This window comes from Salmo trutta, chromosome 16 (assembly GCF_901001165.1).
Source record: "Salmo trutta chromosome 16, fSalTru1.1, whole genome shotgun sequence".
NCBI lineage: Eukaryota > Metazoa > Chordata > Actinopteri > Salmoniformes > Salmonidae > Salmo > Salmo trutta.
The window spans coordinates 9,062,999-9,123,946 of NC_042972.1; the positions used below are offsets into that span (position 1 = coordinate 9,062,999).

At 44.0% G+C, this 60,948-nt stretch overlaps 2 protein-coding genes across 2 annotated transcripts; one reads left to right on the forward strand and one right to left on the reverse strand.

Moving 5' to 3' along the window:
- Positions 1 to 44,005: 44,005 nt before the first annotated feature.
- On the reverse strand, positions 44,006 to 48,036 carry lsm3 (LSM3 homolog, U6 small nuclear RNA and mRNA degradation associated). The gene is made up of 4 exons (XM_029692909.1): positions 47,944 to 48,036; positions 46,958 to 47,068; positions 46,509 to 46,604; positions 44,006 to 44,597 (listed from the first exon to the last, which is right to left on the reverse strand). Exons 1-4 carry the CDS (start codon positions 47,962 to 47,964, stop codon positions 44,517 to 44,519), a joined length of 309 nt encoding a protein of 102 aa, XP_029548769.1. The 5' UTR covers positions 47,965 to 48,036; the 3' UTR covers positions 44,006 to 44,516.
- A 237-nt stretch (positions 48,037 to 48,273) lies between these two features.
- LOC115150037 (gamma-glutamyl hydrolase-like) lies at positions 48,274 to 57,771 on the forward strand. Its single transcript, XM_029692910.1, has 9 exons — positions 48,274 to 48,776; positions 50,113 to 50,227; positions 50,437 to 50,487; positions 50,620 to 50,704; positions 51,032 to 51,214; positions 52,354 to 52,413; positions 54,765 to 54,855; positions 55,163 to 55,300; positions 57,235 to 57,771. The coding sequence occupies exons 1-9, from the start codon at positions 48,773 to 48,775 to the stop codon at positions 57,354 to 57,356; spliced, it is 849 nt and encodes a 282-aa protein (XP_029548770.1). The 5' UTR covers positions 48,274 to 48,772; the 3' UTR covers positions 57,357 to 57,771.
- The last annotated feature ends 3,177 nt before the right edge of the window (positions 57,772 to 60,948 follow it).

Consider the following 60,948-nt stretch of genomic DNA (forward strand, 5'->3'; position numbering starts at 1 on the left):
GAAGAAAGTCTGTTGTGGCCCCCTCGTGCTGAATATGTCGGCAGACAGATCAGCAGGGCTCCGTGTGGTAAACCAAGCCAATTGGCAAAATAGGTATAGTGGCCGAAAAATGTGTCCGATGGGCCTCTTAAGCTAACAGTCTGGTGTGCTCTAGACAGCTAACGTTAGCGGGCCACAGCAAGCAGTAAAGTGGGGTGAATACAGAGGGTATGGGGTAACAAAAGACGAACAACCGTGGGGCTAATGACTCTAGAGATGGTGAACGGACCGATGAAATGGTGGGGAACGTTTACGGGACTCCACCTGGAGGGGCAGGTCCCGGGTGGAGAGCCATAACCTCTGCCCAAGTTGATGGTGTGGAGCGAGGGTTCGGTGGCGATCCGCTTGTCGCCTATACCTGGAAGTGGTCTTCAACAAAGCGGCCCGGGCTCTCTTCCAGGTATGGCGACAGCGGTGGATGAACATCTGGGCAGAGGGATTGCTGACTTTCTCCTCTTGCTCGGGGAAGAGCGGAGGCTGATATCCCAGGGAACACTCAAAAGGCGAGAGACACGTGGCATAGCAAGGAAGGGTTTTGCAGGCGTACTCAACCCATACCAGTTGCTGACTCCAGGTGGTAGGATTGGCTGAGACTAGGCAGCGATTTAACATGTCGCAGAGAACATCATTCACCAGAGCCTGGAACGCAGCAGGGGCGTTGGTAAGGCCAAAGGACATGACCAGATATTCGTAGTGGCCGCTGGCCGTGTTGAAGGCAGTCTTCCACTTGTCCCCCTCTCGTATCCGCACCAGCCGGTAGGCGTTTCGTAGATCCAGCTTGGAGAAAACAGTGGCCCCCTGGAGCGGCTCGAAGGCCGAGGAAATGAGTGGTAGCAGATAACGGTCCTTCAGAGTAATGTCATTGAGACCCTGGTAGTCAATGCACGGGCGCAGGGTCTTGTCCTTTTTCTCCACGAAGAAGAACCCTGTGCCAGCAGGAGAGGAAGAGGGATGGATACATCCTGCAGCTAGGGAGTCCCCAATGTAGGTCTCCATAGACTTGGTCTCTGGTCCTGACAGAGAATACAGACATCCCCGGGGCGGCGGGGTGCTAGGGAGAAGGTCAATCTCGCAGTCATAGGGGTGGTGGGGCGGAAGGGAAGTGGCCCGGGACTTGCTGAACACCTCCCGGAGGTCCTGGTACTCCGCGGGAATGGCGGAGAGGTCTGTAGCAGCTTCCGAGCCCCTAGGAAGATGATTCGGGGCAGATTGCGCCGACTTCAGACAATGGGCGAGGCAGAACGGACTCCAGCCCATGATAGCACCCGTAGACCAGTTGATGAGGGGATTGTGTCGCTGGAGCCAGGAGAATCCCAAAACCATGGGAATCTGGGGGGACTTGATGAGCAGGAATTGAATGGTCTCGCTGTGATTCCCTGACACGTAGGTTGATGGGAGTGGAGTTATGGGTGACCTGGCCTATAGAGCGCCCGTCCAGCCCTCTAACATCCATGGGAATGGAAAGGGGCTGAGTGGGGATGTTCAGCTCGGAAGCCAGTGTGGCGTCCAAAAATCTCTCATCGGCTCCAGAGTCAATGAGGACCCGGAGAGATTTGGACTGCTTTCCCCACAGCAGAATGACATGAAAAGGGGTGTGAGCAAGGGAAGCAGAACATTTCTTCATATGGCCCACCAGAGTACCTCCCCTACCGGTGAGCCTGGTCTTTTACCAGGCAATAGGACACAAAATGACCAAAAGTCCCGCAACACAGACAGCTCCTTGTGTTGATCCTGTGTTGCTGTTCCACTGGCGACAGCCCAGCTCTGCCTAGTTGCATAGACTTGGGAAACAGTGCCTCGGCCATCTTCGGTGACCCTCGAGGAAGGTCGGGAAACCTCGGGTGCTCTCGGCAACGGGACCATCGAGGACTTCCGGGATGACTCGGAGGCAAGGTGGAATCCCTGGACGTGAGAGCGAAATCAAATTTCCTCTCCGTCTGTCATTCCCGCAATCGCCCATCGATGTGGATGGTCAAAGCAATGAGGGAGTCAAGATCCGTGGGTAACTCCCGAGCAGCCAGCTCGTCCTTAACTTCCTCTGAGACACCGTGCAAGAACATGTCGAACAGTGCTTCCTGGTTCCACGGACTCTCCGCTGCCAACGTGCAGAAACCCACCGCATAGTCGGCCACCCTGTGGGCGTCCTGCCGGAGCTGGAATAGCTTACGGGTAGCTTCTCTCCCGGAGAACGGGGCATCAAAAACCTACCTCACCTCTCCCAAGAACGCTTCCAGACTCAAGCATATGGCCGGCTGTTGTTCCCATATGGCGGTAACTCAGGTGAGAGCCCACCCAGACATCACCATGATGAGGTAGGCTGTCTTGGAGCAATCTGAGGGGAAGAAGAAGGGCTGAAGCTCGAAAATGAGGGAACGTTGAGCTAAAAACGCTCGACGGGTACTCTCCATTAAAGTGTTCCGGGGGATGTAAACGGGGCTCCGGGAAGGTGGAGTGGACCCCCTCCATCAGCCCACGAAGCAATTCCTTGTGCCTACCAAAGGAAGCTCCTTTGGAGGAGATGACGTTGCGCAGCTGGCCCGGGTCTGCTGGGTCAGTCATGGCCAGTTCGTACTATCAGGTATGAAGGTAATTCCCAGATGCAGACAACGTCGAATTAACAATGGTTTAATAATCCAACAGTAATCCAACAGCAATAGACAGGTTAAGGCAGGCAGGGGTCAGTAACCAGAGGTGGGGCAAAGGTACAGGTCGGCAGGGAGGCTCAGGGGCAAGCAGAGTGGTCAGGCAGGTGGGCCCGGAGTCAGAACAGGCAAGGGTCAAAACCAGGAGGGCGAGAAAAAGAGAGACTGGGAAAAGCAGGAGCTGAGACAAAAACGATGGTTGGCTTGACAAACAAAACGAACTGGCAACAGACAAACAGAGAGCACAGATATAAATACATAGGGGATAATGGGGAAGATGGGCGACACCTGGAGGGGGGTGGAGACAATCACAGACAGGTGAAACAGATCAGGGTGTGACAATATATATATATATATACAAAAATAACAAATACATATATTTTAATTACCCTACCAACTAACCTCACACTCATTAAAACCCATCAACTTATTTTTTTTATTTTTTTTATTTTAACCTTTATTTAACTAGGCAAGTCAGTTAAGAACAAATTTTTATTTACAATGATGACCTACCCCGTCAAACCCGGACCACGTTGGGCCAATTGTGCGCCGCCCTATGGGACTCCCAATCACGGCCGGATGTCATATTCCACTACCTCAACCCTATCTGATCCTTCCCCATGCCAACGGCTGAGAGGACGGGACACTACCACTCAACCACAGGAGGCTGCTGAGGGAAGAAAGGCTCATAATAATGTCCGGAATGGAGCAAATGGAATGGCATCAAACACCTGGCAACCATGTGTTTAATGTATTTTATACCATTCCACCTATTCCGCTCCACTCATTAACATGAGCCAATTCTCCCCAATTAAGGTGCCACCAACCTCCTGTGCACTCAACACGTGCTGTAACTCTTCTGAAGTCAAATCTCGTACCCCCAAGTACTTCTCTACAGCTGTCACCATCAGGTTAACACACAAATGTATCCACCGAAACTACACAATCCTCTGTCCCATGCCCTGCTGCACATTTCCCACATCGTGGAGTCTCCCTCCTACACACTGCTGCGACATGGCCATAAACGTTTCACCTGAAACAGCGCAGTGGATTCGCCACACGCGCTCTAATAGTATATCTGATATATCCTAACTTTACATTGTCATGTTGTTTTTCTCTCTTTCCTTTCTCTGCTTTTAACTATGGGACCTGGGGTCCCATCATGCTCTCTGTTCTGTTGCTTCCACGCCACTCTGGAGAGCTGGACTCTGGTTGGTAGAGAGGCCTGGAGAGCTGGACTTTGATTGGTGGAGAGGCCAACTCCAGGCATTCTCTCTTTCTATGCTGCATCAGAATTTGTTTTTCAGGACTGCAAGCTAATTCACGGCATGAAAAGAGGGATAGATGGAGAAATAATGCCATCTATCAGATGGATAGATGGAGGAATAATGCCATCTATCAGATGGGATAGATGGAGGAATAATGCCATCTATCAGATGGGATAGATGGAGGAATAATGCCATCTATCAGATGGGATAGATGGAGGAATAATGCCATCTATCAGATGGGATAGATGGAGGAATAATGCCATCTATCAGAGGGGATAGATGGAGGAATAATGCCATCTATCAGATGGGATAGATGGAGGAATAATGCCATCTATCAGATGGGATAGATGGAGGAATAATGCCATCTATCAGATGGGATAGATGGAGGAATAATGCCAGACATCAGAGGGGATAAATGGAGAAATAATGAGAGACCATTTATCTGAGCTCTAACCACCATCGTCAGCCTCTGATCAGTTACCGTAGCTGCTTTCCAAATAGAACCCTATTCCCTATGTAGTGCACTTATTTTGATCCATTGATCCACCTGATGTACCCTATCTATAATATATCCTATCTATGATAGGGTGCTATTTGGGATACAGCCATTATAACAATGGTATGTATGACATGACAACGACAGGAGAGTTGGCTACAGTATATATACAGAATGGCACCAGGCTAACATTGTAATAAAAGCTTATGGTCTTATATTATCTGAAATATTGTAACAGTGTTCAAAAAATAAATGCCTGTATGTTTTTCACTAATCTTGTTCCCAGCTGGCTCTCTCTCTATATATATATATATATATGGTAGCTATTGAGCTTGGGGACAAGGTTTGTTTTTCACTGAACAGGAATCAAGTTGTTTGAGAATGGAAGATTATTGCTTTGGGTTGGTTCTGCCTGTTTCTGCTGCATAGAGAAGCCCAGCCCACAACCTTCTAACCAGAACTCATAAATAGTTCAAATGAGGACAATCTAGAGTTTGTTTCCATCGTTATCAAGAAGTAATTTATGAGCATATTATGGAAACTTATCTTTGTTGGGTTTTTTTAGACAACTTTTTTTTACAACTTTTTTTTACTATCCAAGGCCACTGAGAATTCGCTACAAGGTTTAGTTCTATTCTCGATTACAGATCAAGGTTTCACTTTACGTGTGTGTGTGTGTGTGTGTGTGTGTGTGTGTGTGTGTGTGTGTGTGTGTGTGTGCGTGCGTGCGTGCGTGCGTGCGTGCGTGCGTGCGTGCGCGCGCGTGTGTGTGTGTGTGTGCGTGCGTGGTAGGAGCTTGCGTGTGTTTAAAGGCAATCTCTCTAAAAACGTCAGTAATGATTTTGTCATTTTGCTCCTCCTGATATAACTTCAGATGTCCTTCCAAGGCCGCTGAGCCTTCACCAATCGAAACAAGGTCCAGTTCTCAATTTCTAAAGACTTCAGTGATGATTTTCTCATTCTGTTGTACCTTCCAAAGCCACAATATTTAGTTGTCTTCTCCATTACATATCGAGGTTTAGCTTAACTTAGTCTGTAAACATGTTTTTATTACCAGGCTGTTACTCACTTCTCGTTAGAGATCAAACCGATTCCTCTATCCACCCCCACCCTTAAAATACCTCTCTATTTAAATGCAATACTTCTCTCTTTGAATACGGCTCAGCTATGCAGCGCCGCCCTCATTTCTCATAAAACAGGAGTCAAGGGCATTATATACAGCCTTGCCAATAGCAGAATAGGCCCGCTGGCCTCACCACCATTGTAATCTGATAGAAAGAAGGGCCATTGGAGTGTTTTCTATGAAAGGTGCAGTAAACCACGTTTTCATCCACACTTTTTAAACCAGTAAAGTCATACTATATATAAAAAATCATGATAGCTGTGATGGAAACAGGAAGTTTGGGTAAAATTGTATAAATGCCAACAGATACAGTAATTTGTTCAATCGACATGGTGGGATCTTTTTGTGTCGGTAGTAAAATTATGCGAGAAATGGCGGTGGAAACGCCTTCATGTCAAATATTGATTTACTAACCATCATATCGAAGTGAAGTTGACAAGCGATGATATGGTGTGTGTTCCTCCCACTACGACTCAGGAAAGCATGAAGTTTATTAGGCTACAGATTAAATAAATTATGATGAACTTCACAGGGTGGGGAAAATGAACAGTGATGAGCTTGATGCTCCTTTGCGATAAATATCGAGGGTCTTATTCTGGTGACGTGAAGATCAATGATTGACTGCCGTTTGACAAATACAAGTATTCTCACTCTTATCCATAATAATCTCAAGATGTTGGCTAGAGAGCACGTACCAAGACCAGAGTGGGCACATTTGCTATATAACGCAACAGTTTTTTTGTGACAAAACTATCGATAGAGTTGAAAATGAGATGGAAACACAATTAACTTTATATTTTTATTCGGTACATGAAAACCGAAGTGTTCAAACTAATTCCTCTACCCTCAAAATATGTTATTTTCATGTCGCACTGATTTCAATCTGCAACAAATCAGTTTGATGGAAACACTGGGAAAGTGGGCATATTTTATTAATGCAGATTTTTGAATATTTGCATGAAAATCTGTTCGCCAATTGGATGGAAACAATATACTCATTTTCCCAACAGAGATGTGTTCACATCAAATTGACTTGTTGTGGATAAAAGGCTGTGTGTGATGACGTAGTGCACATAAAAATGAGTTTTGCCGTTAAATTTCCGTGTACCGAATGAAAAAGACAATTGAAATGGGTTTCCATCGCATTTTCAGCTCTACGGATGGTTTTGTCACAAAAAATGTTGCGTTATATAGCGAATGTGCCTACTCTGGTCTATCGTCGGATGGGGCCACAGTGTCTCCCGACCCCTCCTTTCTCAGCCTCCAGTATTTATGCTGCAGTAGTTTATGTGTCGGGGGACTAGGGTCAATCTGTTATATCTGGAGTATTTCTCCTCTCTTATCCGGTGTCCTGTGTGAATTTAAGTATGCTCTCTCTCATTCTCTCTCTCTTTTTCTCTTTTTCTCTTTTTCTCTTTTTCTCTCTTTCTTTCTCTCTTTCTTTCTCTCTTTCTTTCTCTCTCTCAGATGACCTGAGCCCTAGGACCATGCCTCAGGACTACCTGGCCGGATGACTCCTTGCTGTCCCCAGTCCACCTGGCTGTGCTGCTGCTCCAGTTTCAACTGTTCTGCCTGCGGCTCTGTAACCCTGACCTGTTCACCGGACGTGCTACCTGTCCCAGACCTGCTGTTTTCAATTCTCTAGAGACAGCAGGAGTGGTAGAGATACTCTGAATGATCAGCTATGAAAAGCCAACTGACATTTACTCCTGAGGTGCTGACCTGTTGCACCCTCGACAACCATTGTGATTATTAATATTTGACCCTGCCGGTCATCTATGAACATTTTAACATCTTGGCCATGTTCTGTTATAATCTCCACCCGGCACAGCTGGAAGAGGACTGGCCACCCCTCCTCGCCTAGTTCCTCTCTAGGTTTCTTCCTAGGTTCTGGCCTTTCTAAGGAGTTTTTCCTAGCCACTGTGCTTCTACACCTGCATTGCTTGCTGTTTGGGGTTATAGGCTGGGTTTCTGTACAGCACTTTGTGACATCAGCTGATGTAAGAAGGGCTTTAGAAATACATTTGATTTGATTTGTCACAGCTCACAGATACAGTGTGGTTAGGCTAGTCTACATGCTGAGGTTATTATGGATAAGAGCAGGATTCTTTTAATTTGTCAAATGGCAGCCAAGCATCGATCATCATGTCACCAGAATAAGACCCTCAATATTTATTGGAAAGGAGCATCAAGCTCCTCACCGTGCACTTTCACCACCCTGTGAAGTTCATCATAACTTATTTAATATATAACCAAATAAACTGCATGCTTTCCTGACGAGTCGTTGTGGGAGGAGGACCACACAACATGTCATCGCGTGACTCCAAGTTTACTTTGATATGATGGTTATTCTATGAATTTTTGCACACATGGTTGTCATACAGTAGGTACATTCTGGATGGAACAATGCAGAAAATACACATTTTCCTAACTGCATGTTCTACTGTCACTTTGCCCATTTAATACATGTAAATGGCCTCTAAACTACACATCCAAAACACTGGTACATTTATCTACCACTCAATTTCAGCTGTCTTGACTGTCACTGTGCTCTAGCGATTGGGGCTAAAAAACAGATTGCCCTACTTTACTATGTTATTATCTTAAATGTTCTTGGAATTCAACAAACTCATCTGGCTGCTGCTGCTGCCATTCAGACCAGAATAGAGGTCTGGTGTTGGGGTTGGTTGGGTCTGGCAAATCGTGTGGTTACTACTAAAACACATGATTGTAAGCTCACTCACGTGTCACAGTTTCACAACAGTTTGTGTAAACAATGAAATAATTCCCATGAGCACTCAACACAGTAGCTAGTTATCTTCCTACAGCAGGCACCGTTAGTTATCTTCCTATAGCTGGCACCATTAGTTACCTTCCTCTAGCTGGCACCATTAGTTACCTTTCTATATCTTGCACCATTAGTTACCTTCCTATAGCTGACACCACTATCTAGCGTCCTATATCTGGCACCATTAGTTACCTTCCTATAGCTGGCACCGTTAGTTATCTTCCTATAGCTGGCACCATTAGTTACCTTCCTACAGCTGGCACCATTAGTTACCTTCCTATAGCTGGCACCATTAGTTACATTACTTCAGCTGGCACCATTAGTTACCTCCCTCTAGATGGAACTATTAGTTACCTTCCTATAGCTTGGACCATTGCTTACTTTCTTATAGCTGGCACCGTTAGTTACCTTCCTATAGCTGGCACCATTAGTTACCTTCCTATAGCTAGCACCATTAGTTACCTTTCTATATCTTGCACCATTAGTTACCTTCCTATAGCTGGCACCGTTAGTTATCTTTCTATAGCTTGCACCATTAGTTACCTTCCTATAGCTGACACCATTAGTTACATGACTTCAGCTGGCACCGTTAGTTATCTTCCTATAGCTGGCACCATTAGTTACCTTCCTATAGCTGGCACCATTAGTTACATTACTTCAGATGGCACCATTAATTACCTCCCTCTAGATGGAACTATTAGTTACCTTCCTATAGCTTGGACCATTGCTTACTTTCTTATAGCTGGCACCGTTAGTTACCTTCCTATAGCTGGCACCATTAGTTACCTTCCTATAGCTGGCACCGTTAGTTATCTTCCTATAGCTGTCACCATTAGTTACCTTCCTATAGCTGACACCATTAGTTACATGACTTCAGCTGGCACCATTAGTTACCTCCCTCTAGCTGGCACCATTAGTTACCTTCTTATAGCTTGGACCATTACTTACTTTCTTATAGCTGGCACCGTTAGTTACCTTCCTATAGCTGGCACCATCAGTTATCTTCCTATAGCTGGCACCGTTGGTTACCTTCCTATAGCTGGCACCATCAGTTATCTTCCTATAGCTGGCACCATTCGTTATCTTCCTATAGCTGGCACCATTCGTTATCTTCCTATAGCTGGCACCGTTAGTTACCTTCCTATAGCTGGCACCATTAGTTACCTTCCTACAGCTGGCACCATTAGTTACCTTCCTATAGCTGGCACCGTTAGTTACCTTCCTATAGCTAGCACAAAATAACAAAATCAATCAATTACAATGTAAAGCCTGCATCCTAAATGCACTCTATTCCCTATATAGTGCACTACTTTTTACATAGGTCTCTGGTCAAAAACTGTGCACTATATAGGGAATCGGGTCCCATTTGGGACACAGACAAACAGTCATTGGAATATTTACTGTTCCATTGCCAGCAGGACTAAAATGTTCTGTTTTTAGCCCACTTAATCCAGCTGGAAGTTAGTCGGACCAACTGGGTTTGTTAGCTGTGATTCACAACACGACAGTGTTAACCTGCTGATCAAAAGCCTAAAACAGGGATGGGCAACTCCAGTCCTCTGGGACCTGATTGGGGACACACATTTGCCCCAGCCCCTGCTAACACAACTAACCATGGTCTTCAGTTTAGAATGCAATTTCAGGCGAAATGAATAACACGAGGAGTAACGATAACTTGGCTACTAATACCGAGTCGATGTGCAGGCGTACGGGGGAATTGAGGTAGATATGTACATATAGGTAGGGACAAAGTGACAAGGCAACAGCATAGATAATAGACAGTAGCAGCAGCGTACGTGATGAATCAAAAGAGTGCAAAAAAGGGTCAATGCAGATAGTCTGGGTAGCTATTTGGTCAACTATTTAGTAGCATTGTGGCTTGGGTGTAGAAGTTGTTCAGGGTCCTATTGGTTCCAGACTTGGTGCATTGGTATCGCTTGCTGTGCAGTAGCAGAGAGAAATGTCTATGACTTGGGTGGCTGGAGTCTTTGGCAAATTTTAGGGCCTTCCTTTGACAGAATATGTTTTATTGTGAAACAAACAAGAAACAAGACAAAAAACTGAAAACTTGAACGTGCATAACTATTCACCCCCCCTCAAAGTCAATACTTTGTACAGCCTCCTTTTGCAGCAATTACAGCTGCAAGTCTCTTGGTGTATGTTTCTATAAGCTTGGCACATCTAGCCACTGGGATTTTTGCCCATTCCTCAAGGCAAAACTGCTCCAGCTTCTTCAAGTTGGATGGGTTCCGCTGATGTACAGCAATTTTAAATCATACCACAGATTCTCAATTGGATTGAGGTCTGGACTTTGACTAGGCCATTCCAAGACATTTAAATGTTTCCCCTTAAACCATTTGAGTGTTGCTATAGCGGTATGCTTTGGGCCATTGTCCTGCTGGAAGGTGAACCTCCATCCCAGTCTCAAATCTCTGGAAGACAAACAGGTTTCCCTCAAGAATTTCCCTATATTTAGTGCTAGCCATCATTCCTTCCATTCTGACCAGTTTCCCAGTCCCTGCCGATGAAAAACATCCCCACAGCATGATGCTGCCACCACCATGATTAACTGTGGGGGTGGTGTTCTCAGGGTGATGAGAGGTGTTGGGTTTGCGCCAAACATAGCATTTTCCTTGATGGCCAAAAAGCTCAACTTTAGTCTCATCTAAAATAAACTTTAGTCTCATCTAACCAGAGTACCTTCTTCCATATGTTTGGGGAGTCCTCCACATGCCTTTGGCCAACATCAAACGTGTCTGCTTATTTTTTTCTTTAAGCAATGGCTTTTTTCTGGCCACTCTTCCATAAAGCCCAGCTCTGTAGAGTGTACGGCTTAAAGTGGTCCTATGGACAGATACTCCAATCTCAGCTGTGGAGCTTGCAGCTCCTTCAGGGTTGTCTTTGGTCTCTTTGTTGCCTCTCTGATTAATGCCCTCCTTCTGAAGGTAATTGGTTGCAACCAGATCTTATTTAGGGGCTTCATAGCAAAGGGGTGAATACATATGCACGCATCACTTTCCATTTTCTTATTTTCTAGAAATTTTTTGAAACAAGTTATTTTTTTCATTTCACTTCACCAATTTGGACTCTTTGTGTATCTCCATTACATGAAATCCAAATAAAAATCAATTTAAATTACAGGTTTAATGCACAAAATAGGAAAAATGCCAAGGGGGATGAATACTTTTGCAAGGCACTGTATATACAGTTAAATTAGATCTTTAGGAAGAGGTGAAGGTTTGTGATACGAGATGCTTTTTGCCTTAGAAACCCCTGGTGGCAGAACATTCCACAATGACATGGATCTATACCTAATTGAGCGGCAAATTAAATCCATTTTGGTTAGGTTACCGTGAAGAAACCCATAGTGGCATGCTTTCAGAAAGTTTTCACACCCCTTTCCACATTTTGTTGTGTTACTGTCACACTCTGACCTAGGAGAGCTGTGTTTTCTCTGTTTAGCTAGGCCAGGGTGTGATAGGTAGGTGTGCATTCTATGTTTTGTTTTCTATGTTTTGGCCAGGTATAGTTTCCAATCAGAGCCAGGTGTCTATCGTTGTCTCTGATTGGAAGCCATACTTAGGCAGCCGGTTTTTCCTTTGTTTTTTGTGGGTAGTTGTTTTCCGTTTAGTTGTGAGTACCTGACGGAACTGTCTGCTGTCATTTTTGTTTCATTTGTAAGTGTTCATTTTTTCATTAAACATCAAGATGAACATATTCCACACTGCACCTTGGTCTACTCATTCAGACGCCTGTGACAGAACTACCCACCACAAGAAGACCAAGCAGCGTGCACTCTCCAGGAGGAGGAGCGGGACCAAGCAGTATGGCTCAGAGGAGTGGACCTGGGAGTGGACCCTAGATGGGGCAGGACCCTGGACAAGGCCTGGGGTGTATCGCCGTCCGCAATGGGAGATAGAGGCAGCGAAGGCGGAATGGCGATACTGGGAGGAACGGCTAGGCAAGCAAACAGGAGGCTGAGAGGCAGCGGCAAACGTTTTTTGGGGGGGAGGCACACGGGTAGACTGGCTAAGGTGAGGTTAAGACCTGAGCCAACTCCCCCGTGTTTACCGTGGGGAGTGAGTGACCGAGAAAGACCAACGTACCGGTGTTATGCGGTGATACGCACTGTGTCGCCAGTGTGTACTCACAGCCCGGTGCGCTCGGTGAAAGCTCCTCACCGTTGCCTTGCTAGAGTTGGCCGGCAGCCAGGACGAAGTGCGCCGGCTCAGCGTATCTGGCCTCCAGTGCATCTCTACGGCCCAGGTAATCCTGTGCCTGCTCTATGCACGGTACCCCTCATTCACCAGCACAGCCCAGTTCATCCTGTACCAGCACTCTGCCCTTGCTGGGCTATAGTCAACATCGAGCCAGGACGGGTTGTGCCAGTGTGACGGCCCTGAATGTTTCTGAACCGTCTCAGTGCTTCTCCTTCCAATAGAGCGCTTTTCCTTTTAATTCCCAATTAATTAGTGCTTCTTCCAATAGAGCGCTTCCCCTTTAATTCCCAATTAAATAGCCAGCATCAGCTGCGCAAAAGTGGAGTTGTGATGGAAACATGAATGAGGATGTGTTCGACCCTCAGTTCTGAAGCGTCTCTCTTCCGTTGTTGTGTTGCTGTAAAAGTGTGCTTTGTGTAGCCTAATAGAAAATCTACCCAGGATCGGATCCACTCTTTGCATCTGTGGACTACACCTCTCCGTTGGTTTTCGTGGCCTTTCTCCGCTGGAGATCTGTCGGCGGATTGGCTTCTCTGACTGACCGACTGACTACAACCTTTTTTGTATACGGTATTTCATTTGTTTTGGGTGTGATGTATACTGTGATGATTTATGTAGTTAGTTGTGGTTGAGGATTTATTGAAATGTGTGGTAAAATATTTGTTCTTTTCATTGTATGATTGACACTGGGTTTACGCTACACTGTATGACAGACAACCATTGCGTGACTAAGGTCAGTTGAGTTCCCTGAACTTGTTTACCGGGCTGGACTCTTTTTAGGCCCGAGGTACAGGACATTTCTGGAGGAACTAGAGCTGTTTAAAGCTCATTATTGTTATATTGTTGTGTGTGTGTGATCATTTATGTTAATACAACCACGCAAAAGAATACAGTTGTTTTGAAGTTATTTCCATTGTTTTAAGGGTTCATGAAAAGTGTATTTCCATCCTGACATTTACATGAGTCCTTTGTATTGGTGTAGACTTGACGGACCAGATGGGACTCATTCCCTATCAAACTAAAGGAGAAACTAATATTTTCTCTGGTAGGCACAACCTACCTGGCACCCCTATAAATTATAACCTCAAGTCAAAACCGTTACATAAAAATGGCACCCCAGATGGGACCTCAACATTGAGAAATAACCAAAGCAATCTTTTGTGTGGAATTAAAACAATGGATTCACCACCAGAAAATGTGCTCATCCATGTCTTACCTACTGTCAATGGGAATACACAGGGCCGTCTGACCATCGAGCCGACATCTCAAATCATAAATGTTATGGAGTTGATTTGGGCCAGAGCCCTGGGAAATCTGAAGGCTCAGTCTGGACCACAAGCCACAGGAGGTCTAACCAGTTACTCACTTATTGACATGGATCTGTGTGGAAGTACTGAGCTAGCCCTCCCTCTGACACCCAACCTTCCTCTATTGTCTGGTTTATCTCCAGAGGTGGTAGTCTTACACCTTCCAAGGTTGACATCCTTGATATTCGTCGGACTCAACAACATCTCCAAACTTTAATCCACCATAAATTCAAAAGTCTGAGTGAAGAGCAACAACAGAGGGCCATGGAATTCAGAAACTCACTTAGCACTCTAACCCACACGCTGACAGAGCTCAGTGAGAGTGAAGACGGATGTTACTGGTGCTATGGACAGGCAGTTTGACTACCAACAAACCCAACTCACTGCCACTCTCCAGTGGCGCCTGCAAACATCATCACACTGAGGTCCTCAAGGACGTTAATGCTGTTTTTTCTCCTCTGGTTAACACTGTAGACCCACTTGCAGAAAGAGCTCTCTAATTGTGTTAAAATGTTTGGATGAATGGTGTCGGTTGACATGGCCTCCATTAGGCCACAACGTCCTTGCATTAGAGCTTCTCTGGTGTCCACTTCTGTTTCAGACCACTGAGGGCCAAGCTGGCAACCTCAGAACAGCTAAGACAAGGCCATGCTGCAGCCACCCCTTGCAGGATGCAATCCACCATGCATCCTGGTGTTCATTTTCATGGTCCGATAACTCCCCCTCACCCTCTATCTTCCTCAATCCCTCCTAGCTTTTTTGTTCATGGTGATTTGATTAGACGTCATGTGGGGGAGATGCCCGTTAAATTGCAATTTCCCACCTTTGGGAAAAAGGATGACAGTCCTGATCCGCTAATGTATCTGGAAAGATGGTCGTGACTTCTTGCCCTCAATCCCCTGGCTGACGAAGAACTCCTTGCCACATGGAGGAATGGTGTTGCATGGGGACAGCTCGAGACTGGTGGGATGTGGCACGTCTCACCACTACCTCCTGGGCTGACCTTTGATGCCAAGTTTTCCTCTGCATTTCCTGGTCCTGAGGACTACACAGATGAGCTGGCAGACAGAGTCAGGAATCGAGTGCAAAGAGAGAAAGAGAGTATCCGTGACTTTGCATATGGTTACCACTCCCTGTGCAGAAGGTGGAAACCTGGTATTGAGGAGGAAAGGTCATTAATTGATCTTGAAGAACATCAACCCACTACTAGCCAGTCAACTCAGAGAAAGAGTCACCACTGTTGATGGACTGGTTCGCCTGGGACAGCAGTTTGAGAAGGACAGAGAATGCCACAGCAATATGAACAGAGAAAGAAACAGACACCCAAACCGTTACCCAAGCCAGACCATCAACAACAGCAGAGTATCCAGCCAAGACACCTCCCTGTTCTGTTGGAGATGTAGCCAAAAGGGACATTCTTCAGCTACATGTCCAAGAACCATATCAAGTAAAACCCTCCAGAACCACAAATCACAACAGGCCAACACACCTAACACTCCCTTCGCAGGAACGAACCATCCTACTCTGGGTGCTTTGACCAGAGTTTGAAACCCCAAGAGTCACTAGCCTACGCCCCCCCCCAGCGAATCCCTTCCTTTCAGTTAATACCGCACCAACTGGTGGTACCCCTGTCCATAGGTCCATGGACAGGAAGAGCCATCCTGGACACCGGGTCATCCTACACACTGCTCAATGAGAAACTGTGGAAGGAGGTTAAAGGTCTACACTACAACTTGAAGCCGTGGACAGAAGGTCCACTCTATTTGGCTGATGGTGAAGCTAAACGACCACTTGGATGGAGTGAGGTAGAGTTCCGCCTGTGTAACCACTCCTATATGATTCCTTCTGTTATCCTATAAACCAAGAACCTTGCTTTTCCTGTCGTGTTGGGAATTGATTTCATGTACTTCAGTGGTGTCCAGATTGATATCGCACACAATTGCTACTGGTTTCCATACAATCCGAGCAAGAAGCATTTCTTCCAGTCAGAAGCTACAAAGTTACATGATTGGGGTCCAAATGTGGCAGTCTTCTCTGCCATTGCTTCCCGGTACCACTACCCTTGATAATCCTTCTGATGATCTCCTTTTACAGGCTGTGAGAAGAGCTCAGCTGGAACAGCCAGAGGAGTTAAGGCTGTTGGAACAACTGCAGAATAACGCTGATGTATGTACTTCAAAGCTGGGACGTACTGGGCTCCTGAAGCACAAAATATTCCTTACACAGGAAATGCCGATCAAGCAGAAGCCATATCGTTTGTCCCCAGCAAAGCTAATCATCCAAAAGGGACTCATTAATGATATGTTGACACAAAATATAATTGAACGTTCATCCTCTCCCTGGGCTGCTCCTGTTGTCCTCATCCCAAAAAAGACTGGTGGTCTTAGATTTTGTGTGGACTATAGGAAGACCAACAAGATTTCCCAGACTGATGCCTATCCTCTTCCCACCATCCAAGAGATCCTGGAGTCATTGTCTGGTGCGGTTGTGTTCACTACCCTTGACCTCAATAGTGGCTATTGGCAGGTTGAGATGGACCAGGAAAGCAAGGATAAGACTGCTTTTGTCTGTGCCGAGGGCTTGTTTTCCTTTAAGGTGATGCCTTTTGGATTAAAGAATGCATCTGCCACTTTCCAAAGACTGATGGAGATTGCGTTAGGTGAGCTCAGAGGGAAGATCTGTTTCGTCTACCTGGACGATATAATTATCTACTCCCAGACCAGAGAACAACACTTTCAAGATCTTCAAGCAGTGTTGGACAAGCTAAGGGAAGCTGGTCTGACATTGAACATGAAGAAGAGCAACTTCTGCCAAACCTCCCTGAAGTTCCTTGGCCATATTGTGTCTTTTGACGGCACGCATGTGGATCATGAAAAGACCAAGGCGGTACAAGATTTCCCTGTCCCAACCACACTCAAGGCCCTTCAACGGTTCCTTGGGATGGCTGGATGGTACCATCGGTTTGTGTTGAACTTCTCCCAGGTGGCAGAACCCCTCAACGCATTGAAGCGAAAAGGTGCGAAATTCCGATGGACGGCAGAGTGCCAGACCTCTTTTGAAACCCTGAAACGACACCTCGTCACACCTCCCATTTTGGGTCATCCCAACTTTGATTGCCCCTTTGTTGTTTACACTGATGCAAGTGATGTTGGACTTGGTGCTGTCCTAGTCCAACAGACTGGACTTGGCACTGAAGAAGTGCTAGCGTTCGCCAGTCGAACATTGAATGGAGCAGAACGGAACTACTCCACAACCGAGCAAGAGTGCCTTGCAGTTGTCTGGGCTTTGGAAAAGTGGAGGTACTACCTGGAGGGAAGACACTTCACTGTAGTCACTGACCATTCCTCCCTTGTGTGGGTGTTCAAGACCAACAAACCAAGCACCAGACTCATCAGATGGGCTCTACGGTTGCAAGAGTTCACCTTTGCAGTAGAATACAGGAAAGGAAAATACAACACTGTTCCAGATGCCTTATCCAGAGCTCCTGCTGGTGGTAATGGTGGCCCTCATCTTACATGTGCTACTGTCCTGTCAAGCAGGCGAGACTCACCCAAAACTGACTTTCCCATCTCTGATGAGGCCATTTGGAAAGCCCAACAGGATGATCCAGAAGTACAGGCTTTGTACCAGACTATCCTTGAAGATGGAGAAAAGATGGTCAATCCTACCACCAAGCTGACCATCATTGAAGACAAAGTCTACCGAGTTGTACAACTACCTCACAGACCACTCTACCAAATGTACATACCTGAAACTCTACGCCTTCAACTGCTTCAACATTTCCATGAAGACCCGTTAGCTGGTCATTTGGGCAGGTTCAAAACCTACAAGCGGTTGCAAGCATTACTGTACTGGCCACATTTGAGCATGGATGTGAAGTCACACATCCAAAACTGTCAGGTTTGTCAAATGTACAAACCAGAAGGTAGAAAGCCTGCTGGCAAGTTGCAGCAAACTGTGGTTACCCGACCTTGGGAAATGTTAGGAGTGGATTTGATGGGTCCATTTCCTAGAAGCTCCAATCAGAATGTGTACATGCTTGTTTTTGTTGATTACTATTCCAAGTGGGTGGAGCTCTTTGCCCTGCGTCAGGCCACAGCAAGGACAGTCTCTAACATCCTTACGAAAGAGATCCTGACTCGCTGGGGAGTGCCTGATTACATCCTGTCTGATCGAGGTTCCCAATTCGTCTCTGATCTCTTTGAGGAGACCTGTCAAAGATGGAACCTGAGACAGAAGTTGACCACGGCTATCACCCACAGACCAACCTCACTGAGAGAGTTAATCGAACCTTGAAGACAATGGTTGCTTCCTATGTAGGGACCCAGCACAAACACTGGGACAAGCACCTTCACGAGTTTCGATTTGCCCTGAATTCTGCTGTGCAAGAGTCCACTGGAGTCACACCTGCAGAGCTGAACCTGAGTCGTCCCCTCCGAGGACCCTTGGAGATGGTGCTACAGCCCCAGCAGGTTACTCCAGACCGCTGCTTGCTATGACCAGGTAGTCCCATCTCCATGACTTGATAGCCTTCTTGTCTCAAAGAACATTATCCAGGCTCGACTCAGCAGAAGAGAAATTATGATACGAAGAGACGAGACATGCAGTTTCCAGCTTCGTGATCGGGTGTGGCTTCGCTCTCATCCTTATTCAAAAGCTGAACAATTCTTCTCGGCCAAGCTCGCTTCCTAAATGGCAAGGACCATATAGGATTGTGAGGCAGAGCGGCCCTTTGAACTACCCGAGTGGTGAAAGAGGACACAGGTGAAGATATGCGCGTTGTCCATGTCTCACGCCTTAAGGCCTGTTACCCCTCGGCTGAGGAATTGGAGGAGATTGAGCGCCGCAAGGTCCTGGAGATCTTTGAAGAGGAAAGTGAGGAGACTTTCTCGGATTCCCCAGACCCAGAAGTCTCACGTCTTAAGGCCTGTGACCCCTCGGCTGAGGGAGCATGAGCGCCAAAAGTAATGAATATTTTTGTAGAGGAAAGTGATGAGGAGACCTTATCTCGGTTTCCCCGACCAAGATGTGCCTTCCAGGGCAATGGTCCGGCTTTTTCCAGGGGAGGGGGTGTGTGCCGGCCCTGAATGTTTCTGAACCGTCTCAGTGCTTCTCCTTCCAAATAGAGGCGCTTTTCCTTTAATTCCCAATTAATTAGTGCTTCTTCCAATAGAGCGCTTCCCTTTTAATTCCCAATTAAATAGCCCAGCATCAGCTGCGCAAAAGTGGAGTTGTGATGGAACATGAATGAGGATGTTTTGACCCTCATTCTGAAGCGTCTCTCCTTTCCGTTGTTGTGTTGCTGTAAAAGTGTCTTTGTGTAGCCTAATAGAAAATCTACCCAGGATCGGATCCACTCTTTGCATCTGTGGACTACACCTCTCCGTTGGTTTTCGTGGCCTTTCTCCGCTGGAGATCTGTCGGCGGATTGGCTTCTCTGACTGACCGACGGACTACAACCTTTTTTGTATACGGTATTCATTTGTTTTTGGGTGTGATGTACTGTGAGTGATTTATGTAGTTATTGTGGTTGAGGATTATTGAAATGTGTGGTAAAATATTGGTTCTTTTCATTGTATGATTGACACTGGGTTTACGCTACCACTGTATGACGGACAACCATTGCGTGACTAGGTCAGTTGAGTTCCCTGAACTTGTTACCGGGCTGGACACTTTTTAGGCCCGAGGTACAGGACATTCTGGAGGAACTAGAGCTGTTTTAAAGCTCATTCTTGTTATATTGTTGTGTGTGTGTGATCATTATGTTAATACAACCACGCAAAAGATACAGTTGTTTTGAAGTTATTCCATTGTTTTAAGGGTTCATGAAAAGTGTATTTCCATCCTGACATTTACATGAGTCCTTTGTATTGGTGTAGACTTGACGGACCAGATGGGACTCATTCCCTATCAAACTAAAAGGAGAAACTAATATTTTCTCTGGTAGGCACAACCTACCTGGCACCCCTATAAATTATAACCTCAAGTCAAAACCGTTACACCAGCCCTAAGCGCCAGACCTCCAATGCACCTCCAAGGCCCAGTGTACCCTGTGCCTGCTCCGCGCACTCTCCCTCCAGTGCGCCACCATAGCCCAGTACGTCCTGTGCCTGCTCCACGCACTCTCCCTCCAGTGCGCCACCATAGCCCAGTACATCCTGTGCCTGCTCCTCGTACTCTTCCCCCAGTACGCCTCCATAGCCCAGTACGGCCGGTGCCTGCTTTGAGCACGCGGTCCTCAGTGCGTCTCCCCAGTCTAGTGAGACCGGTTCCAGCTCGCCGTAGGAAGCCTCCAGTGATGATCAATGGTCCGAAGCCTCCAGTGATAATCTATGGCACGAAGCCTCCAGTGATGATCCATGGCCCGGAGCCTGTAGAGATGATCGATGGCACGGACCCTCCAGTGATGATCCATGGCCCGGAGCCTGTAGGGATGATCCATGGCACGAAGCATCAAGTGATAATCCATGACCTGGAGCCTCCAGTGATGATCCATGGCACAAATCCTCCAGTGATGATCCATGGCGCGGAACCAGTAGTGATGATCCAGGGCACGGAGCCTGCAGTGACGCTCTCCAGTCCGGAGCCTCCAGCGACGCTCCCCAGTCCGGAGCCTCCAGCGACACTCCTCAGCACGGAGCCTCCAGCGACGCTCCTCAGCCCGGAGACTCCAGCGACGCTCCCCAGTCCGGAGCCTCCAGCGACGCTCCTCAGTCAGGAGCCTTCAACGACAGTCTGCAGCCCGGAGTCTTCAGCGACGGTCTGCAGCTCAGAGTCTTCAGCGACAGTCTGCAGCCCAGAGTCTTCAGCGACGGTCAGTAGTTCAGAGCATCAGCGGGCGGTGTGGGGGCTACGCCCCGAACCAGAGCCGCCGCCAATTATAGATGCCCACACGGACCCTCCGCAATAGGTTCAGGTTTGCGGCCGGGAGTCCGCACCTTTGGGGGGGGGGGTACTGTCACGCTCTGACCTAGGAGAGCTGTGTTTTCTCTGTTTAGCTAGGCCAGGGTGTGATAGGTGGGTGGGCATTCTATGTTTTGTTTTCTATGTTTTGGCCGGGTATGGTTTCCAATCAGAGCCAGGTGTCTGTCGTTGTCTCTGATTGGAAGCCATACTTAGGCAGCCTGTTTTTCCTTTGTTTTTTGTGGGTAGTTGTTTTCCGTTTAGTTGTGAGTACCTGATGGAACTGTTTGCTGTCATTTTTGTTTCATTTGTAAGTGTTCATTTTTTCATTAAACATCAAGATGAACATATTCCACGCTGCACCTTGGTCTACTCATTCAGACGCCTGTGACAGTTACTGCCTGAATTTAAAATGGATTAAATTGAGATTTTGTGTCACTGGTCTACACACAATACCCCATAATGTCAAAGTGGAATTATGTTTTTTAGACATTTTTTACATATTAAAAAAAAAATGAAAAGCTGTAAGTCAATAAGTATTCAATCCTTTTGTTATGTCAAGCTTAAATAAATTCAGGAGTAAAAATTGTGGGTCAGTGTCCAGGCAGACTGGTGAAAAGTTCCTGGGCTGATCTCCTCAGCCCTGGCTAGGGAATTAAAGCAGACTGATAAGTGCCACACACTACAATTAGCTATTGGATCTCATGCACTTCATGCAGTATGAATGGATGATACAGACAGATGCAGTGCTTTGAGCGGACGTGATCAAACTGAAGAGAGCTTTTGGTGTTTATACTTTGCCTGCATATGTAATGCAAAACCACTCCCAGTGCTCACAAGATAGAGGAGTCCAGGTATCAAACTCTTCTATTCTATCCTATTGTATTATATTGTATTCTATTTTATTATATTTTATTATATTCTATTGTATATATTGTATTCTATTCTGTTGTATTATATTGTATTATATTGTACTATATTATATTGTATTGTATTGTAATGTATTGTATTGTATTTTATTATATTGTACTATATTATATTGTGTTGTATTGTATTGTATTGTATTATATTGTATTCTATTCTGTTGTATTATATTGTATTATATTGTACTATATTATAATGCGTTGTATTGTGTTGTATTGTATTGTATTGTGTTGTATTGTGTATCAAGCCAAATGAAATCCATAAAGTATCAGATCAAGTGCAGCTATTGCCTGTTGTGAGATGAGACACTGTACACATTCAGCCAGGTCACCCCGTGATACAAGTCAGTATTCCACGTCGATCCATGTCTGAGGATGTCGGGGAGATGATGTCGAACTCGGCCACTAGGGGCAACAGTGAGCGCTGTTACTTTAAAGTAGGTTTGGCATTTGCTATGGCGTTGTGGACTGGAATAATCATCTGCCTTTGGTGCCAAAGGCTCCATATTTGCAAGTTTTCTTTGCAATGTGTTTTTAAAACCCCATCCCAATCCTTAACCCTTTCCTTACCATTCGGAGTTAATGCCTAACCTTAAGATTTCGAAGTTAATGCCTAAACTCCATCGTTCAATAATGGTCTACAACTCTGGGAGCTGGACAGAAAGAAAAATACTCAGTGTGTCAAAACAAAACAGAGCAGGGTTCGTGGGACATTCTCAGGATAACTCTGTCTCGCCACAAACCGTATTACTTTTCCATGTGAACTCGACTTCAAAACAACTCAGTAAAGCAGTAAGGACAAGTTGCCAATGAATATCTCTGGTTGTGGTCAAGCCAGTGCTAATAGTCTGTGGCTTGGTGTCTACTGCTGCACGGAACCTCACAGTCTGTCTGTGGCAGACCTGGGTTCAAATAGTATTTGAAATGATTTAAAATACTTGATCTGTGCTTGACGGTGCTTGGCTGGCACAATGGAATAGTCCCAAAAAAACACCCATCTGGCACCGAGAGGGGTATAAAGATTTCTAATAGTATTTGAACCCAGGTCTGTAGACCATATGTTTTACTGCTTTTCAAATCTGTCTCTCTCTCGTCCTCTTATCCTCTCGTCCTCATTATCCTCTCGTCCCGCTTATCCTCTCATCCTCTTGATACAAACACTATGTCTGAGTCCCAAATGGCCCCCTATTACCTATTTAGTGCACCCATAGGGCTTTGGTCAAACGTAGTTCACTTTATAGGGAATAGGGTGCCATTTGAGACACAGATTATTAAACATAGCTACATGGAGTACACCAATATGCCTGTTCCATTTTCAGATACTGTACAGTATCTTCTAAAGGCCAGATTCCCAGACCCAGATGAACCCCTTCTCATCCCCCTGTAACCGTTTCCCAGACCCAGATGAACCCCTTCTCATCCCCCTGTAACCATTTCCCCAGACCCAGATGAACACCTTCTCATCCCCCTGTAACCATTTCCCAGACCCAGATGAACCCCTTCTCATCCCCCTGTAACCGTTTCCCAGACCCAGATGAACCCCTTCTCATCCCCCTGTAACCGTTTCCCCAGACCCAGATGAACCCTTCTCATCCCCCTGTAACCATTTCCCAGACCCAGATGAACCCCTTCTCATCCCCCTGTAACCGTTTCCCAGACCCAGATGAACCCTTCTCATCCCCTTGTAACTGTTTTCCCAGACCCAGATTAACCCCTTCTCATCCCCCTGTAACTGACTGGATAGATACTGATCCCTGAATATGTTTATTAATGTTATATTTCAGGTATTTTAAATGTCTGTACTGTCTACTTGTTAATGTTTTTAAATGTATGTAAATTGAAAAGTATTTTTGTCTGTAATGTTTTTTGTTGCTGTTATGTGTCGGAAACCAGGAAGACTAGATGGCATCATGGCGTCAGTTTATGCTGGGGGATCCTTAAAAAAATGCAATCAAAATCAATGAAATATGTTCTCAGTCAACTTATCTGGTAAATAAGTGTTAATACATAACCCTAGTCATAGTCTAATAAGTATGCCCGACGGAGAATTCCTAGGCTTAACCGGAACTGTTAAGAACAGAGAACAACTTCAACCTCTCTTCAGAGATACAGTATTTTTCCCCAAAGAAGTCATGTGTTGGCAGAGTAGGACTGAACCCCAAATGAATCACTTTCAATGACATCAGTTTTGACACCTGGAGTCTAACTGCACAACTACTTTGTCAGATTTGTGTGAGTGGACATGGTGACAGATGAACGATGATGTTGGACGGCGTTGGATGGACTGTACAGAGCGTGGTCAACATAGAACATAGACGTTAGGCAAACACTCCAGCGCCCCCTTCAAATCCCTGCATCCTGCATCACTGTCCACATTTAAAAAGCCACAATGTTATATAGCTGTATCTGTAAGTGCACACACAAACACACAAAAACACACACATAATCACAGACACGCAGCCACAACCAAAAAATGGACTAATTCCGCGGAAGAACCCATTTCCTGTCAACAGTCACTGACTATCATGGCATGCTAGTTATCTAACACCAGACAGACAGACAGACAGACAGACAGACAGACAGACAGACAGACAGGGCCATGGGTTTAATCATTACCGGAGAACCTCCTGACACAGGTAGCCCTGACCGAGATCAGAACCCTGGTCCAGCAACTGTCATGTGATCAGTTGATCTTGGCATAGCCGGTTATGCCAAGAGATCTGAACCTCTAGATGAGGTCACTGAGTGTTGGGTGAAGGTCTCTACAGTCTACAGTATATTCCATTCAGCAGATACTGCACGCCATACATGGCGGATACTGGCTAATGACCTTAGACAGCTCACAACTCTCCTAGACTTCTTAGAGGGAGGGGTAAGAGAGGAGTATGAGAGGAGTATGAGAGGAGTACGAGAGGGGTATGAGAGGGGTACGAGAGGGGTATGAGAGGGGTACGAGAGTGGTATGAGAGGAGTATGAGAGGGGTATGAGAGTGGTATGAGAGGAGTATGAGAGGGGTACGAGAGGGGTACGAGAGGGGTACGAGAGGGGTACGAGAGGGGTACGAGAGGAGTACGAGAGGGGTACGAGAGTGGTACGAGAGGGGTACGAGAGGGGTACGAGAGGAGTACGAGAGGGGTACGAGAGGGGTACGAGAGGGGTACGAGAGGAATATGAGAGGGGTATGAGAGGAATATGAGAGGGGTACGAGAGGGGTACGAGAGGAGTATGAGAGGAATATGAGAGGAGTACGAGAGGGGTATGAGAGGGGTATGAGAGGAGTACGAGAGGGGTACGAGAGGGGTACGAGAGGAATATGAGAGGGGTATCGGAGGTAGAGGTATGAGAGGTGTATGAGGGGTAGAGGTATGGGAGGGGTATGAGAGGTAGAGGTATGAGAGGTATATGAGAGAGGTATGCGTGGTAGAGGTATGGGAGGGGTATGAGAGAGGTATGGGAGGGGTATGAGAGGGGTATGAGAGGGTATGGGAGGGGTATGAGGGGTAGAGGTATGAGAGGGGTATGAGAGGGTATGGGAGGGGTATGAGGGGTAGAGGTATGAGAGGGGTATGAGAGGTAGAGGTATGAGAGGCATATGAGAGGTAGAGGTATGACCGCAGTATACCACCGTGCATCCTACTGCTGGCTTGCATCTGAAGCAGGGTAGGTTCTGGATGGGAGACCAGATGCTGCTGGAGGGCCAGTAGGAGGCACTCTTTCCTCTTTCCTCTGGTCTAAAAAAAGTATCCCAGAGCAGTGATTGGAGATATTGCCCTGTGTTGGGTTCCGTCTTTCAGATGGCACGTTAAATTGGTGTCCTGACACTCTGTGGTCACTAAAGATCCCATGGCACTTATTGTAGGAATGTTAACCCTGGTGTCCTGGCTAAATTCCCAATCTGGCCCTCATACCATCATGGCTATCTAATCATCCCTAGCTTCCAATTGGCTCATTCATCCTCTCCCCTGTAACTATTCCCCAGGTCGTTGCTATAAATGAGAATGTAATTCTTTCGGGGGGGGGGGGGGGGGGGGGGGGTGTATGAGAGGAGAGGGAGGGGGTTGAGAGGAGGGGGTTGAGAGGAGAGAGAGGGGTATGAGAGGAGAGGGAGGGGTTTGAGAGGAGGGGGTTGAGAGGAGAGAGAGGGGTATGAGAGGTGAGGGAGGATAAGGCTGTTATGGCCTATATCTGAACTTGTGTACAGTATTAGGTAAACTACACTGAACATAAATGCAACTTGTAAACAGCTCATGTTTCATGACCTGAAATAAAAGATCCCAGAAATGTTCAATACGCACAAAAAGCTTACTTCTTTCCAATGTTGTGCAAAAATGTGTTTATATCCCTGTTAGTGAGCATTTCTGATTTGCCAAGATAATCCATCCACCTGACAGGTGTAGCGTATCAAGAAGCTGATTAAACAGCATAATCATTACACAGGTGCACCTTATGCTGGGGATAATTTAAGGTCACTCTAAAATGTGCAGTTTTGTCACAAAACACAATGCAACAGATGTCTCAAGTTTTGAGGGAGAGTGCAATTGGCATGCTGACTGCAGGAATGTCCACCACAGCTTTTGCCAGATGATTGAATGTTAATTTCTCTACCATAAGCCGCCTTCAACGTCATTTTAGAGAATTTGGCAGTAAGTCCAAGGCCTCAAAACCACAGACGACGAGTAACCCAGGACCTCCACATTCGGCTTCTTCACCTATGGGATCGTCTGAGACCAGCCACCCGGATAGCTGATGAAACTGTGGTTTTGCACAACAGAAGAATTTCTGCGCAAACTCTCAGAAACCGTCTCAGGGTAATTAATCTGCGTGCTCGTTGTCCTCACCAGGGTCTTAACCTGACTTTAGTTTAGCGTAGTAACCAACTTCAGTGGGCATATGCTCACCTTCGATGGCCACTGGTACACTGGAGAAGTGTTCTCTTCATGGATGAATCCTGGTTTCAACTGTACCGGGCAGATGACAGACAGCGTGTATGGCGTCATGTGTGCGAGCAGTTTGCTGATGTCAACATTGTGAACAGAGTGCCCTATGGTGGCAGTGGGGTTATGGTATGGGTAGGCATAAGCTACGGACAATGAACACACTTTTTTTGCATTTTATCGATGGCAGTTTGATCGCACAGAGATACTGTGACGAGATCCTGAAGCCCATTGTTGTGCCATTCATCCGCCGCCACCACCTCATGTTTCAGCATGATAATTCCCGGCCCCATGTCGCAAGGATCTGTACACAGTTCCTGGAAGCTTAAAATGTCCTAGTTCTTCCATGGCCTGCATACTCACCAGACATGTCACCCATTGAACATGTTTGGGATGCTCTGGATTGACGTGTACGACAGCGTGTTCCAGTTCCTACCAATATCCAGCAACTTCACACATCCATTGAAGAGGAGTAGGTCAACATTCCACAGGCTACAATCAACAGCCTGATCAACTCTATGCGAAGGAGATGTGTCGCGCTGCATGAGGCAAAGTCACACCAGATGTGGACTGGTTTTCTGACCCACGCCCCTACTTTGTTTTTTAAAGGTATCTGTGACCAACAGATCCATGTCTGTATCAGAGTATGTGAGTGGAGTTGAGTGGTTGGAAGTGGAGTGATGTTTGTGCTCTCCATGGGCTCTGCTTAAAACATGCTACGTGCTCACAGGAAGAAAAAAAACTGCTGCTCCAAATTCTCTCCATTTATTAAAATCCCAATTTAACCAACACCCATCTATTTTTGTGACTAGCCTCTGAACCTACCATTTGGTTTTGAAGTATTGAAACCCAACCATATGATTTGAATGAAAAGTATTTGAATAAACATGAAAAGGTGACTGTAAGAAGCGCTCATTATTTCAAATAGGCTACATGTCGAATTAAACAGCATATAAATACTCTAAATAGGTCAGGAGCCAGACAGGGAGACTAAGGAGGAAGACAAATGAATTATTTAAGCTATATTATTTCAAGGCTGTTGCAAATAAAGAAATACATTGTGAAGCATTTGCGAGTGTGACACACTAGGCTGGTAGGGACATAAAAGGCTCAGCACTTAAACAACATTTTGTTGTACTAAATCATTAATTGCGCATATAGGCTGAAAATTAAATTACTTAGAATGAAATACAAATTAAATGAAAAATGACTTATTGGTGCCTTTTGAATTCATTTTTAGAAACAGGAGTTTAGTCAGTATGTGGCTTCAGGCTGCTGTGATGGTGCCTGGAGAGCCGGCCAGCAGAGGAGAACATCCTTCCATAACTTACAGAGCCACTGGGGATGCTAAACACCCTTTTGTAATACTTATTGGGCTTTGTAATACTCATTGAGCTTTGTAATACTCATTGGGCTTTGTAATACTCATTGAGCTTTGTAATACACATTGGGATTTGTAATACTCATTGAGCTTTGTAATACACATTGGGCTTTGTAATACACATTGGGCTTTGTAATACTCATTGGGCTTTGTAATACACATTGGGCTTTGTAATACACATTGGGCTTTGTAATACACATTGGGCTTTGTAATACACATTGGGCTTTGTAATACACATTGGGCTTTGTAATACACATTGGGCTTTGTAATACACATTGGGCTTTGTAATACACATTGGGCTTTGTAATGCTCATTGGGCTTTGTAATGCTCATTGGGCTTTGTAATACACATTGGGCTTTGTAATGCTCATTGGGCTTTGTAATGCTCATTGGGCTAAACTATGGCATGCACATTGGTCTGGTTCGGCAAAGGAGTAGCCCACAGTACGTTATGCATGCTGAACAAAAAACACAAACAAGCATTTTAAGTCTTGTTTTTCTCATGCTGCCAGTCCTCCTCTCTGCTGCTAGTCCTCCTCTCTGCTGCCAGTCCTCCTCTCTGCTGCCAGTCCTCCTCTCTGCTGCCAGTCCTCCTCTCTGCTGCCAGTCTTCCTCTCTGCTGCCAGTCCTCCTCTCTGCTGCCAGTCCTCCTCTCTGCTGCCAGTCCTCCTCTCTGCTGCCAGTCTTCCTCTCTGCTGCCAGTCTTCCTCTCTGCTGCCAGTCTTCCTCTCTGCTGCCAGTCCTCCTCTCTGCTGCCAGTCCTCCTCTCTGCTGCCAGTCCTCCTCTCTGCTGCCAGTCTTCCTCTCTGCTGCCAGTCCTCCTCTCTGCTGCCAGTCCTCCTCTCTGCTGCCAGTCCTCCTCTCTGCTGCCAGTCTTCCTCTCTGCTGCCAGTCTTCCTTTCTGCTGCCAGTCTTCCTCTCTGCTGCCAGTCTTCCTCTCTGCTGCCAGTCTTCCTCTCTGCTGCCAGTCTTCCTCTCTGCTGCCAGTCTTCCTCTCTGCTGCCAGTCTTCCTCTCTGCTGCTAGTCTTCCTCTCTGCTGCCAGTCTTCCTCTCTGCTGCCAGTCTTCCTTTCTGCTGCCAGTCTTCCTTTCTGCTGCCAGTCTTCCTCTCTGCTGCCAGTCTTCCTTTCTGCTGCCAGTCTTCCTCTCTGCTGCCCATAATATGTGGTAAACCACACTTTTATTGTTGCATGAACAATTAAGACTTGGACTGCGTCTCAAATGCCATTCTATTCCCCCCTGGTCAAAAGTAGTGCACTATAAAGGGAATAGGGTGCCATTTGGGATGCAGACTCTACATTGGCTTTGAAAGGCCCAAGGAACAGTTGACCTAAAGTAAACAACCAATGTAAACAACAGAAGCATTGTTTTATTACAGTCATGATCTAGAGCAATATTCCTTGCCTTGTTGTGTGTGTGTGTGTGTGTGTGTGTGTGTGTGTGCGTGCGTGCGTGTGCGTGCGTGTGTGCGTGTGTGTGTCAGTGAGAGAGTAGACAGAACATTGCATTAACCAGAAGGGTATTCCAATTGAAATTATTATTTACATCGTTAAAAATAACCCAGGATAATCCAACCGTAATGATCGCTGCAGAATTTGCACATATCCCCGTCATTGTTCCTGGCAGGCTTCACAAAAATCTTAGGAATCACAACAATGAGAAATGAGAAATCGGAGAAGTAGTATTATTATATAGTATTATTCTGCTACGCACAGCATGACTAACACAGAGTCTGCGATCCCCAATGGAACCCCACGTAGGGCTCTGGTCAAAAGTAGTGCACTACATAGGGAAGATGGTGTGTAATTTGGGGACAAGACAGACAGACATTCATCCTATTGTTGTCACGTCCTGACCAGTAAAAGGGGTAATTTGTCATTGTAGTATGGTCAGGGCGTGGCAGGGGGTGTTGTTTTGGGGTTGGTTTGTTTCATGGGGATTTGTTCTAGTTTTCATTTTCTATGTTCATTTTCTATGTGTGGCTGAGTATGGTTTCCAATCAGAGGCAGGTGTCTTTCATTGTCTCTGATTGGAAGCCATACTTGGGCAGCCTGTTTTTTTCCTATGGGTTGTGGGTGGTTGTTTTTCATATAGTCCGTGTACCTTACGTAACTGTCGTTTTGTCGTTTGTTAGTTTTTGTTTAAGTGTTCCCTTTAATCTAAATAAAAGAAGATGAGCACTCAACACGCTGCGTTTTGGTCCAATCCTTCCGACAGATGTGACAATTGTTCACAGTACAAACACCGAGAGCAACGCCAAGGAGGGAGGCTGCCACATCATACAATTAACTTTTTACAAACAATGCTTTAGAAAGATTAGCTTCCCACAATGGACATATCCTCTTTCAACACAGTTTCAAATGCCTGGGGCAAAGCCAGCACAATGGACATATCCTCTTAGCAACACAGTTTCAAATGCCTGGGGCAAAGCCAGTACCGGGAAACATTCAGGTATTTAGTACAGCTTTGGTGTTGCCATGGGCTGGCAGAGCAGACAGGCCTAACCTTAACCTACACAACAGGCCAGATTGATTAAGAATCCAGAACAAATATTCACAACACAACTTTGGTGAACACTGAGAATACAGGTTGCCTCTGTGTCTGTGTTTGTGTCTGTGTTTGTGTCTGTGTCTGTATCTGTGTCTGTCTGTCTGTATCAGTATCTGTGTCTGCGTCTGCGGCTGTCTGTGTCTGTCTGTGTTTATGTTTATGTATGTGTCTGTTTCTGTATCTGTATCTGGCTGTGTCTGTAGTGGTGTCTGTAGCTGTGTCTGTATCTGGCTGTGTCTGTTCCTGTGCAGTACACAGATCTATCATGCTTTGGTGCCCCCGAATGTCTATGTGTTTGTGTTGTGTCTGTGGTGTATTGGAGTTGTGTCGCAGAGCATCATGGGTGTTGTGTGTGTTTGAGATGATCACGTTCCAGATAAATGGTTAAACTGATTCCTGTCTCCCATCTCATCATTATTGAACTGCTATAAAGACGTGGTTATGAAACCCACCAGACGTTTTGATGCTGCGCTTCTATTTTTTTCAGCTTTGTTATGAAACATGGTGTCTTTGTGTGGAGACACATTTGATCTCTGACGCATATAGCCAATGATAACAACACATAGTGCACTCCTGTACAAGTCTTCCAAGCCAAAGCTTCTTTAATCAGCACCGTAACACACACACAAACTCACCGTTTCTGCAATCAGTTACTATGGGTAAGCCCTATCGCTAGATATCCAATAGTATTTGAACCCAGGTCTGTAGTCTAGCTGGAATACACGAATATGATCATGCACACCATAAATACCCCAGCATAACTTAAACAGCTTATTCAAATGAACTTAAACAGCTTCTAATGGTGTTATTCAAATGAACTTAAACAGCTTCTAATGGTGTTATTCAAATCAGATTAAACAGCTTCTAATGGTGTTATTCAAATGAACTTAAACAGCTTCTAATGGTGTTATTCAAATGAACTTAAACAGCTTCTAATGGTGTTATTCAAATGAACTTAAACAGCTTCTAATGGTGTTATTCAAATGAACTTAAACAGCTTCTAATGGGTGTTATTCAAATGAACTAACAGCTTCTAATGGTGTTATTCAAATCAGATTAAACAGCTTCTAATGGTGTTATTCAAATCAGATTAAACAGCTTCTAATGGTGTTATTCAAATCAGATTATTCAGAACAGTCTGAAACGGATGGCAGATCAAACAAGAAAGTTCAAGTTCAAGTTTATTTTGTCGAATGCACATAGTGTACACAGTCCAATGAAATGTTTATTGGCAGGTTCCCAACAACAAGAAAATAAATAAAGCTTAATAAAATAGAATGGAATAAAACTTCTGCATAAGTAGAAATAAGCAACATCTCAACTTGCTAAATCAAAGCATGAATCAGTAGTCGACAGCACATGAACGGCATCAGGGCCCACCTTGAACAAACTGCTCCATCACTGCTGCCATAAGGGCCCACCTTGAACAAACTGCTCCAACACTGCTGCCATAAGGGCCCACCTTGAACAAACTGCTCCATCACTGCTGCCATAAGGGCCCACCTTGAACAAACTGCTCCATCACTGCTGCCATAAGGGCCCACCTTGAACAAACTGCTCCAACACTGCTGCCATAAGGGCCCACCTTGAACAAACTGCTCCATCACTGCTGCCATAAGGGCCCACCTTGAACAAACTGCTTCATCACTGCTGCCATAAGGGCCCACCTTGAACAAACTGCTTCATCACTGCTGCCATAAGGGCCCACCTTGAACAAACTGCTCCATCACTGCTGCCATAAGGGCCCACCTTGAACAAACTGCTCCATCACTGCTGCCATAAGGGCCCACCTTGAACAAACTGCTCCATCACTGCTGCCATAAGGGCCACCTTGAACAAACTGCTCCAACACTGCTGCCATAAGGGCCCACCTTGAACAAACTGCTCCATCACTGCTGCCATAAGGGCCCACCTTGAACAAACTGCTTCATCACTGCTGCCATAAGGGCCCACCTTGAACAAACTGCTCCATCACTGCTGCCATAAGGGCCCACCTTGAACAAACTGCTCCATCACTGCTGCCATAAGGGCCCACCTTGAACAAACTGCTCCATCACTGCTGCCATAAGGGCCCACCTTGAACAAACTGCTCCATCACTGCTGCCATAAGGGCCCACCTTGAACAAACTGCTCCATCACTGCTGCCATAAGGGCCACCTTGAACAAACTGCTCCAACACTGCTGCCATAAGGGCCCACCTTGAACAAACTGCTCCATCACTGCTGCCATAAGGGCCCACCTTGAACAAACTGCTCCATCACTGCTGCCATAAGGGCCCACCTTGAACAAACTGCTCCATCACTGCTGCCATAAGGGCCCACCTTGAACAAACTGCTCCATCACTGCTGCCATAAGGGCCCACCTTGAACAAACTGCTCCATCACTGCTGCCATAAGGGCCACCTTGAACAAACTGAAGGTGCATGTTCACCACCAGCCTCCTGCTCCAGCAAGTCATAACCTATACCATGAGAGGGATATCAGTATTTTACCAGGTAAGTTGACTGAGAACACATTCTCATTTACAGCAACGACCTGGGGAATAGTTACAGGGGAGGGGAGGGGGGGTGGAATGGCCCAGATTGGTAATTTATCCAGGACACCAGGGTTAACACTCTTACGAACAGTGCCATGGGATCTTTAGTGACCACAGAGAGTCAGGACACCGATTTTTAACATCCCATCCAAAAGACAGCACCCTACACAGGGTAATGTCTCCAATCACTGCCCTGGGGAATTGGGATATTTTCATTAGACCAGAGAAAAGGGTGCCTCCGACAGCACTTCTAGCAGCATCTGGTCTTCCATCCAGGGACAGACCAGGACCAACCCTGCTTAGCTTCAGAAGGAAGCCAGCAGTGGGATGCAGGGTGATATGCTGCTGGCTTAGGCTTTGCCCTTGCCCTTCTCGGCCTGACACAAATTATATATTTTTTTCAACCATACGTGACTGGGCACAACAACAACAAAAAAATCCCACTGCACAATGGATACTGGTCAAGTGGACTACACACACACACACACACACACACACACACACACACACACAGTCGTAACCTTCTCAGATGGCACCGCAGAGTCTAGATGTAGACGTTTTGTACATTTTTAGAAGGCAATTTTTTCAGAAGGCTACTTACTGATGAGTCACTGTTCCCCTCCAGCTCAACGAGGAGACACTTATAAACCTTTACACACGCCTGAGCTGAGTCAAACCAAGCCCAACGGTACTAGACTGGCCTGTTTAGATGTACTGGTTATGACCAGCAGTGACAACCAGCAGTACGCTACATTGGTTTTTGTCAACCAGCAGTACGCTGCATTGGACCAACACACAATAACATAAAAATTCCAAGTGTTGTTTTATTTTACTAGGCAAGTCAGTTAAGAAAAAAATTTGTATTTACAATGACGGCCTACACCAGCCAAACCCAGACGATGCTGGGCCAATTGTGCACCACACTGTAGGACTCCCAATTAGAGTTGGATGTAATACAGCCTGGATTCAAACCACTGTAGGGACTGTAGTGACACTGCTTGCACTGAGATGCAGTGCCTTAGACCGCTGCGCCACTCAGGAGCCCTATAGCAGATAGACTATGTGAAAAATGATTAGAAGCAGGTCTATGAAGAGAAAACTGAGTTATATTTGGGATGCAATCTCACATAAATGGATGTATTTACAGTAAATCTGCCAATGCTCATTGACATGGTAGTGAGGTGATAGAATGGCTTTATACCGGCTAGCCAGGAGAGTGTGGTGATAGATAGCTACAAACATGCACAGCATGGGGCTTTTGTGTTGCCGGTTTATGTCAGTGATAATGTTTTGGGATTGTGTTGTTTTTCTAACAGTTCGTAGTAAATTCCTTCTGGGTATTATCATAAATATCCACCATTAGGCCCAGACTTGTTGTTGTGCAAGAAGCTGGTTACATGCATATTATCCAACCACACGACATAGACCACAAACACAAAACCCGACTGGCTTTTTTTTGCTTTCTCCAGTTCCTTCTGTTGTTAGTCACTACAGTATATTGTTTTGATGGGTTAATTATTTTTGAAAAAGCAGTTTAATTCAAAACTCACCTTGAAAGTTTAATAAACATATAAATCACCTTGAGAGAGACACAGTTTAATAAACAAATCACCTTGAGAGAGACGCAGTATAAATCAACCACATGAACACATGGTCAGTTTCAGGACACCACAGTAGCCCTTTAAATACAGACAGACCCAAACGATTTGATTCCAACCTTTCACAAGTAAATAAACTTTATAGAATTCCTTTGGTTAAGCTCCTAAGGCTACTTGCAGTCTGGTTTAACTCATTCCAGATTTCCATTTTACATAACAAACTTTGTTAGATGCCTAACACATTGTAATGTAGTAAATGGTGTAGCTGGTTGAGAGAATGCCAAGAGAGTGCAAAGCTGTCATCATGGCAAAGGGTGGCTACTTTGAAAAATCGCAAATATAAAATATATTTTGATTTGTTTAACACTTTTTTTGTTACTACATGATTCCACATGGGTTATTTCATAGTTTTGACATTTTCACTATTATTCTACAATGTAGAAAATAGTAAAACAATTAAGAAAAACCCTTGAATGAGTAGGTGTGTCCAATATATGATTGAATGTATAGACATTATGGACAGTATGTTGATAGAATATTTAGTATATCTGTAGAATACATAGGATAGAATACTATATATACAGCAATAGTTGAATAGGATGGCATTGACTGGAATACAGTGTATACTGTGTGTATGAAATGGATAAAATAGTATGTAAACATTATTAAAGTGACCAGTGTTCCATGTCTATGTACATAGACTCTAAGTTGCAGGGTTCAGTAACCGGATGATAGCCGGCTAGTAACAGTGACTAAAGTTCAGGGCAGGGTACTGGGCGGAGGCTGGCTAGTGGTGACTATTTAACAGTCTGATGGCCTTGAGATAGAAGCTGTTTTTCAGTCTCTCGGTCCCAGCTTTGATGCACCTGTATTGACCTCGCCTTCTGGATGATAGCGGATTGAACAGGCTGTGGCTCGAGTGGATGAAGTCCTTGATTATCTTCTTGGCCTTCCTGTGACACCAGGTGCTGTAGATGTCCTGGACGGAAGGCACTCTCTCAATTCAATTCAATTTCAATTCAAGGGGCTTTATTAGTATGGGAAACATATGCTAACATTGCCAAAGCAGACTCTCTTTCTCTCCCTCTCACTCTTTCACTCACTCACTCACTCACTCTCTCTCATTCACTCTCTCTCTGTCACTCTCTCACACGCTCTCTCTCACTATCTCTCTCGCTCTCTCTCACTCTCTCTCTCACTCTTTATTTATCCAAGTTAATTAGCTTACAAATTCAATCAATCCGTTTGGATTGACGCTATATGTGAATCGCATGGAGATAAATATATATTTTACAATGGAGCCTCGATGCTGAGAGCCCACTTGGCACACCACGTCATTCCAACGTTGATAATTGGGTAATATTTGGTTGAGACGTTGGTCAATTAGATTAGAATTTATATTCACCCACTCAAAAAAGACAGCCATAAGTTATCTGAATTCCCAATGTGTTATCACTATGCTTTCAATTATCTAAAAGCACAACCAAATTCCAATGGAAAACAATGTCTGGTTTTTGGTTTAGTTGTCACCCAAATGTCTACCACTGCGCTTTCAACCATTTAAAAGCACAGTAAAGTTCAAATGTCAGATATTTTGTTTATTTATAAAACAGATAAATGTGATATCACTGTGGTACTTCATCTATGAAGATAAAACACCAGGTAAAAAAAAACCTAGGTGTCATTTTAGTTTTCTGAACATTAGGAATGTGACTAAAATAGCTTTTTACCACCTGAGAAACATTGCCAAAGTATTTCTTTCTTTCTGTCTCCGGTTGATACAGAGAGACTCATCCATGCTTTTATTACAAGCAGGTTTGACTACTGTAATTCTCTCCTGTCTAGTCTACCCAAGAAATCATTGGTCAGCTGCAAAACCGACAGAATGATGCAGCATGGGTACTGATCAAGACCAGACGGAGAGCACACATTACACCAGGTTCAGACATGATACATTACACTGTGTTTCAGGTCTCTGCACTCGCTGCCTGTGAGTTTTATCATTCATTTTAACATTCCTCTATTGGTTTTTAAATCAATCCATGATGGTGCAGCCCAATACATGTCAGACGTGCTTTTAAGTTATGTACCCAGTAGGTCCCTCAGGTCCTCTGGCACTGGCCTTTTAACTATCCCAAAGCCTAGGACCAAGAGACATGGAGAGGCAGCCTTTAGTTATTATGCCCCCAGCCTCTGGAATAGCCTGCCAGAGAACCTGAGGGGGGCAGAAACTGTGGACATATTTAAAGGAGATCTTAAAACACACCTTTTTAGTTTTGCTTTTCCTTGGGGTGGTTTTTAGTCATTCACTTTTTGTTATTCTATTGTTTTCATCTTCTTATGTTTGTTGTGTACTAAATACTTCCATTTTTATTTTCATTGTTTTTTCTTGTGAAGAACATTGTGTTGCATTTCACGTCTGAAATGTGCTGAATAAATAAAGCTTGATTTGATTTGAATAGCAGGACCAAATGACCTGGATTGCATTTGAGATATCATTAAAAGTAAATGGTGAAAAAATATCAAAATTTGAAGGATATTTATCTTTTGCTTGGATAGTTCCAAATGTGCCACTGACTTAGTCTGGCTTTAATCTACAAATGAATCATTGATATGTTGGGTTCACGTCTCCATCTCAACCAAAAAATCAAAGTTAAAGTATAGGACTAAATCAAATACAATTTTAAATGCACTTTAAATAAAGTTTTATTTGATTTAGTCCTATTCTTTAACTTTGATTTTATGGTTGAGATGGAGACGTGAATCCAACATATCAATGATTCATTTGTAGATTAAAGCCAGACTAAGTCAGTGGCACATTTGGAACTATCCAATCAGAAGATACATCTCCTTCAATTGTTGATATCTGGTTGCGTTGACAACCAAACACAATTCAATGTCACTCAATATCATTACCTTTTAAATCAACCAGAGCTGGAAGCACTAGGCCTATTGTACTGTCTACGTTTAGTTCAATTTGAAAACGCTATACAGGCCTAAATAGCATCATTGATGATTGATAAAGTATGGTCACATTTCATTTGCTCTGTTAAACCTACCCTCCGGAATGACTTCAATAGCAACAGTGAATCTATTTAGTTTTTAAGTGGAGATCTCTCAACAATCATTCTCACATTTGCACATTGGTAATAGTCAGTGACAAATATCAAAGCTGGGCTTGGTTAAAACCTTAGATGGGAGAGCAAAGGGTAGCTGTAGAGAGAGAAAAAAAATCTGAAAGTGAATATAACATTGCATTTGAGAGGTACAAATAAAGGTACAAATTCAACATACGTTATCGAAGGTTTGTCTATGTTGAAATATGGTTACCACACATTCAAATCCAATGTGTTTTCCACATAGATTCCAGTTTTGCCCAGTGGGAGAGGTTATTGTTTCTGTGGGAGTATTATTATTTTATGAATAATTAACTGACTGGGATTTTATTCATTCCCAGAATGCATCACAAGGACACACAGAGAGAGACACCATGGGTAATACATTGTTATCTTCAAAATAAGTTGCCTTTCATCTCTAAACAAACATCTGTTTACCAGTGGCCAGCCATATTAATGAAAACAGACAGACAGACAGACAGACAGACAGACAGACAGACAGACAGACAGACAGACAGACAGACAGACAGACAGACAGACAGACAGACAGACAGACAGACAGACAGACAGACAGACAGACAGACAGACAGACGGCTACTGTACGAAAGAGGATATACATTTAGTAGCCTACTAGTTTTCCACTCTCTCTGACTCTACTGTAAAGTATTGTACAGTACCTACTGCACAGTCACAGTGACTCTATTCGCCATATAGCGCACTACTTTTGACCAGGGCCCTATGAGTCGGTCCCTATGGGACCTGGTCAAAGGTAGTGCGCTACAGGCAACAGGGTGCCATTTGTAACACAGCTATAAATCAGACATTTTAAATAAACCTGGTAAATGTCCTAAACTCCTAAGGCCATTCCTGTTGTTGTTGTGGTCGGCTGAATCGGCATCACTGCTCACGTGGCCCTTTCTCCTGCAACTGTCCTGTCCCCTCTCTCTCTCTCTCTCTCTCTCTGGGGTTATATAATCTGCCAGGTTTAACAACATATTTGCAATATGAAGTGACACACCCACAAAGGGGGAGAACCATGAAAAATACAAATCACTCTTATCTCAATAGAACTACAATCTATTTCACTTGTTTTTGCAATGTAACATGTTTCCCATGCCAATAGAATCCTATGAACTGAATAGAAATGAGAGAGAGATGTATTTATTTCCCATGCTAATAAAACCCTTTGAACTGAAATGTGAGAGAGATGTATTTATTTCCCATGCCAATAAAACCCTTTGAACTGAATTGAAATGAGCGAGAGAGATGTATTTATTTCTCATGCCAATAAAACCCTTTGAACTGAATTGAAATGAGCGAGAGAGATGTATTTATTTCTCATGCCAATAAAACCCTTTGAAATGAAATGTGAGAGAGATGTATTTATTTCCCATGCTAATAAAACCCTTTGAAATGAAATGTGAGAGAGATGTATTTATTTCCCATGCCAATAAAACCCTTTGAAATGAATAGAAATGAGAGAGAGATGTATTTATTTCCCATGCCAATAAAACCCTTTGAACTGAATTGAAATGAGAGAGAGATGTATTTATATCCCATGCCAATAAAACCCTTTGAACTGAATTGAAATGAGCGAGAGAGATGTATTTATTTCTCATGCCAATAAAACCCTTTGAAATGAAATGTGAGAGAGATGTATTTATTTCCCATGCTAATAAAACCCTTTGAATAGAAATGAGAGAGAGATGTATTTATTTCCCATGCTAATAAAACCCTTTGAACTGAATAGAAATGAGAGAGAGATGTATTTATTTCCCATGCCAATAAAACCCTTTGAACTGAATTGAAATAAGCGAGAGAGATTTATTTATTTTCCCTTTTCTACTATTTGCACATAATATGACATTTCAAATGTCCTAATTATTTTGGAACTTTTGTGAGTGTAATGTTTTCTGTTCATTTTTATTGTTTATTTCACTTTTGTTCATTATCTAATTCACTTGCTTTGACAATGTTAACATATGTTTCCCTTGCCAATAAATCCCTTGAATTGAAATTGACATTGATAGAGAGAGTGAGCCAGAGATAGAGAGAGCGAGAGACAGAGTTTATCCATGTCTGTGCATAGTAACAAATGCATTCACATAGTACCAGTGAATTCAGAGGCCATTATAACACAATGATACAGCCAGAGACACTATCCCACATGGCACCCTTTTCTCAGTGACTTGACTTGGACTGAAATAGGTGCCGGTAATCAATTTGGGTGCAGGAGATCCACAATACTTTCCCGCCAACATTCTACAAGAGGAACAGGAGCTGAAGAGGAACAGGAGCTCAAGAGGAACAGGAGCTGAAGTGCTGGTACGGTGAGCTCCTGCTCAAGTCAACCACTGCCTATTCTCTATATAGTGCACTACTTCACCAGGGCCCATAAGATCTGGTCAAGATTAGTGCACTATATAGGGAACGGGGTGCTATTTGGGATGTGAACAAGGCTAATGTTGTCTTTACACAAGAAGACAGTGGAGTGAGTGTATCTGGTAGTACTGAAGCACAACTGGCAACGAGATAGAGAAAGATGGTTTCTTGGGATTTCACCCGGTGAGGTTCACATGCCTCACCACTGTATCAACCCAGGCCCCCGCACAATCTCAGCTATATTCGGTGATAAACTGCTGTCACATGGTTATTATTAGCCTGTGGGAAGAAGATGAGTTAGGATGCATCCCAAATGGCAACCTATTCCCTTTATAGTGCACTACTTTTGACCAGGGGCCCATAATGCTCTGGTCAGTAGTTCTCTTTATGTTGAATAGAGTGTCATTTGGGATGCAGATTGGTCCTCCTGGTTGGAGAATAAGTTACTTTTCTATTCTCTAAAGAACAAACTGTCAGGGAGGGAACGCAAATATCTTGCATCTATTTTCTGAAACATCGCTCCTCTACAATACTAATCACTGGTGGGCAGGCCTGTTGAGGGAATACTGTGATTCCTTATAGACAGGTGGATCTACAGGGTCGGGGTCTCAAGAGGTCGTCTCAGAGTAGGAGTGCTGATCTAGGATCAGTTTTGCCTTTAAGATCACAATGAATATACAGTCATTACATGAACAGGGGGGAGGGGGCCTGATCATAGATCAGCAAACCTACTCTGAGACGCTAGATACATACTGTGCCATCGGGAAAAGTATTCAGACAAATTTAATTTTTCCACATTTTGTTACATTACACCTTTATTCTAAAATGTATTAAAACGTTTTTTTCATCATCAATCTACACACAATACCCCATAATGACGAAAGAAAAACAGTTAATCAAAATAAAATGCTAATTTATCAAAATACTAAACTCAAATCTACATAAGTATTCAGACCCTTTACTCAGTACTTTGTTGAAGCACCTTTGGCAGCGATTACAGCCTCGAGTCTTCTTGGGTACAAGCTTGGCACACCTGTATTTGTGGAGTGTCTCCCATTCTTCTCTGCAGATCCTCTCAAGCTTTGTCAGGTTGGATGGGGAGATGTTCAATTGGGTTCAAGTCCTGGCTATGGCTGGGCCACAAAGAGACTTAGAGACTTGTCCCAAAGCCACTCCTGCGCTGTCTTGGCTGTGTGCTTAGAGTCATTGTCTTGTTGGAAGGTGAACCTTTTCTCCAGTCTGAGGTCCTGTGTCCTCTGGAGCAGGTTTTCATCAAGGATCTCTCTGTACTTTGCTCCGTTCATCTTTGCCTCAATCCTGACTAGTCTCTCAGTCCCTTCCGCTGAAAAACATCCCCACAGCATGATGCTGCCACCACCATGTTTCACCGTAGGGATGGTGCCAGGTTTCTTCCAGATGTGATGCTTGGCATTCAGGCCAAAGAGTTCAATCTTGGTTATATCAGATCAGAAAATCTTGTTTCTCATGGTATGAGAGTCCTTTAGGTGCCTTTTGGCAAACTCCAAGCCGGCTGTCAGGCTGTAGAGCTCTGTCAGAGTGACCATCGGGTTCTTGGTCACCTCTCTGACCAAGACCCTTCTCCCTCAATTGCTCAGTTTGGCTGGGCGGCCAGCTCTAGGAAGAGTCTTGGTGGTTCCAAACTTCTTCTATTTAAGAATGATGGAGGCCACTGTGTTCTTGGGGACCTTCAATGCTGCAGAATGTTTTTGGTACCCTTCCCCAGATCTGTGCCTCAACACAATCCTGTCTCGGGGGTCAACGGACAATTCCTTCAACATCATGTCTTGGTTTTTTCTCTGAGATGCACTGTCTACTGTGGGACCTTTATATAGACAGGTGTGTGCCTTTCCAAATCATGTCCAATCAATTTACCACAGGTAGACTCCAATCAAGTTGTAGAAACATCTCAAGGATGATCAATGGAAACAGGATGCACCTGAATACTTATGTAAATAAGGTATTTCTGTTTTTAATTTCATGAAATTTGCCTAAACCTGTTTTCGCATTGTCATTATGGGGTATTGTGTGTAGATTGATGAGTCAAGGGGTCTGAATACTTCCCGAAGGCACTGGTCTTGACCCCATCTCTTCACCTAATACAATATAACTGGAGTTTGTTGGTGTTGTATCCATATAGACACATTTAACATTTCAATTAAGTGTCATATCAAATTGATTCATCAGGTCTGCCCAGTAACAGCAGTAGTCTTTATATCTTGTCAAAACAAAAACATAAGCCCAAGATAAATGCTCTGAACTTTTGTCGTCTTTCCGCTTTGTCAAACTGCTTCGTTATTTCAGTCGTTTGTAACATTTCTCTGTGGCTATTAGCATAGTTGGTTCAAAGGGAGATCAAAGGAACTGATTGCCAGTCTGATTATATTTGTAATTATTTGATACTCAATTAATGTAATAATTGATACTCTGCAGCAAGCTACATGTGATTATTACAGAATTGAAATGCACCCAATTATTTGCCTGTTGAAATGATCCGATGGGGTGTGAAGATGAGATTGTGTATCGGAGTCTTAATGACAGCAGTCCTTTGCACACAAGATTTCACTTTGGGGGGGGGGGGGTGTAAACCCATGTGTTTGAATAGAGGCAGAATAAATATATTGAAGTTACTTACAAAAGAAAGCCAAATGCATTCTGTTTCATCCGCCTCTGCTATACAATGCATATTGAACAGGCACGCTCTCAAAGTGAAACTCTGGAAGTGCAGACTTGGAGAAAAAAAAACCCAAAAAAACAGCCTGCTCCTCTCTCCTCAATCAAGTGGATTTTAAGTCAAAACACAATTTGCTATCTCCTCCACCCTAAGCAATGGAAAATTACAGTGTGTGGTTGGTGAGACACGAGACGTGTAGAGGATGTGTTAATACTGCCATCTTGTGGTTCTAGTACTAATGGACACTGAAGGGTTTGTGTTGCAATTCTCTAGCTTCCTCCTCAGTGTGCATTCCAATTCTCTAGCCTCCTCCTGTGTGCATTCCAATTCTCTAGTCTCCTCCTGTGTGCATTCCAATTCTCTAGCCTCCTCCTGTGTGCATTCCAATTCTCTATCCTCCTCCTGTGTGCATTCCAATTCTCTAGCCTCCTCCTGTGTGCATTCCAATTCTCTAGTCTCCTCCTCAGTGTGCATTCCAATTCTCTAGCCTCCTCCTGTGTGCATTCCAATTCTTTAGCGTCCTCCTGTGTGCATTCCAATTCTCTAGTCTCCTCCTGTGTGCATTCCAATTCTCTAGCCTCCTCCTGTGTGCATTCCAATTCTCTAGCCTCCTCCTGTGTGCATTCCAATTCTCTAGCCTCCTCCTGTGTGCAATCCAATTCTCTAGCCTCCCCCTGTGTGCATTCCAATTCTCTAGCCTCCTCCTGTGTGCATTCCAATTCTCTAGTCTCCTCCTCAGTGTGCATTCCAATTCTCTAGCCTCCTCCTGTGTGCATTCCAATTCTCTAGCCTTCTCCTGTGTGCATTCCAATTCTCTAGCCTCCTCCTGTGTGCATTCCAATTCTCTACCCTCCTCCTGTGTGCATTCGCTCCCCCTTGTGGATTTCACAAAAGGAATGGACTCAAAATGTGCCATGAAAAACGCTATGCTTTAAAATTTGTATTCACTACGTTATTTTTGACATGAATACATTTGATAATTCATATTAATACTATAACCTCTTTCAAAACCCTTTATCAGGTTGGTCGTAATTCATCTTTGTTGGTGAAAATGTTAAATTTTTTGCAAGGCTGAGAAGAAAGAAAAAAAAAATACAGGACTCATGCTAAACGTAATACTCAAAAGTCTTAGCTTTATTAACATGGTTTTCCTTTTTTAGTCAAGTGACCATCAGACCGAACTTAATAACAAAATGACTACCGGATCGTCTGAGGACATGATTTCTTGTCTCAGCGTAGTTTACATGTTCATTACAAAAACATAAAAGACCACAAACTATGACAGAAATGCAAATACTGTGCAGTAGAGTGGAGCTTGTAAAATTAAAACAACCTAGCATGTTGGGGATTAGACGTGGTATTTGGAACAATTTCAAACCTGAATGAAACCATTACCTTGGTTAATGCATTTAATTTTATGGGGTAATATCAATGTTTTACACAATTCCCAGAGCAATCTAACTAAAATACCAGGCCAAATAATACTTCTGCTTTAACTTAAAACCATTGGTCATTCAAAACTCGCAAAAGGTAACGACTAAATAATTATCTGCGATTTGTCAACAAAACCATTTTTTATCCTTCAGGATCCAGGAACGCAGCAGAACATGGTGAGCTGCTAGCCCACCCTGAGCGGAGGAGCTACCAAGACGACTCCGTCACCTCTCACAAACAACATGGGGATGTTCCTCTTCGTTGACTGAAAAATAGAAAACCACATGATGGAATTACGTTGCCGTCCTGAACCTTCTTTCAGCATTTCAGTGTTACATTCCTAGGGCTGTCTGAGCACCTCTTCGGGGATCCAGAAATCTTGGTAAGAGGAGCGCCAGCACACTACCAACTACAAAGACATGTATTTAAACAATGCAGAATTTCATGGAAATAGATTTGATCGTAACTTCGACTTGGTTCGGAGATCCGTGACAAACAAGAAACCCCATTCCTTTTCTAGGGGTAATGAGTGTAAATGTTTATAGAAATACCTACAAATCACTTCTCCAGGGGGTCATTTATAGACAGAAATAGACATTTCAGCCACTACAGCTATTCTTGGGTTAGATCTCAGACACACAGTTGACAATGAAGGGGAAAAAAGCAGAGGGTGGTTGCCCTATCACTGATAGGACAATCTAGGGCCCCCCTATGGTGCATTTCCTCTCAGTAGGACAATCTAGGGCCCCCCTATGGTGCATTTCCTCTCAGTAGGACAATCTAGGGCCCCCCTATGGTGCATTTCCTCTCAGTAGGACAATCTAGGGCCCCCCTATGGTGCATTTCCTCTCAGTAGGACAATCTAGGGCCCCCCTACGGTGCATTTCCTCTCAGTAGGACAATCTAGGGCCCCCCTATGGTGCGTTTCCTCTCAGTAGGACAATCTAGGGCCCCCCTACGGTGCGTTTCCTCTCAGTAGGACAATCTATGGCCCCCCCTACGGTGCCTTTCCTCTCAGTAGGACAATCTATGGCCCCCCCTACGGTGCCTTTCCTCTCAGTAGGACAATCTATGGCCCCCCCTACGGTGCCTTTCCTCTCAGTAGGACAATCTATGGCCCCCCCTACGGTGCCTTTCCTCTCAGTAGGACAATCTATGGCCCCCCCTACGGTGCCTTTCCTCTCAGTAGGACAATCTATGGCCCCCCCTACGGTGCCTTTCCTCTCAGTAGGACAATCTATGGCCCCCCCTACGGTGCCTTTCCTCTCAGTAGGACAATCTATGGCCCCCCCTACGGTGCCTTTCCTCTCAGTAGGACAATCTATGGCCCCCCCTACGGTGCGTTTCCTCTCAGTAGGACAATCTATGGCCCCCCCTATGGTGCATTTCCTCTCAGTAGGACAATCTATGGCCCCCCTATGGTGCATTTCCTCTCAGTAGGACATTCTAGGGCCCCCCTATGGTACATTTCCTCTCAGTAGGACAATCTATGGCCCCCCCTACGGTGCATTTCCTATCAATAGGACATTCTAGGGCCCCCCTATGGTGCATTTCCTGTCAGTAGGGCAATCTAGGGGCCCCCTATGGTGTAACTAGCCTGATTCAGCTTATCAACCAGATAATTATTAGAAGCAGGTGTGCTAGATTAGGGTTGGAGTTAAAACCTACAGGAGGGCAGCTCTCCAGGAACAGGGTTGGAGTTAAAACCTACAGGAGGGCAGATCTCCAGGAACAGGGTTGGAGTTAAAACCTACAGGAGGGCAGATCTCCAGGAACAGGGTTGGAGTTAAAACCTACAGGAGGGCAGATCTCCAGGAACAGGGTTGGAGTTAAAACCTACAGGAGGGCAGATCTCCAGGAACAGGGTTGGAGTTAAAACCTACAGGAGGGCAGCTCTCCAGGAACAGGGTTGGAGATAAAACCTACAGGAGGGTAGCTCTCCAGGAACAGGGTTGGAGTTAAAACCTACAGGAGGGCAGATCTCCAGGAACAGGGTTGGAGTTTAAACCTACAGGAGGGCAGATCTCCAGGAACAGGGTTGGAGTTAAAACCTACAGGAGGGTAGCTCTCCAGGAACAGGGTTGGAGAAACCTTCACTAAAGTCTGACTTTAGGCCAAGCCCTGGTGTAGCAGAAATTTCTGCAGTTGAAAAGGTGGCGGAAGCCCTTTTTCATACCTTATAAATTTCTTCATACGTCTCCTCATCAATCTCTACTGTTGTCACCGTCTCCTCAACATCTCCCAAGATCATGTTCAAGTGCTGATCGTAGGCCTGGAACAAAGATGAACCGCATTAGACTCATGCAGGCCTATAGTTTGGCGAGATAAGATGATAAAGCTCAAAATTCAGGATGACAGCTATACACAACATTATAAACTAGGTGATTCGGGCCCTGCATGCTGATTTGCTGACAGCCGTGGTATATCAAGTTATGACAAAACCTTTATTATTAATGACATTACATTACATTGGTAAGCATTTTATAATAGCAATAAGGCACCTCAGGGTTTTGTGATATATGGCCAATATACCACGGCTAAGGGCTTAGACTACATCCTTGTTCAAACATTTTGCAACATTACAAATGCAACCAAGATGATCACCACGGTCATACAACTACCTACGTTCAATCTGCCCCTGAGTTCTCGGTCATTTCTCATCTTAACATATATCCTTTCATCCAAACTGAGCCTGATCAGATCCAGGGGCTCCTCCACTGTGTTGGTGGTCGTTTGCTGCAACACAAAGCACATGGGGAAATAAGTTGTTCACACTAGATATTGGTTTCATGGTAAATAGTAGCCTAACTGGTATTAGAATCACTTATCAGGCATAGACTATAGATTTCAATACATTTAACGTTACAAGAACTGTGGGGGGGGGGGGGGGGGGGGGGTGCAACGTCATTGTATTTAGCGTAAATGTTCAACACTTAGCTCTGGTCCAGGGCGTTAGTGCGCTGGACTACATCTATTCAAACCCATTACCTTTGCCTGAATTTCTAAATATACCGTCTGGAACATGACAGTGTTTGATTCTGGAAATGGTCCTCTACAGGCCGGAATGTTTAAAACATATTTACACGTACTCTGCCTATTGTCCATAGTGTTAATCCTTCAGATACTGTAGATATTTAATAGAAATTTGAGTATCTAAAGTCTCGTTTAGCCGAATTGTTACAGCACGTGCCTTTGGTCATGAGCAAAACATATTTGCCATAATCATAGACCCGCGTTTTGAAGTTGGGTTATCAATAACGTTACTTTCCGATTGATATTTTTTATCTCAAATTTCGACCAACACGACGGACAATCGGCAGAGTAAGTTTCAATATAATTCAATTCAACATACGTGTCTAGTTAGCGAATTGACTAATATACAAGCTAGCTAGCTTGCTACGATTGATATAGCTGGCTGCTAATCACCATGCTAACTAGCCACTGTTGCCTCCGTATTAAAACCACCAATGTTTTTACAATGATGCTGTTGGCTAGCTAGCTGGTTGCCGTAATCTACTGATACAAACCGGTCTACAAGTCTATTTCTCTACTCGAAATAAATGTTTTGCACAGAGAAAGATTGACAATAAAACGTTTAGCAAAACGCCAACCTGTTCAACTTCATCCGCCATTTTTGAACAGTTTCCCAGAATTCCTTGTGGTGAAGGGTATGTTCGATTTGTTCACGGAAGTAGACTGCGATTTACATGAGATGCACATGCAGAGTACCAGCGCTGCGTACATTAAAGTATCTTACAAATGTAAATAATGTTGACTTCATTAATGGCGATTAATAATTTATCATAACTTGTGTAGAATATTTCCAACCTCAGCTCGACCCTGATAAACAATAAATAACAGTCAATCAATGCAAAAGCGCCCCGCATAACCACGCAGATGGGTGCGTTCCAGAGAGTATCAGATTTGGGAGGTCGAAAGTTTATTGAACGTGCGATCTTCCCATCCTTTCATGTTATTAATAGCCTACTTTAGCTTTTGCCTTTTGTGTTATAGCCCGGTTGCGATATGTCGCGCATGTCCATAGGATTTGTGTCATTAGGTATTGTTTTCATCATTGCACGCGTGACTGAAACCGGGCTGCGTTTTTTCCCGCATGTCCTCGCGACGCGGGATGTAGAATGCAGGGATTAGTCATGCAACCGCAGTAGACTACACACCTCATCATCCTTCTCACCGATACCATCATCATACGGCGCTGCTGTTCATTTAAACAGGAGGGCAAGAGTGTCTGGGAATTATATTTTCTGTTATGTATTTTATGTTTGTGTGGTAGGCTATCCGATATGAATGACTTCTCCGGTTGCGGTTCTTGCGGTGCTGGCCGCTTGCCTTTGCGGTGTGCTTCTCCCGGTGGCTTGTAGGGACCATCTAAATTACAGACCAATCATTGGTAAACCATTCGAGATCCATCTAGGGTGAATGGGTATGTATGTGTCTCAGAAATGCTCCTTATGTAACGTCTTGATCTGTTTTATTCTAGAATGTTCTGGGACCATATTGTACCAATGTCAGCATGTCACTGTCAATTTTATAGGAAGTGGAAATGGAAAACTCTCACTTCAGAATGACATCTTGACTGTAGATTGTATCGATTTTTTTATATTTATTTTTAATTGTTAGATTTCATGTTTTTCATTGATCAACACGAATCTTCATGTAGCCATTGTATAGTTATAGACTTTTCAATATTTACATAGGGAGTTCCTTTTGTGTAGCCAAGTAGGCTAAATGGCATTCATTGATAAAGGTTTCTAGCAGCAAAGCAGGTTTTGTGAAAGTATGTTTAAAAAGCAGTTTATATATGTAAATGCCCCAAAGGAATGTAGGGCTAAGCAACTAAATAGTCTCTTGAAATCACCTATAGATGTTGCCAATCATGACTGAGAGAGAGGACGGTTAAGGGGAACGATGAATCTGTGAGATGATGATGGTTTTATTAAACACACATCTTTACATTAACACCATCCCTCAGCTTTACAGCAAACCAAGTGGCTGGGGTTGCTGGTTTGGTATTTTTTCCAAGGAGTGGTCTTGTTGTAAGTCTTGTCCAAGCCAAAACGGCCCATAGGGCAGGAGTCTATCTCCTGTTTCTGTAGTGTGAGGCAACTTGATGTACAACTACATCCCCTGGACAGGATGCTAGTCTTGTTGTTGTAATGTAATCTGTTGTAATGTAAAGTGTATTGTAATGTAACATGTGTTGTTGTAATGTAAAGTGTATTGTAATGTAATCTGTTGTTGTAATGTAAAGTGTATTGTAATGTAAAATGTGATGTAATGTAAAGTGTAAAGTGTATTGTAATGTAAAATGTGTTGTTGTAATGTGAAGTGTATTGTAATGTAAAATGTGATGTAACGTAAAGTGTATTGTGATGTAAAATGTGATGTAATGTAAAATGTAATATATTGTAATGTAATGTAAAATGTAATGTAATGTAAAATGTAATATATTGTAATGTAATGTAAAATGTAATGTAAAGTGTAAAATTTATTGTAATGTAAAATGTGTTGTTGTAATGTAAAGTGTATTGTAATGTAAAATGTGTTGTTGTAATGTAAAATGTGATGTTGTAATGTGAAGTGTATTGTAATGTAAAGTGTAAAATGTATTGTAATGTAAAATGTGTTGTTGTAATGTAAAGTGTATTGTAATGTAAAATGTGTTGTTGTAATGTAAAGTGTATTGTAATGTAAAATGTGATGTTGTAATGTAGTGTAATGTAAAGTGTATTGTAACGTAGAGTGTTTTGTTATTTAAGGGGTCCTGGCCCAGGAGAACATAGTGGGAGACCCTCATGCTCAGGGATCATCCTACATCGCTGCTTCCTATGTAAAGCACCTGGAGAGTGCTGGAGCCAGAGTTGTCCCCATAAGGTATGTGTGACTGACGTGCTTTGAACCGGGGCCTCTTGAATGCCAGTGCATTATCCCAGATAAGTCAAAGCCTAGTGATTTTCTCGGAAATAAAGCACAATGAAAGGCTTTGTAATCCACCTCACAGTTTTTTTCTCAGTATCTGTTGAGTGTCAAAAGTATGTTGGCTGATTGTAATCATTTACTTCCTTCATTCCTTCCTCTGATAGAATAAACAGAACCGATGAAGAGTATGAAAAGATATTTAACTCAATAAATGGGTGAGTGAAATTATTGTTCACTTATTTATATAACCGTAATTAGATACCTTCGTGGGAATAATTAAAATGTGAAGGACTATAGGCTATTTGATTGGTTCATTGGTTGATTGATTGATTGATTGGTTGTTGTAGGCTGCTGCTACCAGGTGGGGGTGTAGATCTGCAGATTTCCCAGTTCAGTCGTCTGTCAAAGATCTTCTATGATCTGGCTATCAAGGTACTCCATACCCACCAAAATGATATTTGTTTTTTATCCTTCATTGACGATGAATGTATTGAATTGTTTTCAATAACTATAAAATGGTTTCAAAGAATTAATACATTGTTAAATGTCCAATATATGGTACCCACAGTTTACGACACGGACAGCGGGTTCCATTTTGCCCCCTACCTCTTCCCCTTGTTCCAAATGTTTCTATGTTTACAGATCTGAAGTGTCTGGTTAGGTGTTAGCAGGCTAGTGGTTCAGCTTCCACTATATTACTTCTACCTGTTGAGCAGTACTCCTGTTGTTTCATGCTCGTGTTTTGTCATTGTCTTCCAGACCAACGATGCGTCTGATTACTTCCCCGTATGGGGCACGTGCCAAGGCCTCCAGCAGATGACAGTACTGTCCAGCAACAAGAACCTTCTGACTCTGACAGAGACCAAGGCTGTGGCCCTGCCTCTCACATTCACCCCAGGTCAGAGACAACACTGCATTCTCTATGTGTATAGGCCTGTGTTTGTCTATGAATATTGATATTCAGTGGTGTAAAATACTTAAGTAAAAATACTTTAAAGTACTACGTAAGTAGGTTTTGGGGTATCTGTACTTTACTTTACTATTAATATTTTTTACTACTTTTACTTAATTCCTTAAGAAAATATTGTACTTTTTACTCCATACATTTTCCTTGACACCCAAAAGTACTCGTTACATTTTGAATGTTTAGCAGAGCAGAAAACAGAACAGAAAACAATTCAATTCACACACTTATCAACAGAACATCCCTACTGCCTCTGATCTGGCAGCCTCTCACTAAACACACATGCTTTGTTTGTAAATTATGTCTGAGTGTTGGAGTGTGCCCCTGGCCTTCCGGAAATAAATAAAACATTTAAAAAATGGTGCCATCTGGTTTGCTTAATATAAGGAATTTGAAATGATTTATACTTTTACTTTTGATACTTAAGTTTATTTTAAACCAAATACTTTTTCTCAAGTAGTATTTTACTGGGTGACTTTTACTTGAGTCATTTTCTATTACTGTATCTTTACTTTTACTCAAGTATGACAATTGGGTACTTTTTCCACTACTGTTCATATTGGACTTGTACACTGCACAGATCAAGTTTTCTCTCATTGGAGTTCAAGATTGTGTTCATTGGGCACCAAATAGTAAACAAAACTGACTGAAACCAGGAGGGACTACCTGGACGTTTAAAGCATTTTACATTGCGTTTTACATTGCCTGCCTAAATGATAAAGTCGTCTTGACCAAAATGAACTGATAATTGATCTCGCCAATGGATTTTCAGCCTTTATAGCTAGACTCTGCAGTTGAAACAATAACAAGGCATTCACCCCACCTCTGTTTTGTTAAACAGCGGAGGAATGGGCCTGGATTTATTAACTAACCCCTTTCAAATGCATAGACAGAGCTATGGATGCAAGGACTGACCATCCATGATATCAAAATGATTGTTTTAACCATGTTTTGAGGCTATACAGTGTTTGTTTACATTGAAGTTGTTTACAAATATTGGAGCAAAAAAAGCTTATTTTGGTTTCTGATGGGGTTTCTGACAGTGGAACTAAGCTTTTATAAGGCATTTCTAAGTTATATTCTACAAGATTCAATGGGTATATGTCTACTTTATAAGTCCAAAATGTCAGAAGACAACATCACCTCCAACTTCCACAGCTGGAGTCTATCGCTACAGGTACTGATGGACTGGCTGGCTGGCTGACTGATGGACTGGCTGGCTGGCTGACTACAGGTACTGATGGACTGGCTGGCTGGCTGACTACAGCTACTGATGGACTGGCTGGCTGGCTGACTACAGGTACTGATGGACTGGCTGGCTGGCTGACTACAGGTACTGATGGACTGGCTGGCTGGCTGACTAACTACAGGTACTGATGGACTGGCTGGCTGGCTGACTAACTACAGGTACTGATGGACTGGCTGGCTGGCTGACCACAGGTACTGATGGACTGGCTGGCTGGCTGACTACAGGTACTGATGGACTGGCTGGCTGGCTGACTACAGGTACTGATGGACCGGCTGGCTGGCTGACTACAGGTACTGACTGACTGCTTACTGACTTACTTACTGACTACAGGTACTGACTGACTGGCTGACTGGCTGGCTGGCTGGCTGACTACAGGTACTGACTGACTGCTTACTGACTTACTTACTGACTACAGGTACTGTCTGACTGATGGACTGGCTGGCTGGCTGACTACAGGGACTGACTGACTGACTGATGGACTGACTGGCTGGCTGACTAACTACAGGTACTGACTGACTGGCTGACTGACGGACTTACTGACTACAGGTACTGACTGACTGGCTGGCTGGCTGACTACAGGGACTGACTGACTGGCTGACTGGCTGACTGACTGACTGGCTGACTGACTGACTGACAGACAGACTGACTGACTGACTTACTAACTAACGGTTCTTACTGACTGACTGACTGACTGGCTGGCTGGCTGACTGACTGACTGGCTGGCTGACTGGCTGACTGGCTGGCTGACTGGCTGGCTGACTTACTAACGGTTCTTACTGACTTGCTTTAGGGAAGGGAGGAAAAAAAGGCTAGAACAAGTAATACTATTTCTGAGAATTATAATAATTTTTCAAACCACTGCGACGTAATACCACCTGAACCCGTCCCTGTCTGAAGCAATACCACCTGAACCCGTCCCTGTCTGAAGCAATACCACCTGAACCCGTCCCTGTCTGAAGTAATACCACCTGAACCCGTCCCTATCTGAAGCAATACCACCTGAACCCGTCCCTGTCTGAAGCAATACCACCTGAACCCGTCCCTGTCTGAAGCAATACCACCTGAACCCGTCCCTGTCTGAAGCAATACCACCTGAACCCGTCCCTGTCTGAAGCAATACCACCTGAACCCGTCCCTGTCTGAAGTAATACCACCTGAACCCGTCCCTGTCTGAAGCAATACCACCTGAACCCGTCCCTGTCTGAAGCAATACCACCTGAACCCGTCCCTGTCTGAAGTAATACCACCTGAACCCGTCCCTGTCTGAAGTAATACCACCTGAGCCCGTCCCTGTCTGAAGTAATACCACCTGAACCTGTCCCTGTCTGAAGTAATACCACCTGAACCCGTCCCTGTCTGAAGCAATACCACCTGAACCCGTCCCTGTCTGAAGCAATACCACCTGAACCCGTCCCTATCTGAAGTAATACCACCTGAACCCGTCCCTGTCTGAAGTAATACCACCTGAACCCGTCCCTGTCTGAAGCAATACCACCTGAACCCGTCCCTGTCTGAAGCAATACCACCTGAACCCGTCCCTGTCTGAAGTAATACCACCTGAACCCGTCCCTGTCTGAAGCAATACCACCTGAATCCGTCCCTGTCTGAAGCAATACCACCTGAACCCGTCCCTGTCTGAAGTAATACCACCTGAACCCGTCCCTGTCTGAAGCAATACCACCTGAACCCGTCCCTGTCTGAAGCAATACCACCTGAACCCGTCCCTGTCTGAAGTAATACCACCTGAACCCGTCCCTGTCTGAAGCAATACCACCTGAACCCGTCCCTGTCTGAAGCAATACCACCTGAACCCGTCCCTGTCTGAAGCAATACCACCTGAACCCGTCCCTGTCTGAAGCAATACCACCTGAACCCGTCCCTGTCTGAAGTAATACCACCTGAACCCGTCCCTGTCTGAAGTAATACCACCTGAACCCGTCCCTGTCTGAAGCAATACCACCTGAACCCGTCCCTGTCTGAAGTAATACCACCTGAACCCGTCCCTGTCTGAAGTAATACCACCTGAACCCGTCCCTGTCTGAAGCTATCTGAAAACGCTTTTGAATGTCTGTGCATCAGAGTTACCAGAATATAGCTAATTCCATCCTCTTCTGTCCTCCCATGACCTAGACTAGAGCAAGGAACTTCCTTCTCAGCCTCACTATAGTGTAGCGCAGAGAGACATTCAATTATGTGTTCTATTCAATTATATCACTGTAACATTTTTGATTCCGGAACGTTACAAAAGAACTAATGAACGTCGTGATTCATGTCAGCAGAACTACAGCCGGAATGCCAAGCTGAAACATTTCTACAAGGTTCTGACCACCAACACAGACGGACGGAGAGAGTTCATTTCTACCATGGAAGGTACTGTACAGTGTCTGAACATGGCTAGAGAGACTTCATTTGGCCATCAAGTGAGAGTGTTGTAACCATTGGATACTTGCAGTGGCATGTGTGTAAAATGCATTCACCTCAGTGTATTGATTATCAAGACCCCAGGTCCTTGTTAGCCACACTGTAACCGGAGCCTCGAGGTTCTGTTGACAAGCTGAATGTTTTCATTGGTCTGCTCTCTTGTTGTAGGGAATCGCTAGCCATTGTAGACTGTTCCAGTGGCTATACTGTAAAAAGAGCCTAGATTGTACATTTTCATCTGTTTCCTCTCTGGTAGCGAATCACTATCCGTTCTATGCTGTCCAGTGGCACCCTGAGAAGAGTCCCTTTGAGTGGGTCGATAAGCCAGGTATGGTCCACTCTGCTGCCTCCGTCAGAGCATCCTTCTACACAGCACTCTTCTTTGTCTCCGAGGGTGAGTTATTTTAGTTCACTTTTCTTTAACCAGGAAAATCAGTTAAGAACAAATTCTTATTTGCACCGCTGGCCTGGTGAGTGACTGTAGATTAGATATTGGACTGTACAACGCTGGCCTGGTGAGTGACTGTAGATTAGATATTGGACTGTACAACGCTGGCCTGGTGAGTGACTGTAGATTAGATATTGGACTGTACAACTCTGGCCTGGTGAGTGACTGTAGATTAGTTATTGGATTGTACAACGCTGGCCTGGTGAGTGACTGTAGATTAGATATTGGACTGTACAACGCTGGCCTGGTGAGTGACTGTAGATTAGATATTGGACTGTACAACGCTGGCCTGGTGAGTGACTGTAGATTAGATATTGGACTGTACAACGCTGGCCTGGTGAGTGACTGTACAGTTATTGGACTGTACGATGCTGGCCTGGTGAGTGACTGTAGATTAGATATTGGACTGTACAACTCTGGCCTGGTGAGTGACTGTAGATTAGTTATTGGATTGTACAACTCGGGCCTGGTGAGTGACTGTAGATGACAGTCCAGTTATTGGATTGTAGCTGTGTTGGACCATTAACCTGTAGATGACCTTTACATGACCTGTAGATGACCTGTAGATGACCTGTCATCCTACAGTCATACGTTGTCAGAGAAGCAAAATGGTATGTTAACCCAACATGACACTAGCTCTACATTACACATGACACTAGCTCTACATTACACATGACACTAACCCTACATTACACATGACACTAACCCTACATTACACATGACACTAACCCTACATTACACATGACACTAGCTCTACATTACACATGACACTAACCCTACATTACACATGACACTAACCCTACATTACACATGACACTAACCCTACATTACACATGACACTAGCTCTACATTACACATGACACTAACCCTCCTACATTACACATGACACTAGCTCTACATTACACATGACACTAGCTCTACATTACACATGACACTAACCCTACATTACACATGACACTAACCCTACATTACACATGACACTAGCTCTACATTACACATGACACTAACCCTCCTACATTACACATGACACTAGCTCTACATTACACATGACACTAGCTCTACATTACACATGACACTAACCCTACATTACACATGACACTAGCTCTACATTACACATGACACTAACCCTACATTACACATGACACTAACCCTCCTACATTACACATGACACTAGCTCTACATTACACATGACACTAGCTCTACATTACACATGACACTAACCCTACATTACACATGACACTAGCTCTACATTACACATGACACTAACCCTCCTACATTACACATGACACTAGCTCTACATTACACATGACACTAACCCTACATTACACATGACACTAACCCTACATTACACATGACACTAGCTCTACATTACACATGACACTAGCTCTACATTACACATGACACTAGCCCCGCGTTAGACGAGACACTAGCCCCGCGTTAGACGAGACACTAGCCCCGCGTTAGACGAGACACTAGCCCCGCGTTAGACGAGACACTAGCCCCGCGTTAGACGAGACACTAGCCCCGCTTTAGACGAGACACTAGCCCCGCTTTAGACGAGACACTAGCCCCGCTTTAGACGAGACACTAGCCCCGCGTTAGACGAGACACTAGCCCCGCGTTAGACGAGACACTAGCCCCGCTTTAGACGTGACACTAGCCCCGCGTTAGACGAGACACTAGCCCCGCGTTAGACGAGACACTAGCCTGGTCCCATATGGTTGTGCTTTAAATCAACCAACTCCTTCTTTGACTATTATTGTAATGCCAGAGTATGGTGGCTACAGCACATACAGTAGGCCCACAGATCTGGGAGCATGCTAGCATTAAACACAGTTAGCTAACATCTTTTATTAATCTTTTCATCCTCCTGTTCACAGCCATGAAGAATCATCACAAGTTCTCTTCAGCCAGTGAGGAGGAGAGAGCTCTCATCTACAACTATTATCCTGTCTTCACAGGTCTAGATGGTATATTCCTGCAAAATTATTACTTTGACTAGATTTACAATTGATTCTAGTCTATGTACCTTTGCTATTGTAAAAGATTGTTTGGACTTTCTGTGAAATTTACATTTGTATTTGAGCTTTGATTGTAGCTGTAAAAACTCTTGTTGGAATCAATGGTTATTGCAGTTGATGCAAGTTGTTGCTTTGTTATTATATAATTGTAAAAAGGTTAGCCTTTTTGATGTGATTTCAAGTCTTGAGAACTTTGTGTTGTTGAAAAAAAAACAGTTTGTTTAAATGTACTACCATTGGATGTTATGATGCAGTGTTTTATTAACGGGAAAATATGTCAATTCTACCATCTTCCATGTAAGAACCATTACAAAATCATGACTGGAACATCTGAAAATAGAACGAAACTGCCTGCACACAAATCTGTATGAAAGTAAAAAAATTCTGCATAGAAAAGTCTTGGCCTAAAGGTTTTTTCAGTCCGCCTATTAGAGATCGACCGATTATGATTTTTCAGCGCCGATACCGATTATTGGAGGGCCCAAAAAAAAGCCGGTACCGATTAATCGGCCAATTTTTTACATTTGTATTTATTTGTAATAATGACAATTACAACAATACTGAATGAACACTTATTTTAACTTAATATAATACATCAATAAAATCAATTTAGCCTCAAATAAATAATGAAACATTCAATTTGGTTTAAATAATGCAAAAACAAAGTGTTGGAGAAGAAAGTAAAAGTGCAATATGTGCCATGTAAGAAAGCTAACGTTTAAGTTCCCTGCTCAGAACATGAGAACATATGAAAGCTGGTGGTTCCTTTTAACATGAGTCTTCAATATTCCCAGGTAAGAAGTTTTAGGTTGTAGTTATCATAGGAATTATAGGACTATTTCTCTCTATACGATTTGTATTTCATATACCTTTGACTATTGGATGTTCTTATAGGCACTTTAGTATTGCCAGTGTAACAGTATAGCTTCCGTCCCTCTCCTCGCTCCTACCTGGGCTCGAACCAGGAACACATCGACAACAGCCACCCTCGAAGCATCGTTACCCATGCAGAGGAAGGGGAAACAACTACTCCAAGTCTCAGAGCGAGTGACGTTTGAAACGCTATTAGCGCGCACCCCGCTAACTAGCTAGCCATTTCACATCGGTTACACCAGCCTAATCTCAGGAGTTGATAGGCTTGAAGTCATAAACAGCGCAATGCTTGAAGCATTGCAAAGAGCTGCTGGCAAAACGCACGAAAGTGCTGTTTGAATGAATGCTTACGAGCCTGCTGGTGCCTACCATCGCTCAGTCAAACTGCTCTATCAAATCATAGAATTAATTATAACATATTAACACACAGAAATACGAGCCTTAGGTCATTAATATGGTCGAATCCGGAAACTATCATCTCGAAAACAAAACGTTTTTTCTTTCAGTGAAATACGAAACGTTACGTATTTTATCTAACGGCTGGCATCCATAAGTCTAAATATTCCTGTAACATTGAAGGTTGTGCAATGTAATGTCATAATTAAGTAAAATTCTGCCAAATTAGTTTGCAACGAGCCAGGCGGCGCACTGTTGCATATACCCTGACTCTGCGTGCAATGAACGCAAGAGAAGTGACACAATTTCACCTGGTTAATATTGCCTGCTAACCTGGATTTATTTTAGCTAAATATGCAGGTTTAAAAAATATATACTTCTGTGTATTGATTTTAAGAAAGGCATTGATGTTTATGGTTAGGTACAGTCGTGCAACGATTGTGCTTTTTTCGCAAATGCGCTTTTGTTAAATCATCCCCCGTTTGGTGAAGTTAGCTGTCTTTGTTAGGAAGAAATGGTCTTCACACAGTTCGCAACGAGCCAGGCACACAGTTCGCAACGAGCCACTGCTGCATATACCCTGACTCTGTTGCAAGAGAAGTGACACAATTTTCCTAGTTAAAAGAAATTCATGATAGCAGGCAATATTAACTAAATATGCAGGTTTAAAAATATATACTTGTGTATTGATTTTAAGAATGTCATTGATGTTTATGGTTAGGTACACGTTGGAGCAACGACAGTCCCTTTCCCGAATGCGCACCGCATCGATTATATGCAACGCAGGACATGCTAGATAAACTAGTAATATCATCAACCATGTGTAGTTAACTAGTGATTATGATTGATTGATTGTTTTTTATAAGATAAGTTTAATGCTAGCTAGCAACTTACCTTGGCTTCTTACTGCATTCGCGTAACAGGCAGGCTCCTTGTGGAGTGCAATGTAAGGCAGGTGGTTAGAGCGTTGGACTAGTTAACCGTAAGGTTGCAAGATTGAATCCCCAAGCTGACAAGGTAAAAATCTGTCGTTCTGCCCCTGAACAAGGCAGTTTACCCACCGTTCCTAGGCCGTCATTGAAAATAAGAATGTGTTCTTAACTGACTTGCCAAGTTAAATAAAGGTGTAAAAAAACAAAACAGAAAAATCGGCTAAATCGGTGTCCAAAAATACCGATGTCCGATTGTTATGAAAATTTGAAATCGGCCCTAATTAATCGGCCATTCCGATTAATCGGTCGACCTCTACCGCCTATCTCCAATAATTTCCGGAATGGTAAAACGTTTTTGAGTGTAAACTTAAACAACTTAAACCAGATCTAAAGTATGTAGGAAAGATAACAGACTTATATATTTTTCAATAATCTTTAAGAACTTAACAATCACCACAATAACAGTCAGGGAGAATTAAAAATTCTCAAATTGATGCATTCAGGAGTATTTTTGTTATGGCATAGGGCCCCCATTTATTTTGTTATCATTTTTTGAGTTACTCAGATAGCACAAGCCATGTCAAACTGTTTTAAAACTGCAACATTTTATCTCCGCTACATGGCAAAATGTGAAGAATTTGCTTTAAAACACCCACCACCGAAAAAACTCTGGAAATACATTGATAGCACATTTTAGTGCTCCCACAATAGTGTTTTTTATTGTTTACTCACCCATGTGTCAAACTAATGCTGCTATTTGTATTGACTTGGCCAAAGCTTTTGATACGGTAGACCATTCCATTCTTGTGGGCCGGCTAAGGAGTATTGGTGTCTCTAAGGGGTCTTTGGCCTGGTTTGCTAACTACCTCTCTCAAAGATTGCAGTGTAAAAAGTCTGAAAAACTCTCAGCCACTGCCTGTCACCAAGGGAGTACCCCAAGGCTCAATCCTAGGCCCCACACTCTTCTCAATTTACATCAACAACATAGCTCAGGCAGTAGGAAGCTCTCATCCATTTATATGCAGATGATACAGTCTTATACTCAGCTGGCCCCTCCCCGGATTTTGTGTTAAATGCTCTACAACAAAGATTCTTAGTGTCTCACAAGCTTTCTCTACCCTTAACCTTGTTCTGAACACCTCCAAAACAAAGGTCATGTGGTTTGGTAAGAAGAATGCACCTCTTCCCACAGGTGTTATTACTACCTCTGAGGGTTTAGAGCTTGAGGTACTGTAGTCACCTCATACAAGCACTTGGGAGTATGGCTAGATGGTACGCTGTCCTTCTCTCAGCACATATCAAAGCTGCAGGCTAAAGTTAAATCTAAACTTGGTTTCCTCTATTGTAATCGCTCCTCTTTCACCCCAGCTGC

Bases quoted from the DNA above. Each gene is read 5' to 3' on its own strand.
- lsm3 (XM_029692909.1), bottom strand. From the start codon at position 47,964: ATGGCGGATGAAGTTGAACAG. The intron at 47,069-47,943 runs GTTGGCGTTTTG...TTTGTGTTGCAG, and splicing joins TGGCGGATGAAGTTGAACAG to CAAACGACCACCAACACAGT. The intron at 44,598-46,508 runs GTATGAAAAAGG...TCTATTTTTCAG, and splicing joins CGTATGAAGAAATTTATAAG to TCAACGAAGAGGAACATCCC.
- LOC115150037 (XM_029692910.1), top strand. The intron at 50,488-50,619 runs GTGAGTGAAATT...TGGTTGTTGTAG, and splicing joins ATATTTAACTCAATAAATGG to GCTGCTGCTACCAGGTGGGG. The intron at 51,215-52,353 runs GTCTATGAATAT...CTACTTTATAAG, and splicing joins ATGTGTATAGGCCTGTGTTT to TCCAAAATGTCAGAAGACAA.